At 45.1% G+C, this 72,089-nt stretch overlaps 1 protein-coding gene and 1 pseudogene across 4 annotated transcripts; one reads left to right on the top strand and one right to left on the bottom strand.

Moving 5' to 3' along the window:
* The first annotated feature begins 689 nt into the window (after positions 1–689).
* Positions 690–1,325, top strand: Higd2al1 (HIG1 hypoxia inducible domain family, member 2A-like 1; annotated as a pseudogene). The gene has a single exon (XR_015634191.1). The product of XR_015634191.1 is annotated as an HIG1 hypoxia inducible domain family, member 2A-like 1 (transcript).
* Positions 1,326–61,827: 60,502 nt separating this feature from the next.
* On the bottom strand, positions 61,828–71,200 carry Ccl25 (C-C motif chemokine ligand 25). Of its 3 annotated transcripts, none has more exon segments than NM_001037203.1 (6): positions 61,828–62,668; positions 64,732–64,828; positions 66,636–66,757; positions 66,850–66,967; positions 70,726–70,848; positions 70,957–71,000. In NM_001037203.1, coding segments are annotated over 5 exon segments (444 nt in total). In that variant the 5' UTR covers positions 70,799–70,848; positions 70,957–71,000; the 3' UTR covers positions 61,828–62,634.
* Between the last annotated feature and the right edge of the window lie 889 nt (positions 71,201–72,089).

Below are 72,089 nucleotides of genomic sequence, written 5' to 3'. Positions count from 1 at the left end.
AGAAGAAAAGGAAGGAAGGGAAGGAGGAAAGAAGAAAAGAACGAAAAAAAGAAAGAAAACACTACTATTGTTACTTATTGTTATTAAAGTAGGGTGTGGAGCATAGTGTACCTGTGGAGAGAGAATTTTTTAGTCTTTTCTCTCGTACTACCAGGCTTAGACTGTAAGTACCTTTATCAACTGGACCATCTTGCCAGTTCCTGACTTAAGTAAAAGTTTATCATATATGTATGTATATGTATATTTATTTATATATTTCATATATAAGAGTTATATATTAGTATTTCCAATTTTGGATTAAGGATGCCCAACCTATATTATATATGTAAGTGTGCTTGGCCCATACAGAGCAAGTGAGCTAGAAAAACCTCACTTTTATAATAAAGCTACTCCTATAATAATTCACTGATCCATGAACATAGTAATCCATACACCTCCCCAAAGCCCCACCTCCTTCACATTATCCACATTTGACTCTGAGGATAAAATTATTAAGATATATTTGAACTGTAGAAGGTGATATTTTACTTGTCAAGATATAAAGTACTAGTTAACTATCACTCTCATGAAATAATTGAAGTACTTAAGTTATAAAGAGAAAAGGTTCACTTTTCCCACAGTTGGACATTCAAATACAAGTTCAAGTGACCCACTGGGCTCAGCTTCTGTTAAGAGGAGGCAATCCGATCAGAAGGCGGGGTCCCGGGTCCGGATTTTTGTCCTACCTTGTTTTGTGCGGGTCGGTATGGTGGCTCCCGGTCCTGTGAGTCCAGAGGCGCCTTTTGATCCGTCCAAGGCCCCAGTTATCGAGGGCTTCAGCCCCACGGTCTACACCAATCCAGAGGGCTTCAAGGAAAAGTTTATTCGCAAGACCCGTGAGAACCCAATGGTGCCTATAGGCTGTCTGGGTACGGCGGCTGCCCTAACCTATGGCCTTTACTGCTTCCACCGCGGCCAGAGCCACCGATCCCAACTAATGATGCGCACCCGGATCGCTGCCCAGGGTTTCACGGTCGTAGCCATCTTGTTGGGGTTAGCGGCATCCACTATGAAGTCTCGATCCTGAGTGTATGGCTGGGTATTGAAAGCTCCATGGAAATCACTACAAAACCCAGGAGTAACAAACAGCCCTGTCAGACTTGCTACCTCCGTTTCTGACAGGACCTTATTGTCGTTTGGGTGAGGAAGTGGTCGGTTTTGTGACTGATTTGCGCATCCACCCCCGCCCCTCGAAATCCCAGATCCCTTTCTGTTGGGTTGCATGCTTCTACTTTGTGGTGTGTCCCCTTAATTACTTAATAAAACCTTATTACACTTGTAAAAAAAAAAAGAGGAGGCAATCCATATCAATAATGGAAATATGTACCTGAGTAAAGGACTCACATCTTGAGCCAGGATGTACATCTAGAACCCTACTTCTTTTTGTAGACATAATTCTTACTGATTTTCTTCTTTAACAATGTCATACATATGTATAATGTATTCTGGTTATTTTCTCACCTCCCTCTTTAACATTTATATCTTTTTCTTTTGTGACCAGCTGTGTTTAACTATGACCACCTTGATGACTAGAGGCTTTGAACTGTCCTTTGAAACTTAGTGGGTTCACCAATGTGCACAAAACTGAAGACAATGACTGCCTTACAAAAAATTTCATCAATAGTCAATAGTTCATCAGAGTCGGGTATGATCTCATAAGTAGCTCACCATTCATGATTGATTGTTGAAAGCTTCTGTGAGTTCATAATTGTAATGGTTATGTTATGCCCAGAAAATAACATTTCTTCCTCCCTCTGGTTCTAACATTCTCCGTTCCTCCTTTTTTGAGCTTGAATAATTATTTTTCATACCTTAAGCAGCCATATTCTTTGTGCTCACCATCATTCCCTGCAAAAAGAAGCTTCTGTGACTGAGGTTAGGTATTTTTATAGCTATAAACATGGACATTAAGTATGGTGAACAACTAAACAACAGCTAAACAACCATAATAAGTCTCATCTAGGGGCTCCACCTCTTAAAAGTGCATAGCACACCCCCAACCCACATACTAAAACTCTGAAAAACACAAACTTACCTATGGGCCTATGAGAGATATTCACTCAAACCACAACATAGCACTGAATGTGAGTGTGTATGTGTGAATGAGCTGAGATGGACCTCTAGATTTCACACTTGTCAATCAATGAGAAATGTTCAATCACTGAGCCACATCCCAACCCCTCTTTCTACCTTTCTGAGACAGGGTCTCACTCTATTGTCTGGGCTATCCTTATATGCACTATGTAGTCCATGTTACCCTTTAACCTTCCAACCTTCTTTCTCAGCCTCACGAGCAGCTCTGATGACAGGTCTGTGCCTCTAGGCCTGGCTTGGGAGGATAATTTGCACTACAGCTATGGGAATCTGTGGACACATCAAACCAACAGCAGTGTGTTTTATGAGGATGTCTTCTCTGTGCCGCTTATCTTTCTACTCTCTTTCTAGTGATTTTTACAAAACAAGTATTTCTCATTGTATTTTAATTTCTGTGTCACAGAAAACTTGGGGCCCTCCTATTGCTCGGCTAGTACTTAACCATTTAGCTTCAAAATCCCTGCCTCTTAAGTTTCTGTTTCAGTAAAGTTTGGAGTCAATTTTTGTGAAGATTGTTTCTAAAAATCCATAACCAAGCTTAAAGCCACATGGATTTCTCTCTTGTTCCCATCTGTTTTGTTTTGTGTGTTACACCAGGTCTCTGATTCTTTATGTCTATGTGAGGTCACACACACACACACACACACACACACACACACACACAAACTACAGAGTAGGCCTTCTCTCCCAATGATAAATGTTGACCTTGGCCTCAACCACTGAACTCTACCTCTCAACTGTTCTAAAACTGCTCCCCATTGTGCAGCTTAGTCCATTCCTGAAATGAGAATTTTCCTGCCTCAGCCTCCTCAGTGCTGAAATTACAGTAACCCAGGCCTAGTCTATCCATTTGAAGTGAGAAACTCATTGGTATTAAACACATTCATGGTGTTGCATAGCCATTGTCATCTGAAAAACTTTCTCCAAACAAAACGTGTCTCCTCATTAATGCCAATTCTAAGGGTGCAATCTCAATTCTATTCTCTGCTTCTATGAACATGCCTATCCTCTGTATCTCATTACAACACATTTTTCTTCTTTAAGCTGTAAGGTTAGAGTTTAGACAGTATTTTTTGTCGTTTGTGGGTTAGAATCTAGGTCTTGTACATGTTAGGCAAACACATCCAGCTAAGTCATACTCTAGCCCCTCACTGGGGGATTTTAGGCAGGGTTTTTATCCCTGAGCCACTCATACACCCAACTCTCATTTGGGGTTCTAGGCAAGAACTCTACATCTGAGTCATACCCTCAGCCCTGAAATAACTTGTTTTTACATCTATATGTCTAATTTCCCCAGTATAATCTATAACAGAATTTTTTCTCTTAATGAATCATTTTTGCTCCTTCAGCAAAAATGAATTGATATTTGTGCATGTTTGTTTCTGGGGAAATCTGCTCTGTTTTTATTCATCTAAGTGTGTGTTTTGTTGTCAATACCATGCTGTCTTATTTTCTGACTTGGGGGTGGTTTTGTTTCTTCTTTATGTAGCTGTTATGGTTAGTGTGTTTGTCAGTTTGATACAAGCTAGAGCCATCTGAGAAGAGAGAATCTCATGTGAGAAAATTACTCCATTAAATTGCCCATAGGCAAGTCTTTGGGGCATTTTCTTAATTGATCAAATCATTAAGGAGTGCTCCTCTATGACCTCTGTTTCAGCTCCTGCTTCCAGGTTTCTTCCTTGAGCTAATGGCCTGGCCTCCCTTCATTATACACTATAAACTGTAAATTCAATTGTACGGGCTGGTTTTATGTGTCAACTTAATATAAGCTAGAGTAATAGTTAGGAAAGGAGCCTCAGTTGAGACAATGCCTTCATGAAATCCAAGTACCCGGCGTTTTCCCAATTAGTGATTAATGGGGAAGGGCACAATCCATTGTGGATAGTGCCATGCCTGAGCTGCTTTCTATAAGAAAGCAGGTGAGAAGACTAAACCATGACGACTCCATAACAGGCTTCAAACTGGCAGTTCAAGAGACTAGGGCTAAGTTTAAGTTTCCCAGAACTGGGCAAGTCTCAGTAAGTCAATTACTGGAAAAAACACAGGACAGGGGCAGCCAATCAGAAGCTGCCCCATTACCTAGCCTGAGGCAAGCGCAGTGAGTCAGCAACAACTTCCAGATCTCCCACCCCCAACAGTTTCTAGGCACCCCCAGCAATGGTTCTGGAATGTTTTCAGAGCCCTAGACAAACCCAAACATACCCATACCCTTAGAGACAAAGTTAACCAATCAACATAAAGGTTACTTACCCCTCCCTGGAATTCCCCTAATCTGCTTTAAATTGAGCCTTCAGGCTTACCTGCGTATCTCCATCTTGGTAAATATAGACCCCTACATGTTGGACTTCTGCAGAATAAAACACTCTTTGCTTTTACATGTCAATTGAGTCTGGGGTATCATTCTTTGGTGAATCACAGGCCTTTACATTTGGGGGCTAGTCTGGGATTTGCTAGAGACTCCTGATCCAAATAATTGAATGTTTTTCCAATCAGTAAGTCCAGGTGCCCAGTTGTCTCTCTTCTTGTCCATCTCTGTGTTTCTGTTTCAGGTTTAATTGGCAAGGCAAGAGGGACAAAACTGACATGTATTTTGTCACCCAGCCAGGGGCTACAGAAGATGCTCCTGGCCCCCTATCAGTAGCAGGAGGACTTACTAGTTTTTCTCAGAATTCTGAACCAGCTGTGGGTCTTTGGACCTCTTCTGCACAGGGAGGGAGACTGTCTGAGTCAGTCTCTTCATTTTGCTTTCATTTTCCTGGGAATGTTTGTATTTATTCTATATGTGCTTTTTGTCCTCTTATACAAATGTTTCTTTGATTCCTAGAATGGGACAGGCACAGAGCATGCCACCGGGCTTGGTCCTGAACCCTTTTTAAGACTTGCCAAGTCCCATAAGACTCGGGTCTAGCTGTTCATCCCAGAAAACCAAGCATCTTTTGCAGGAAAGAATGGCCCACCATTCATTTTTCATCTCCCCACCATTTAAAGGGTGAAGACTGTACTCTATGACCAACTGCCATATATCAATACCTGGATCAGAAGCCACCTCTTTGGATGAGACCACTGACTGCACTGTTCCCCACCCTTCTTCCTTTAAAGGAGAGTTTTATTGGCCCCCTGCCTTGGTCCCCAATTCCTCTACCAAAGAGGATCTCTATCCCCTCCTTACGTTCCTGTTCTTGTCACTACTTCCCCTGCCCAGATGGTACAGGCAGACAAAGGAGAAGCTCCTGACTCCCCTGACTCAACTTGGATTCCATGTCACACTCAGGCCCATACTTCCCAGAGGCTTGACTCTATTATGGCCTTACCCCTCCAGGCTACAGAACCCCCAGATATGTAAGAGAAACAGCTATAATATATGTGCCAATGGCCAGTATTGATCTTTGCAATAGGATGGTTCAGAACCCCCTATTTTCAGGAAGACCATTAGTTCTCCAGGTCTGAGATTCAATCATGCTGACTCACCAGCCCATCTGGGATGACAGTCAGCAACTGCTCCAGGTCCTCTTCACAACAGAGAAGAGAGATCATAGGAACTACACAAAAATTGCTTCTGGAAGTAAAAGGGCTGCCCACCCATGTCCAGGCTGATATCAATGAAGCCTTTCCTTTGACTTTACCTGACTGGGATTTTAATACTGCTGAAGGTAGGGAGAGACTCTGGGTCTACCACCAGATTCTGATGGGAGACCTCTGAGAGGCCACCAGACATCCCACGAATTTATCTAAGATAAGCCAGGGGATGTAGGGAAAGAATGAGAGTCCCAGGAACTATCTAGAAAGACTTTTTAAAGCCTATAAGACATACACTCCTTTAGATCCAGAAGCCAGAGAGTACCAGTCATCTCTCTTTTGTTAACAAAGCTGCCCTTGCATCCATGGGAAGCTTTGGCACCTGGACAGCTTTACAAGTAAGCAACTGGCTGAGTTAGCAGCCACAGCTGAGAAGGTTTTAAACAACCTGGAGACCCCTGGGGAACAACAGATCAGAGGACTGGTGAAAGTGCTACTTGCCACCATGAGCCACAGCCATCCTGATGACAGCTGAAAAACCAGCTCATAGAAGGTGCAAAGGTAAGCCAGCCCCTACTGAAGGAAAGACCCATCCTCCATTAGAGAGGGACCAATGTGCCTATTGCAAGGGAAAAGGTCATTGGAAGCATGAGTGCCCTAAGAAAAAATCAAAGTGAGGGTCCAAAGGTTTTGAAATTAGAAAAACTAGATGATGAGGATGTCAGGGTTCAACTCTCCTCCATGAGCCCTGGGTAACCCTAAGGAGAGGGGAAGCCCATCAACTTTTTGGTGGACACGAAGTGTAGGGGTGGGGCACAACATTCTGTTTTGAAACAACCACTGGGGCCATTGTCAAATTAGAAAACATGGCTGCAAGAAGCAATGGGCACTAAGCCCCAGCCATGGACTGCCCGAAGAAAGGTGGACTTGGGAGTACAATGGGAAACTCACTCATTTATGGTCATCTCTGCATGCCTATACCCATGCTGGGAAAAGAACTCCTCACCAAAATGGGAGCCCAAATCCATTTTAGTCCAGAGGGAGTAGAAGTGCTGGATAAGAATGGCCCCATTCATGTTCTGAAATAGACACTAAAAAAAAGAATACATATTGTCCCCACAACCAGCCCCATCTCCAAGCCAGATGTTTCTGGCAGAAGTCCCTGAGATCTGGGCAGAAAGAAATCCAGTGGTACTTGCCTGTTACTGAGCCCCAGTTCTAGTCCAACTAAATGCTGGGGCCACTGCAGGCTGAATCAGGCAATACCCAATGCCCAAAGAACTCAGAATGGAGATCACCCTGCCTGTTAAGTGTCTCTGGGAAGCAAGGATCCTGATTCCTTGACAATAAGCATGAAGCACTCCCTTTCTTCCAGTCAAGAAGACCATTTTAATGACCATCGGCCTGTGCAAGATTTAAGAGACGTAAATAAGTGGACATCCATCCCATGGTTCTAAACACATACACCCTGCTAAGCAACCTCCCTCCCACGCACAGTATGTATATACTGTGCTCAACCTGAATGATGTCTTCTTCAGCCTGCCTCTGGCACCCAAAAGCTAGCCTCTATTTGTGTTCAAATGGCAAGATTTGGAGAGAGGCTTCAATGGACAATTGACTTGGACATGCCTGCCTCAAGTATTCAATAACTCACCCACCATCTTTGATGAAGCACTGATGAGAACTTGGGTGAGTACTAGTGTATCTACCCACAAATAACCTTACTTCAGTGTGTAGATGACATCATAATTGCAGCCTCAGACTTGGAGACATGCCAGGAGACCACACAAGACCAAATACAGGAACTGAGTCAACTTGACTACTGAGTGTCTGTTGAAAAGGCCCTGCTTTGTCAACTTGAAGTCACCTACTTGGTGTACATACTCAAGGGGAGCAAATACATATTGTTCAGTGCTGGGAAACAATCCATCCTTAGCATCCCAGTACTTGAAGGCACGTACAGAAGCTTCTGTGATTGGCCAGGTTTTGTAGATTCTTAGTGCCAGGGGTCACTGAGATAGCCAAAGCATTATATGAGGCCACCAGGAGCCAAAAAGATAAAATAAAATGGAGATGGAGATGACTTTTAAGAGTTTAATAAAAGCCTTATTGGAGGCACTGTCCCTGGCTCTCCTGGACATTCACAAACATTCACAAACTCTTTCCACCTGTATGTGGATGAGAGAAGGGGGAGTGCTCACACAAACCTAGGGATCAAGAAAAGGGCCTGTGGCTCATTTATCTTAGAAGCTGGACCCAGCAACCCAAGGATGGCCAGCCTGCCTCCAGATCATGGCTGCCCCTGCTCTGCTAGTCAAGGATGCTGAGAAAATAGCTATGGGACAAGAACCTGTACACACACACACACACACACACACACACACACACACACACACACATCAATGCTATTGAGAGGATCCTCAAGAATCCATCCAGCCAGTGGCTGTCCAGCACCAGACTGGTGCACTTTCAGGCTCTACTTTTGAATTCCTCTCGCATAAGATATCACCCATCATCTCCCCTAAACACAGCCACCCTGCTACCTGAGATATGCAGCATGACTGTTCTATAGTTCTGGAGCATATCCAATACATCATGCTGGATTTGACTGACACACCCTGGCCAGACTTAGAGTGTATCTACTTCATAGACAAGAGCAGCTTCATTCAGAGTAGAATCAGGAATGCATGGGGCAGCGGTAATGGATTTGGACTCTGTTGTTTGGGCAACTGCTTTGCTGCCAGGAACTTCAGCCCAGAAAGCTGAAGTAAAGGCTCTAGCTGAGACTTTAAAACTGGCAAAAGGAGCCAGAGCCAACATTTACACCCACAGCAGATGGGATTATTGACTGCTGAAGGAAAAGCCAACAAATATAAGGAAGGAAAGAATATTTGCTTTATTGGAGGCATTATAGCTTCCACTCAAAGTGGCTATAATTCATTGCCCCAGGCATCAGAAAGGGACATCAGAAATAGCCCGAGGGAACAGACTAACTGATAAAGCTGAAAAGGAGACCAAGCTTTCATTGCCAACATCCTGGTAGCTTTGCCACCCACTGTGCTCCCAGCCATCCTAGAATTTACTGCTGAAGACAAACAAGATAAGGCAAAATACCAAAGAATTTACAGAGAGACAGATGGATAGTTGCTGACCTCTGAAGCCACACCAACCTACCTAAGGAGTTTGCTAAACAACTCATCCACCAGATACATCAAACTTCATACGTGGGTCACCGAAAACTGAAAAAATTGCTTCAAGGGGCAAGACACAAAATATTTTCCTTAGGACACTTGGTTGATCAGGTAATTTCACACTGTCCCACCTGCCAGGCTGTGAACCCCTCAGGTCCCAGTCAAGGAGACACTCCAGAAACCAGAATCAGGGGTCAAAATACAGACTATACAAAAATAAAACCAGGAACATGGATACAAGTACCTTCTAGTTTTTTTTTTTGTTTGTTTTTGTTTTTTTTTTTTTGGTTCTTTTTTTTTGGAGCTGGGGACCGAACCCAGGGCCTTGCGCTTCCTAGGCAAGCGCTCTAATACCTTCTAGTTTTTATAGATACCTTTTCAGGATGGGTAGAGGCCTACCCTACAAAGGAGACTGCCAACATAATGGCAAAGAAGCTACTGGAAGACTTCAATCCAGGTATTGATTGCCTACCCTGTTGGGTCTCAACATTCATCTCTCAGGTAACTCAATTGTTAGCACAGGCTCCAGGGACCAATTGGAAATTACATTGTGCATATAGACCCCAGAGTTCAGGACAGGTAGAGAATATTAATTGGACCCTGAAGGAGGCCTTGACCAAATTAATCCTTGAAAACAGATGCGACTTTGTGTCTCTCTTACCTTATGCCTTAAATAGGGCCAGGAACATCCCCTATACTTTGGATCTCACCACCTTTGAGATCCTATATGGGGAGCCCTCACCCATGCTGCCGAACCTCCAGTCTGACATCTTGGCTAAGTATGACCAACATCTAAGTATGACCACCGTAAATTTTTTAAATATTTAAAAGCCCTCCATAGGGTCCAGAAGCAACTCTGGCCTGCCATCTGCCAGGATTATGAGTCTGCTCCTCCCCATAACCCCCATTGCTTTGGACCAAGTGACAAAGTCTGGTTTAAGAGACCTAACCTTGATAATGTGAAACCTTACTGGAAAGGACCTCACACTGTGATCCTGACCAGGCCTATGGCTGTTAGGGTAGATGGGATCTGCATGTGGATACATCCACATTAAGCCTGCTGGGAAAAAGATGATCCAGTAGTTGAGGTCTACTCTAAGAAGACTTCCAGAGGAACCACCACAAGAACAATGAAAGGTCACCCCACACCCTGTCAATCAGCTGAAATTGTGACTCTAGCACCCCTGATCCTGCTTGCTTGGTGCTTATGCTCTGCTGTGCCAGTCACCACCCCCTGAATCTAACCTGGCAGATAGTTAATGCTGCAATGGGTAAGACTGCCAACTCTACCTCCCACTCGGCTCCTCTGTGCATCCGGTTCCCTGACCTTCATATAGACCTTTGTGACCTAGTGGATGGGGGATGGGATCCCTCGGGTCAATAGCTCTTTCCTGGTTACCATTGCAATTTGCCCCAGCCTGAGAGAACACATGGTCTCAGGCCTTTTACGTCTTCCTGGGGCACTCTCAGGATCAGAGCCAGTGAACCAAATGCAGAGGTCCAGAATCCTTTGTGAGTGGGGCATGAGAATGTGAATCTACTGGGTGGATATATTGGAATCCCCCTATCAAAGATGACCTCATCGCTGAGACCCACTTTGGACATACACAGAAACTCAGAGCCAGATCCTGCCATAAGAAAGGACACCCAGCCTCCTAGGAGGGAGACTTTGGACCTTGTTTTGAGGCCCCTTATTATCTGGGTACCCCCAGGGGAGGAACAATGCAACAACCTTGTCATTAAGTCTACAGCAACTGGCAAGAAGGCTGATTGAACGATTGGTCTTTACATCTCTGGCTATGATCCGGGGACTCCTATTTACTGCTTCAGTGTAACCTCTTAAGATCCATGGTCCCTTTAGGCCCCAACAGGGATTAATAAAACCAAACCAACCATCCCCACAACCTCTGCTTCTGCCCACCACTGCTCCCTTATCAGAACCCACCACCCTCTCATCCCTGAAAAGTTTCATTTCATCAAACCAATTGCTTCCTAAAACAGTTCCACCTCCTGCATTACCCACTCCACTGCCTAAGTCAGAACTCCTGCAATTATTAAAAGCCACTTTCCAGGTTCTTAACTCCTCCTATCCAGACTTCACACAGGACTGTTAGTTATGCTTAACTGCTCAGGACCCCCTACTATGAAGAAATAGCTATCTCTAGAGACTATTCACAGATGGTACTTACTTAGCCTCCCTGGGATTTTCCTAATCTGCTTTAAATTGAACTTGCAAGATCACCTGGGTGTCTCCATCTTGGCAAATATGGTAGACCTCTACATGCTGGACTTCTGCAGAATAAAATGCTCTTCGCTTTTGCATACTATTTGAATCTGGGGTACCATCCGCTGGTGAATCACAGACCCTTATCCAGGCTGAACAAGCCATGGGGAGCAAGACAGTGATGAACAACACCCATCCATGGCCTCTGCATCAGCCCCTACCCACAGTTTCCAGCCCTGCTTGAGTCCCTGTGCTGACTTCTTCCAATGATGAACTATGATATTTGGAAGAATAAGCCAAATAAGCCCTTTGTCTCCAGCTTGTTCTTTGGTCTTGATGCTTTTGTCACAGCAATAGAAAACCTAATTAAGACACCAATACAGCCTTCCTCCCAAAATTGCTTTTGGCCATGGTGGTTTATCATATTGATAGAAAGCAAACTAGGAGAGTAGCCCAGGCTAGTCTCATACTTGCTAGTAGCTAAAGATAACCGTGAACTCCAGATCTTCCTGTCTCCAACTTCCCAGAGACAGGTCTGTGCCACCATGATTGGTTTTATGAAGTATTGGGGATGCAACACAGGGTTTCCTGCTTGGTAGGCTACCCCTCTACTGCCAGAAGCCACCTAGCAGGTAATCTTCCTGAGATGGTTTCACTATGAACTGTAAAATCACAATAGATGAGCCCTTCTAAACAAGGGATCCTTTAGGAAGGATTCCTGCTATTAATATGCTTTTCCTGTTAGATATAGATGATATAGAGATAGAGAGATACATACATATGCATATATGTGTTATATATGTAAATATAAAACAATCACTAGGTATTATCCCACCATATTGGGCAGATTTCTGCAGATCAACAAAGATGTATTGTCTTGTAGTGATGCTGTGTGGACAAATAAGTGATTTCTTAATTCTTAGTGATGATCCTATAAGAATTCCTAACATTATTATTAATATAATTATTAAGCCCTTTGTAATAGAATTGTTATTATAAGCCCTGTCTGACATGAAAACTGCAGTTAGAACTCTGCCCGTCTTCAAGTGTCAGGAGTTAATTACTTCTGAGATAGAAAACAGGTATTTCCAACTTAGAATTCATTCCAAGAAGTTGTAAAACAATTAACCAATGGTCATTAAAGGGTACTAATGATTTGTTGTGGGTACAAGAACAGAGATAAAATATTAGCTGGGTTTATCTGTATAAAACTTCAATGTTAACTTAGTCACAAAAACTGTGGATTTTAACTTTCAATGAACCTGTGGAGCTAGTGACACACAATGAATGTCCAGTCTTAATGGGAACCTATGTAAACAACTCTGTTATAAACTTCTGAAAGATAAAGAAGTGCTGAGGACAAAAAGAGCAGAGAGAGAATTTTTGGAAAAGAGAAACTTTTTGGAGAAGAATTTAGAAATAAAATCACTTTCCAAAATGCTCCCTTTCCTTCCTTTCACCAACAAATTTGGAATTGTATAAACTCCCAGCCTGAGCTGAGATTCTGTGGGACTAAAAACAGAGGCCAGAGGCCACTTTATTTAATCCATCGTTGCTTTATGATGAGGTGCTAGACGCCAGAATTTGCAGTTTCTGAACTCATAGGAACTGAGAGAGGTGGGCTAGCTACCGATATAAAGTAATTTAAAATCAAGATAGGTAAATATTATTATTATTACTGTTATAAAAGCAATCCTAAGAGAGAGAACAAGAATGCTAGATATGGCCTCTGGCACTCTACCAATTGATCGCCAGTATCTGAACAAACTTTAGAATCTGTTTGCAACTACAACCTAGTAATATATATTAAAATTACAAACACATTACCCCTTACCCAGAAGTCCCTGTTAGAAATCTTTCCTCTAGAAAAAGTTACTACGAGTCCTGGTTCTGTAGAGTTAGAATCCCAGCTACTCAGGAGTACACACACACACACACACACACACACACACACACACACACACACACACACACTGAGTCTGAATTCATAGCCAGCCTGGGCAACTTAGTAAGATTCTATCTAAAAAGAAACATGAAGAACTCAGTGATACAGTACCTGTCAAGAATCCTAGCACCCTCCTGTCTAGAATGCACAAGGTAATAGGTTCAGCCCACAGTAGCACAAAAACAAAGCAAAACAAATCCTTACAAACAAGTACAGAAATTAAAATGTTTACTGCAGCGTGTTGAGCTTGCTTTCCTTTTTGATGGTAGTGAAAATAAAACCTGAGAATGAAGTGTGAGTTTATTAGTGATGAAGGCATTTGACTGAATTATGGTCCATCCACATCATGGAAAAGTATCAAGCAATTTTTAAGTGAACTAGAAAGTGGTCTGAGAAATTTTTTAAATGCCATTTCTTTAAATAACATTCAGAAAATAAATAACAGAAAAAGAAAGCAGGAAATGGTGCCACATACCTGTAATGGTGCCCTCAGGAGGTGTGGCAGCTTGAAGATTATTCTAGGCTATACAATAAGTTCAAGAGAAGTTAGAACTAGCAGAGACCCTGTCTTGGAAAAGAGAGAGAGAGAGAGAGAGAGAGAGAGAGAGAGAGAGAGAGAGAGAGAGAGAGAATCACTTTTCCCATAACTACTAACTCCTAAGATAGGTGTAATTGTTCTCGCACCTTAGACACAAGATTTGTGAACTTGAGATAAGAGGGCTGCCAAGATGTGGCGCCAACTCTGCTATAGATTGAGACTCTTTGGTTTTAAGAATCTCAAAAACAAAAAAAAAATTCTTTTACAAAAATTTATATAATGTTTTTCTCTAAGTATTGATGTCAATAGAAAAAGGACATCTGGCTCATCTATGCAATCATGACTCTTTCTACATGTCTGTATTTTTAATTTTAGATTTGTTTTTTAAGATTTACAAACCCTGCCCCTGCAACCCTCGATGCCTGTGGCAGTCAGGAGAGTTCCATCTGAGGTCATGAGAGCAGGAAAACTGACTACAGTAATTGGGAGAGCAGGCCCTATGCCTCCCCTAGGCAGCACATTAGAGCTGTGGGGGTGAGGGGCAGGGCCCTCCTCTACTATGAGATGGCTTGGCAAGGGAGAGATGCTATACCACTGACGCCTCACCACCTATGGCAGGCTAGTGAGCTGGCACAGAGGTCATGAGAGTGGTAGAGCTGACCTCTCCCCTCACTGGATGCAGAATTGGGTGATCTAGCTGGGGTAGGGCTGGAGTGTTCACCCTGACAATGCAGGTACAGGAGAGAGAGAGAGAGCTGGTGAGCTGACCTCCCAGGCCCAGGGCTTTAAGTTTAAGGCCCGCTCTAACATCTACCTTATCTATGATCTGCCAGAGCTCAGGAAAGGGTCAGTCCTGCAGACCCTAAACTTTGGGGTCTCCATTACACACGGCAACAACAGGATATTTGAAAGGAGTCACAGTAAGGATATAGTATAGAGTAGCAGAAACCAGAGGCCTCAAAACAGACCAATGGCTCATTGCAACAAACATTCGCAAGCAAAGATGTGTAGACAACAGGCTATACTGTGGGACACAGTGTGACATACTGCGCTTTCACTAGATTTTTTTCTATCTTATTTTATTTTCTTTTGCAAGGGAAGATTGCAAGGGCGCAGGGAGGATATGAAGGGACTATCCTGGAACTCACTTTGTACACCAGGCTGGCCTTAAACTCAGAGATCCGCCTTCATCTGCCTCCCAAGTGCTGCAATTAAAGGCATGCAACACCACAACCTGGGAAAGGTTTACTGGTTCATTTTATGCGTATGTGTATTTTGCCTGCATGTATATAGTTGTTCCCCATGCATATCAGGTGCACAGAGACCAGAAGAAAATGTCGGATTCCCTCAGACTGTAGTTACAGATGGTTTGTGAGCCACCATGTGATAGAAATCAAACCCAGGATCTTTGTAAAACCAGGAAGGGCACTTAACCACTGTAGTGGTTTGAATATGCTTGGCCCATGGAAAATGCCACTATTAGGAAGTATAGCCTTCTTAGAGGAGGTGGGCAGAGCTTTGTTAGATGAAGTGCGTCACTATGTAGGCAGTCTTTAGGGGCTCCTATGCTCAAGTTCTGCTTCTGTAGAATGAAACCCTCTGCCTGTAGAAGACAATCTCTTCCTGGGTGTAGATCTCTCATCTCTTTGAACACCATGTCTGCCTGCATGTGGCCATGGTTCCCACCATGATGATAATGGACTGAACATCTGAAATTGTAAGCTAATCCCAGTTAAATCTTGTCCTTTGTAAAACTTATCTTGGTCATGGTTTTTTTCATACCAATAAAACTCAAATTAAGATAACCAGTGAACCATCTCTTTAGCCTGCATAGGTTGATTTGTGTGTGTGTGTGTGTGTGTGTGTGTATTCTGCCTGCATGTATGTATGTACACCATCTGTATGACTGGTGCCCTTGGAAACTAGAAAAGGGTGTCATATCTCCTAGAACTGAAGTTACAGACAGTCATGAGCTGCCATGTGAGTGCTGGGGGTTGAACCCTAGTCCTCTGCAAAAGTAGCAGTGCTCTCAATCCCTAAGTCGACTTTCCAGTCCCTCATAAACACACTTTAATCATTCTTTTAGATTTATTTTTATTATTTTTAATTTTTGTGTAGACACACTCGTGCACACAGAAATGCCGAGTAGGCCAGAAAAAAAAGAGATGGAATCACCGGTTATCATGAGCTTCTCAACATGGGCGTTTAGAACCCAATTCAGAACTGTGGCAAAAGCAGCCATTGCTCTTAACCCCAGAGCATCTCTCAGGCCTCTAGATAGCACATTTTTAAAGGAAGGAAGGAAGGAAGGAAGGAAGGAAGGAAGGAAGGAAGGAAGGAAGAAAGGAAGAAAGGAAGGAAGGAAGGAAGGAAGGAAGGAAGGAAGGAAGGAAGGAGCACAAGTTGACAACTTAAACTTTAAAATTACATTTAGGAGGTATGTTCATGCTACATGCTCATGCTACAGCTTTTGTGTGAAAGTCAGAAGATGGCTTGAAGGAATCAGCTCTTCCCTTCCACTGTGTGGGTATCAGGCATGACATCCAGATCTTCAGGCTTTGTGTGAGCATATTTACCTGTGGAGGGTTCTCACACAGCCCAAAATGACATTTCGGGTACTTATCCCAATGTACACAAATATCATCTTCATTTTCAGTTGATTTGTGTTCATATGCCTGTGCACATGTGTATGAATGTGTGCTCATATGTGTGTGCACATGTGATATGCGTGTGCACATGTGTATGAATGTGTGTTCATATGTGTGTTCACGTGTGTATGAATGTGTGTTCCTATGTATGTGTGCATGTGTATGAATGGTGGGCAGGGGGGACCAGAAACAAATGTTACACGTTTTTCTCAATTGTTCATGTTATGTGTTTGGAAAGATTTCTTATTGACCTGGAGCTCATTGAGGTTTCTAGGCTGGCTGACAAGTCCTAAACGTTTGCTCCTCTATATTTCCCTATTGTTGCTCCATAGAAGGAAATTCATGCCTGGGCCTTCAGAGCTGGTCAAAATCCCAGAACTTCAGAGGTCATAAGCCCTAGGACAGGGGCCTACTGCTGTTCTTTCGCAAAAATGGTTGTGTTATCACATTGCCTTCTAAATGTTTCTGTATATACATATGCATTAGTCCTGCTCTTACCCTCTTTCTGCAGAGGGCAGCAGATAATGCAGACTCCTGACTGGTCAAGGTGAGAATAAATGACTTTTGAATGCTTAACCCTAGATGAGACATCTATATCAATTCCACCAAGGCTCAGGGAACATGGCAGAAGTGGTATCCGAAACAATGGAAGACCCAGAGGATGTGGGGGGCTCTGTGGAATGCTATCTTCTGAGTAAGGTGTGGTCATTGCACTCATGAACTCACTGCAGGTATCGTTATGCTTTATAAAAGAAAAAAAGGTAAAATAAATAATTTAGAAAACAAAATATGAAATTATGGGCTGGAGAGATGGCTCAGCGGTTAAGTGCGCTGACTACTCTTGCAAAGGTCCTGAGTTCAATTCCCAGCAACCACATGATGGGTCACACCCATCTGTAATGGAATCTGGTGCCCTCTTCTGGTGTGTCTGAAGACAGCAACAGTGTACTCATATACATAAAATAAATAATTTTAAAAAAACAAAATATAGGGGTTGGGGATTTAGCTCAGTGGTAGAGCGCTTGCCTAGCAAGCGCAAGGCCCTGGGTTCGGTCCCCAGCTCCGAAAAATAGAAAAAAGAAGAAAAAAAAACAAAATATTTTTAAAAAAAGGAAGAAAGAACCAGGAATCTGTATGCTGAGATAGAAAGAGGTGCCTCTTCAGGCCCATCCTGAGACAAGGCATGGGGAGGGGAGTTGAGGCAGGAGAGAGAGAGAGAGAGAGAGAGAGAGAGAGAGAGAGAGAGAGAGAAGTCAGTCATAAGAGAGGGGGGAAGGGAATGGGGAGAGAAGGGACAGAGGGAGTAAGAGGGTAAGAGAGTGAGGATGGGGCAAAGAGCCCCTTTTATACTGAGTCAGGTATACCTGGCTGTTGCCAGGAACTGTGGGTCAGAGCCTCAAAGGAATGCTAGCATATATGGTTACTTGCACAAGACCTGTACAGGGTCAAGCCAAGATCAGCTGACATTCGCACAGGCAGCTAATTGTACTCAGTGGGTTATTTCTAAAAGAAGTAAAAAAGTAGGGAGAGGTTGTGAAGAAGGGGCATGTTGGAGTGTGTCGGGGAACTTTAGACAAATGCATTATATTTGTGTGTGAAATTGCCAAAGAATAAATAAAAGGTTCTTTAAAGGGGGAGTGAAGAAGTGGGGGAGAGACAATGAGATAGCTTAACAGGTAAAGGCATCAGATGCCAAACCTAAAAACCAGTGTTGTCACCAGGAACAAAAGACAAACATGATAAACAACAGAACCATCCCTGACCTCTGACCTCCACATGAGCACATGATGATATGTGGGTGGGTGTGCATAAAAAGAGAGAACTGCCTTCCATAAGTTTTCCTCTGACCTACACACACACACACACACACACACACACACACACACACACACAACACACACACACACACACACACACACACACACACACACGAATAAATACATGTAAATTTAAGTGTGGGGAAGTAAGGGACATAATCTAGACCAAGACTTGGAGTGCCCTCTAGTGACAGACTCTCTGAATTGCAGTACTTGGCATCTGTAGCTTCCAATTTTTTATCTGATCCTCCTGACTCCAGGATATACCCACACTCCCAGCTTCCTGGCCCTTCTCTGTCTGTCCTATTCCATTCTCCTCCAGCCAGTGCCACTCATTTCTCTCATCTGTCAGATTGATTCATTCACTCAGTCTTACTCAATGAGTGCTACTTAATACTGAGTACTGAGGATGTCTGAGAATCATTTTGTCAGGCTTGGGCTTCTGAGTTTTGCAGTTTGCATTTAATCGATTCTATACTTGGGCCTTAGTTTTTTACAATTGATCTTGAGCTCAGTTGATTGTTGGTCCCTCATAGTCTGCAGAAAACGACTCTGTGGTCCACCCAACATAATGTCCTCAGTGCTTTAAACATAGCATAGGAAACACATAATTGAGAGCCCTTAACTCTCTCACAGAGGACTCAGAATGTGTAAAACCCAATAGAAGGGGTAGGATGTTGAGGCACCTTGCTTGTCTTCTGGGTGTAACATATCTGTCATGTTCCTTTTAAAATCTTGTTTTGTTTCATTCTGTTTTGTTTTGGTTTTTTGGGGGGGGAGGTTCTTTGTTTGGTTTTTGGGTTTTGATGTTTTTTTGGGGGGGTGTTGAGACAGGTTTTCTCTGTGTAGCCCTAACTGTCCTGAACTCACTCTGTAGACCAGGCTAGCCTCAAAGTTAGAGATCTGACTACCTCTTCCTCCTGAGTGCATGGATTAAAGGTTTGTGTTACCACCTCCTGTTTGGTTGCACTCTTAAACCCTCAGCATCTATGACTAGCTACACAAGATCGGGACCATCAAGCTCCTACCATATAAATCAGGGAGAGTTCACAAGACTCTGCCCCTCCCTAAAGATCTATAAGCAGATAGTTCATGGTTGTTAGGGAAGTAAAGATATTTTCTTCAGTAGGCTAGCCACTGGTAAGGAAGCTTTTACTGTCCACTTTCCCCTGTTTTCCCTCATGGCAATGGACTGTACCTTTCTGGAACAGTAGGCCAAAACAAATCATTTCTCCCTGAATCTATTTTTGGGCATAAGAAGTGCCACCATAGGTTCCCATATTTGAATACTTGGTCCTCCACTGATGGCCCTGTTTGGAAATTTATACAACCTTTAGGACATGGAGTCTCACTGAAGGGTTAAGCACATGAAGGAATCGGATTAAGTCACTGAAATCAGGCTTTGGGACTTAGCCTTGACCCACTTCAAGGTCTTATTTCCTGTTTCCTGTGTGCTGTGGAGATGTGATATTCCAACTTTCTGCTGCCTTGCTCTCCCCACTTTTACGGACATCTAGCCTGCTCGAATGTTGCCTTTGGTCATGGTATTTTATCACAGACCCACACACAAAAGAAACTAAAACAGTAACAAAGACACAGACTGAGCCATGTGCCCAAGCTCCTGACCCAGGAATATCAGGAGGACATACGGAGAAAGAGTTCCAGTGTGTGTCCTTGCTTCCAGTCCTCAGTCGTCTTCTGATGTCTGGAATATCTTAGAGCCTCAGTTTCACCATCCTCCTAGTCTTTCCCAGGTCCTCCCTCATACTCATTCCCAGGCATCCGGCCAAACTTGTCCAGTCATGTGCCCCAGCTTCCCTGCCACCAGCTGCTCCCTGAGTGCAGACAAAGAAAGCTCTGTCCCTAGCCACCCACCCCAGTAGGCCAAGCATACTCTATAAACTCAACTGTAAGTATCTGCCCCTCCCCCACCCTCCATATCATTGGACTTAGAGGCACAGCTTGAGTCCTAAGATAGTCAGTTCCTAGATAGGCCAATTAAAATTAAAAGGAAATTAAAGGGCCAAATTAAAAGAAAAAGGGGGGAGATTTATTTAATGTTGACCACATTGGGAAGACAGATGAAGAGATATAATGAGCCCCATCCCTCCCAAAGTCCATCTCTGGAATTCTCAAGAGGTTAATGTTTAAGTAGAGGCCAAGGCTATTCATGCCTAAGCAGTCTCCCATCAAGGTGTCGTCCTGTCTACCTATCCGTGTCCCTTCTGTAAGTAGGTTTAGAAATTGTAAATGTCTTGCCAGTCAAAAGTCTCTGCTCTGGCCCTGGCTTTAGGCTTTTCTCTACTCCAAGCATGACCTTCCCAGGGGAATTCCAGTTTTGGGGGGGTCTGTTGTTGCCACAGTGTAAGGGTCTAAGCCAGGGACACAAGAGTCTGCAAACTGTCTCCACTTCAGCTTAAACAGTCAGTCAGACGATCCTGTCCCCAACCCCAGCCTTAGACTTTTGAGTACTTTCTACCTGTTCTCTCCAGATCCTCAGCTCAAACTCACACAGAGTTAAAGATCCTTTTACTCGCTTTGCAGCCTGTCCTGTCACCAAAAGGGGCCTCTGGCGATGCACAGAAAAATCAAAGGATGGGGTATAGAGATGTATAAAAAAAATGGGCTGGGTTCAATGAGGGTGACACAGGAAGTTATAAAAGGCAGATCTCAGTGGTGTGACATCATGACAACAGGTAACAACACCATTGTGAGAACAAGGAGAACGTGAAAACATTTGATGTCAAAGGGCGTATGATATTAGACATCTGGAATTCCAACATTTTGGGGGGGGTGAAGCAGGAAGATTAGAAATTAAAGTCATTCTCAGGTCCATAGGCCAATCTTGGTTATCAACTTGTCTACATCTGGAATCAAATCCCAAACAACTGGGCACATCTGTGAGGGACTTTCTTAACTGGAAACTGTTGGGAAGTTTCAGTTGGGAAGACCCATGCTAAATCTAGGCCACTTGTTCTGGTAGCGGAAGCATACCAGTTGGTTATACGATCCCGAAAGGTCAGTCCTTAAGACATACAAATAACCTACAGAATGAGCAGGTGTAGGGTTGTGGGCGCCCTGTCCATTCCACCACAGGGCTTTGCCACTTGGTGAGGATGCGAGGAGTTTAACTGTTTTTACCCCCATGATGTCACTGGGAGAATGTTGGGTCATAGGGAAGCCCCAGAACACTGCTCAGGGGAAGGAAAAAGTGCAGTCTGAGATGTGAGACTGTTAGAGCTGGTTTGGGGGTCCCCGAGACTGTGAAGAGGCAAGGGCTATGGAGTTCCCGGGCTCTTGGACATCCAGTCACCACTGGAAGTTGCAGAAGAGCTGAGAATGAAATCTGGGCCTACAGTCTGGATCTAGATCTACCCTGGGGATGGGGAAAGAGCTCAGACTGGTCCCATGGGGACAGTCCTTGGCTTGACCACTGCAGGGTTGGGTTTGGTGGTAGTCTTGGCTGGAAGAGCACAGGGAAGCCTTCTACTGGAGACTAGATGGCAGCCCTGTAGGCAAAAGCCTTCCCTGTGTCTCCCCACAGCAGATCCCGATGTAAAGAGGCAGTCTGGGGTTCCAGACCATTTGTTGCCATAATGGGAAGTAGATGTGTAAAACCATATCCCATTTCTCAGGATGGGCCTGAGATTAAATACTTTTGGAAGGAGGAATGTCTGGAAAGGAAAGCTTATTGGCTAACCCCCCCTCCCCAGGCCTCTAGGTACCTCATTAGAATGGAGACCATACCTCACATCTCTTTTCCTCATCTACATGTGGAGGGTTTGGGGTGTTGCCCTTATGTGACTGATGGCCAAATCTATGGGCTTGGGGTGTGCCTAGTGACAGGGGTCTGGTGCCCAGGAGCAGACAAAGCTCCTACTGTCCCTTCAGGGTCTCTGGGGCTTCTAGCCTTAGCTCAACTGGGGATGAGGCAACCTCTCACAGTCCCACAAGCAAGTTCTATATTTAAGAATATGTATATTCACATATACATATGTGCCAACAATTAAAGAGGAAGAGGCTGTGAATTTGAATGAGAGGAAAGGGGGTTACATGGGACGGGTGTAAGGAGGAAAGGGAAGAGGGCAAATATATTCACTAAAAATCTGTATAAAAAAAGACCATGGAAGAAGGAAACTTTTGCTTTTTGCCTGCTTATCTTCACTCTTGCTGGCAAGTTCACCTACCCTTTCTAGTATCAGAATCAATCTTGTTGGGTTCCAATGTAGACTGAAGACCGGCAGCTCTCTGGGATCTTCTCTCCAGCACCAGATTGAGACTGCTGAGACACCCAGCCTGGCGGACTAAATGACTACCCGATTCCCAAACTTTTCTTTGTGAGACAGCCATTGTTGGATGACCCAGGCCATAGCCTGTAAACCACTCTAATAAACCACACACGTGCATGTACCCCTGCTGGCACATATACACACACACATATGTACACATACACACACATACACATATACACCTGCATACATACACATATACTCATGCATACACATACATACACATCATACACATACATATACACACATATACACAGACATACACACACACACACACACACATACACACACACACACTGTACTCATTCTATAGTTCTGTTTCTTTAGAGAACCCTGCCTAAAACAGTGAGTAGGAGACTAGCATAGGCTCTATGAGACCCTGTCTCAAACAAGCAAATGTCAGAGAACAAAGACTCCTTAGCGATTGCTCAGAGAGTAAAGTGCTTGCTACACAAGGATAAGGACCTAAGTTTTGATCACCAGCACCCACATAGAAGTTAGAGATGATATTGCACACATGTAAACCCAGGGTTGGGTAGAATGGGGTAGGGGACAAGACAGGCAAACATCTGATGCTTGTTGGCCAGCCAGTCTAGACAAAAACAATAAGATGAAGGTTCACTGAGAAGACTTTTCTCAGAAAATAAGATGGGGGTCATTGACATCGCTACCAAGATCTGATCCTACATACCTGATCTGACCACCTGGCTCTGAAGCCCAGGAACTATAAACTGTGTGTAATCTACACTCATGTCACAATAAATGTGCACCTCACACAAACATAAAACAAAGAAATATGTGCAACCAAAAAATTAAGCAATACTTGACCTATGTTGACTTCTAGAAGACACTCAAGTACCAGAAACCAGATAATTTATAAAGAACAAAAGCTTAAGTCAGGCATTGTGGTACATGTCTGTTCTCTTGGCGCTTGCAAGGCTAAAAGCATCTCAGTAGGGAGGCTAATGTTTGGTGACAAAGGACAATGTGTATGAATGTATGAGACAAAAGATCCAGACATGGTGGTCCATGTCTTCAATCCTGACATTCACAAGGCTGAAGCAGTTTAAGGCTAGCCTGGGTCACATACCAAGACCCTTCCTCAAAAAGAAAATTAAGCAGACAAAAAGTATAAGGTAATAGCAGGCACAAGGTAGCAGTGGGATGTCAAAGATAAGATGAATTTCAGCAGGACTTGGTGCAGATCAGAAACAATAATAGGAAAAGAGAAGTCAAGACGAATTGGCTGGGGAGATGGCTCCATTGGTAAAGTGCTTATACTGCAAGCATGAGAATCTAAGTATAATCCTTAGAGTCCCTGTTTTTAAAAGCCAGGCACAGTGGCACATGCTTGTCATTCCAGATGGAGAGCGGGTGATGAAAGATTTCTGGGGCTAATCATTCAGTCAACCCAGTCTAATTGGCCAGCTCTGGTCCAGTAAGAAATCCTCTCTCAAAATGAGATGATGACTCCTGAGGAATGACACTTGAGGTTGCCCTCTGAGCAGCACACGAGCGCGCGTGCACACGCACATAAACACACACACACACACACACACACACACACACACACACACACACACACACGGAACCTGTCCTGGTTTGGTTTGCTGCATTACTGTGATAAACAGCATGTCTAAAGGCAATGTAGTGGGGAAAAAAGGGTTTAACGGAAATAAAATGATATGATACACTAAAGTCTTATCTTCAAGCCTGTCAAGGTAAAAGCACACAACACTTTAAATCAGTTTTTTTGTTTGTTTGTTTGTTTCATTTTATTTTACATTGTTTGGGGGGGTGTTTATTTGTTTTGTTTTGTTTTGTTTTTTAGGACAGGGTTTCTTCATGTAGCCCTGGCTGTTTTGGAACTCACTCTGTAGACCAAGATGGCCTCCATCTCAGAGATATGACTGCCCTGAGATTAAAGGCGAATGCCACCACCACCTGGCACCACTTCAAGTTATTATGCCGTATTTATTTTCAATATTTTAGAAGTTCTATGATGATTCATGGACAGCACATTTAGTTTGGGGAATTAAACAGAGGAAGCTAATGTCTGGAGGTGGGGGCAGATTAAGACAATTTTGCTGGATGGAGTTAACAATTTTAGATCCAAGAAACAGCTTCTGTCAAGACCCCATATTCAGGGGGTTGGGGATTTAACTCAGTGGTAGAGTGCTTGCCTAGCAAGCGCAAGGCCCTGGGTTCGGTCCTCAGCTCCGGGAAAAAAAAAAAAAAAAAAAAAAAAAAAAAGGCCCCATATTCAGGATTATTGGTGGTGGAATGTTCCCACAGTGGTTGAGAATTTGCCAAATTTTCAAAGGGAGAGATCTCTCTACAGTGTGCGGGATGCAGTCCAGCCACAAGGAGGAGGGGCCTAACCCACCCCTCCCCCATGAAGGGTTAGAAACAGGCTCATCTGTGGAGCACTGGTTTAGTATGTGTGACTCTAAATTCAATCTCCAGGAATAGAGCTGAAATGCTGGGTTCTACATCTTCTCTATGCTAAACCCTTTATTTTGTCTCAAAGGAAGCAAATGATGTCCAGGAGGATAAACCTGAAGCTATCTCTCTAGTCAGCACACTCATGAGTACACACATAAAACTAGAGGACTCTGAGAGATTTGAAGTGGAAAGACCCATTTTAATTCAGATCTTTTGAGGTGAGAAAATATGCCTTAAGTCTGGCCCACACTTCTGGAGACAGCCTATGCAGAGTACATGGAACAAGGCAACTCTTTGCTGCTGTCAAGTGCATCTCTCCACTGGCATTAGAACCTACTCCTTCAGGATTCTGGCCTTATACAGAAGACCAGCTGAAGTATCCAGCCTTGTGGGCTCAACAACTACTGGATTCTTGAACTTTGGACTTATTGAACTAGCTGGACCACAGCCCATAAGCCCTCAATATATGTAACACACACACACACACACACACACACACACACACACACACACACACACACACCTGTTGTATTCCTAATCCTCTAGGGAACTCTAAGACAAAGGTGAATTTCCAATGCCATTCTCGGAATTCTCCTTGCCCCACGAAGAAAGAGCCCCCAAAAGGCTCGAATTCCTGTCTTTGCAACTCCTTGCGGTTGCGAGCCAGCTTCAAGCCTTTCCTGGCTTCATTCTCCCTGCCCAGGCTCAGAGATGCAACAACAACCTCCCCCAAACTCCTCCTGCCTTCAATTTGGAGCTCAGCCCTCTCAGGCTTTCACTTGATGCTCCAGGGGGCCCCAAGCTCCTGAATCTTGTTTCCTGCCTTTTCGTGCAGACCCTGCAGGTAGGAAGGGCGCGGGTTTGAGAAGGGATGACCACCAGAATGCGGAAGAGGGGAGGTCCACAAGTGGCCAGAGGGCGCCTGACCAGATGGAGCAGAGCATTCCTTTGTCTGCAGCCATGCAGCCCCTGGCCCAGCCCCTTTCATTCTCCACAATCTATTGGGCATGCTCAGAGAAAACATTTATCTACGGGATAAATAACAAGGGCTTCCAGTTTCTGGTCCGTAGGTGAAGGCAGAGGACCACTCTGAGGGTCCAAAGAGGTTCTGTAGCTTTGGTGGCTAGAGATAGTCGCAAGCATACTCTCAGGGGTGTCTCCTTCCTAGAATTCCTAATTCTCTCACAGGTAGTGTCTTAAATGACAGGAAGGTGAGGAAGCATGGATCTTCCTATCCAAGTTCCTTTGAGGCAATTCATTGACTCAACAAACCTTGGGGGACTAGCTTTAGGAGCTGGAGAGCATGGGACGGTCCAATGAGGTCTGGTCTCTGCTGTGTCTCAGTCTCTGCGTGCCCGCTTCCGCTCCCAGGAGAGGGGCGGGAGGTGGCGGTGGCGGGGGGGGGGGGGGGGGGGGGTGATGGTGAGAGCTGAAACTTCCAAGAGCAAAGAGCACCGGCCATGTAGATCATCACATCGACTTGGAAGCACGACAAGCATCCCCTTCCCCTCCCTGCCAGTGCTATACACTAAATCAGCAATTCTCAGCCCTTGGCAAACTTCTACTCCCATCATGATTCTTAACAGTAGCAAAATTACAGTTAAAAAGTAGCAACAAAAATAATTTTATAGTTGAGGTCACCTGTATTAAAGGGTTATCACAGTTAATACATTAGGAAGACTGAGAAACACTACTCAAACAACAGTTTAGTAACATTTCATCAGACTCTCACTTCACCTCATGGTCCAATTCTCACTCTCCAACCTGTTTTTGAGACAGGGTGTTACTTTCTAGTCCAGAAGGCTTTGAACTCACTATCTTTTTGCCTGTATTTTCCTGTATGACACGTATACGTACCACCATGTGAGGTTTCTGCAGAGCTGGCCCCAGGGGATGAAACTCAGCTTTCATAAATGCTGGGAAAGCCCTCTGCCAACTGAGCTACTGTCTCTACGGTCCATCCAAGCTTTCTGCAGAAGAAATATAACACACGATTTTTATCACATTTTAGAAATGTACTCAGTTTGTGTGGGAGCAGGGAAAGCATGTGTAGAGGTCAGAGAACAATTTGTGGGGGTTGGCTCTCTTCACTGTGTGGGTCCAGGTGGATCAAACTCAAGTTCTCAAATGCCTTTACTGGGCTGAGCTTTGTCACCAATCTACCCTTGCCCCACTCATCCTTCCTGCCTAAGTAAAGAGCCAGCCATCTTTGGAGATGGGTGGATGGGTAGACTTTGTATCCTTTTACTAACCATGTGATACTAACCATGTGATAGTCTTGCTTTACCCACAGGTGAACGAGATACAAATGTCAAATACCCAGCTGCCAACTTATACTCACCCATTTATTTAAGTGTAGGATGTGTAGGTGTGTGTGCATGCATGTGTGGGTACACACACATACCCATACATTTAGAGGCCACAGGTCAAGCTCAGGTACTGTGCCTCAGGCCTTTGATTCCTGAGACAGGATCTGATGTGAGATTTGACAAGTAGTCTAGACTGGCTAGCCAGTGAGACAGAGATCTGCCTGTCTCCTCCCCAGTGCCAGGATAAAGACCATGTACCACAGTGCTATAGTGTATGTCTCAATGTTAGTTTCAAGCATTCATCAATCTTCCAGAGAGCTTAGGATCAATTCCCAGCACCAACATGGAGTTCACTTAAAAATGGACCCACTTAAAAATGATGCCACTGAGCATGACAAGATAGAAGGATCCTGGGGCCCATTCATTCACCAGCTAGCCTAGCCTACTTGATGAGTTGAGTACAGCAAGAAGCCCTATCTCAAAACAAAACAGGGTGATGAGAATGACTTGTGACCTACACATGCACATATGCATGTTATGAGGTAGACATGCATGCACATATACAAACACACTAAAAAAAAAAAATCATGCCTCTCTCAAGAAGCTTTCCCTGGTCACTTACCTGTTCTCCAGAGCTAGAACCAGTGTCTTTCCAGGTGGCCTCCCCACTGCTTTTCATCCTATGGGGCACCCCTTTGCCATACAGTTCAACCTGGAGTTGACTCTGCTTGCCCCACCCCACCCCACCAAAGACATGTCAAGACTCTGGAAGGCCCATGTTGGTTAAGGAGAGAATCTGGAGTCTTTCACACAGCCTGGGGCCCTCCATCTCGAATTCTGCTGGCCTGGATGGTTCTATATTGCATGGGAAATGGCCAAGGCCACCGGGATGGGATCCTGGAACCTGCAAGTCCAGGTTGTGTGAGATGAGGCAGGCCTGCCATCCTTTTACAGTGATGTGTGATACCTGGGATACTGAAAGACACCTGGGGTATGAGCAGGGAACGGCTGTCCTAGGGTGAAGGGACAGGTGGCTACACCACACTCTTTCTCCCAAAGGCCCTATGTATGTGGTTCCCACTTTTGTGCCTACTGCTGCTCTGGCTGAAGAGCCATACCTAGCAGGAGTTGATGTATTGTTCATGAGTATTGACGCATGAAAATGGAGAATACAGGCAGGGGACACTTGGGGGTCCTCCCAGCCACCTCTCAGCAATCCCAACACTGACCATATATGGAATTGGAACTTAGGTTGAGGCTGCTGGGCGAGCTGCACTAGCGACCCACGCTTTTGTCCTTCGACTCCAGGATGACGTGCTGCATTTGTTTCTCTCTTTTAAAAGTTTTTTTTATTCACTTTGTTGAATAGGTGGAGCATGTTGTGGTGTACCTGTGGAGATCAGAAGGCAATTTCCAGTGATCTCTTCTCTCCTACCTCATAGGTCTTGGGGATCAAAAAGTCATCAGGCTTGGAAGCAAGTGCTTTACCGTCTGAATCATCTTACCCACCTTGCATTCATTTCTTTTGTCACCCCATATTACCATTTCCATCTCGCTCTCCTGTCTTCTTCCCGGCCTCTAGGTTTCTTCAGGTACCTCACACTGTCTTTGTGTTAACTTCGCACCCTCTTCCCCAACCCAAGCATCTCTGTCTCCAGACTCTGAATGCCATCATTCCAGCCTCTGTGCCCCACAGCTCAACTCTCATGCCCAGATCATCTCTCCTGGAACTGTAGGTTACTCCAGCTCCACAGTAGATAGAGCCATAGACAGTGTCCCATGTATATGGAGTATGAACAGGACTGTGGCTAGGGAGCACCAGCCCCACCTTGGGCCTTCTGCCAGCCTGGCCATCATTGGCTTGAGAATTATATATGACTTGAGTCTTTCCCTTCTCTCACTTCCTTCACACCTTCATCCCTTTCTGTCTGTCCTTCTACCCTTTCCTTAAACCCCCACCCACCCACCCATCCTTCCTGATGCATCCCTCCCAAGTGCTGGGTTGATATATGTGCACTACCACTGCTGGGTAGGAGTTAGCTATTGTTTTGTGTGTGCATGTTGAGTGTGTGGAGGCACACGTGTCATGACACACATGGAAGTCAGAGGACAATTTTCTGGAGTCAGTTCTCTTCTCCCACCTTTACATAAGTTCTGAGAATTAAGGTCAAGTCATCAGGTTCATGCAGCAGGTTCCTCTTCCCAGTGAGCCATCGCAAAGGCCCTGGGTGCTGATCTTGATGCTGTATACAGTCTTTCCTGCTGCGTGCAGGCACGCCTGCAGCAATGGTTTCTGCTCCCAGCCCAACCTGTGTACCTGTATGGATGGGACCTTGGCCCCCAGCTGTGGAGTAAGTAGACATGAACGGGCAGTGGCCTCTTGGAGGAGGAAGAGAAGACTCTAAAAATCTGAATGTCACAGGTTGGTTTTGTTAAAAGACGAAAGCCAAGCTGAAAGAGAAGATCTTAAAGAGTAGTTTAAAACTTATGGCAACAGAGTCTGACTCATGAGCACAAACAGTTAAAAATGCAGGCAGGCAGGCTGACTCATTAACCCTAGACCCCAGGGTGCCAGATGGGCTGGGAAAAGGAGGAGAGATTCCCAGGGACCGGCAGACCATCAGAGATAGGGAGGATGCATAATGGCAAACATGACAATTCCTGAGAGAGACATCCCCCGGACATGTCCAAGTGAGTAATGAGCCCAGACCCTTAACCCCACCTTTTGATGTTTGTTTTAGCCCTCATCGTGTTCTATAGATAATGTTCCAGGAAGCCAAGGTTGGAGTTTTACCAGATGTTTTGTCAACTCAGATAAACACCCACCCTGAGAATAGGAGATCAAAGGACTGTTCTCTGGAGATCAAAGCCTGATCTTTCCCCCGGATTTGCTTCGTGCCTGTGCAATAAGCAGATCCTCCGTTGCCTCGCTAGGAGCCCCTGTTTCCCCCTGCCCCAACCTTTGCCTATATAGACCCTAAGTTTCTAGGCTTCAGGGTTGACTCCTCTGTCTCCTGCGTTGGCCCGGAGCGCTCCGCCAAATTAAACTGCCTCGTGTATTTACAGCAAGACAGTCATCTGTGTGTCTTTCGGTGTGCAGCTGACTCAAGACTTGAGGGGGGGCCTCCCTTTGGGGCTCTTTCATTTGGGGGGCTAGTCCGGGATCTGTGTGACTACCCAGGACCCCAAACGATCCCTTGGAGGTAGGTCTGTGTGCATTTCGTGTGTTTGTGTGTAGAGCCGCTAATTTTGTGTTTCGGTTTCAGTTTCTGGCAGCCACCACTGTGGGCCGTAAGGACCTAGCTGATGCAGAGGCAGACATGCTAGGGCCGCAGGCTGCAACCCTGGGGTACGCCCTGAGGGTGAAGGGGAGTCAGGACAGCCTGACTGCTTTTTTTCCCTGGAATGAAGGAGACGGAGTGCTCCTTCTACAAGGGAAGGTACGGAAGCCTGCCCCATCGGAACTAGCGTTCGGCTGGCTGTACAAGTCCAAGCACGGACGAGTGTGTCTACGTGATAGTGCCTTGTGTTTTTGTGTTGTTTCTGTATTCTGTGGTGTTTGAAATGGGACAAACCATGACGACCGCTTTGTCTTTGACTTGGGACCATTGGATGGACGCTAGGGCAAGAAGACATAACCTATCAGTAAAAATTAAGAAGAATCCCTGGCAGACTCTTTGTGCCTCAGAATGGTCGACTTTTGGTGTAAGTTGGCCGCCTGAGGGAACTTTTGATTTACCTACCATTAGAGCTGTCAGAGCAGTTATTTTCAGGAAGGACTGGGATCGCATCCAGACCAACCGTGTGGGAAGACTTAGTCCACTACCCACCCCGGTGGGTCAAACCCTTCATCCCACCTCGCCCACCAAGCTCCCGAGTCCTGGTTGTACAGGAAGGCACTGCGGAAGAAAAATTGAAATTTACAGCAAACTGAAGGAGGTGAGCCCAGTGCCCCACCAAAGCCGGTCCCTAAAATATATCCTGAAATTAAAGAACCTCCTGAATGGCCTACGCCACTGCCCCCACCATATCCCAGAACCCCCACAACCGGCAGCCCCAACCCCAACCCTGGTTGGACCCTCGGCAGGTACTAGGAGCCACCGGGGAGCCACCCCAGAGGGGCCCGATTCCACCATGGCCTGCCCCTTAGGGCCGTCGGACCAGCACGGACAAGCCCACATGAGTTACAACCATTACAGTATTGGCCTTTCTCATCCTTCGACCTCTATAATTGGAAAATTAACCACCCACCTTTTTCAGAAAACCCAACGGGACTTACAGGTCTGATAGAGTCCCTGATGTTCTCCCACCAACCCACGTGGGATCACTGCCGGCAACTTTTGCAGGTTTTATTCACCACTGAGGAGAGGGAAAGAATTCTCCTCGAGGCCTGCAAGAATATCCGAGATGATGCTGGACACCCTGCCCAGGCCCAGATGAGATAGATTCGGGATTTCCCTTGACTCATCCTCGTGGGACTACAACACGGCGGAAGGTAGGGAACGGAACGGCTGTCCACATACCGCCGGGCTCTAGTGGCAGGTCTCAGGGGGGCCGCAAGGAGGCCCACCAATTTGGCGAAGGTAAGAGAAATTATGCAGGGAGCGACTGAGCCTCCCTCAGTGTTTCTAGAGAGGCTCGTGGAAGCTTACTGGAGATATACCCCTTTTGACCCTATGTCGGAAGGACAACAAGCCTCCGTAATTGTGGCCTTCATTGGACAGTCAGCACCTGATATTAGAAAGAAACTACAGTGCATTGAGGGACTGCAAGATTATACCATCAGGGATGTAGTAAAAGAGGCTGAGAAAGTTTATCATAAGAGAGAGACAGAGGAAGAGAAGCAAGAAAGAGAGAAGAGAGAGAGAACTGAGGATGAGGAAAGAAAAGAAAGGAGGCAGGAGAAGAATCTGACGAGGATACTGGCCGCAGTAGTAGGAGAAGGAAGACGTCAGGGAACAGGCAGGCTCAGACAGACAGGGAACTTGGGCGACGACAGAAGGCAGGGACCAAGGAGACCCAGAGAAGATAGACTACCCCTAGAAAAAAAAAAAAAAACAATGTGCCTATTGCAAGGAAAAAGGCCATTGGGCCCAAGAGCGCCCCAAGAAGAGAGAAACAAAGGTGATGCCCTTAAAATTTTATGAAGATTAGGGGAGATGGGGCTCGGCGGGTCCCCCTCCCCTAATCTAAGAGTGGAGGGGACCCCCATAGATTCCCTTGTTGACACAGGAGTGGAATACTCGGTACTCAATAAACCTGTGGGAAAGGTGAGAGATAAAAAGACATTGGTGATTGGGGCGACAGGGCAGTAACAATATCCTTGGACCTCTTTCCAGACTCTAGACATCGGGAGAAATCAAGTATCCCACTCATTTTTAGTAATTCCAGAGTGCCCTACGCCCTTACTGAGCAGAGACTTGCTAACCAAGCTAAAGGCCCAAATAACATTTGCCCCCCCGGACCAGAGTTGTCCAGGGGGACGAAGGCACCCCGAACCCTAGTGATGTCCCTACAGTTAGAAGAAGAGTATCAGCTCCACCAAGAGATAAAAAAAGCCCCCAGAAGAATTACGAGATTGGTTAATTCAGTTTTGTCAGACCTGGGCTGAAATAGGGGGAATGGGGATGGCTAGACGGGCCCCTCCAATAGTAATTGAACTCAAGTCTGGAGCCACACCCATTGGGGTCCGACAGTACCCCATGAACAAAGAGGCAAGAGAGGGCATATGCCCCCACATCGAAAGACTGTTACCACAGGGAATCTTAGTCCCTTGCAAGTCTTCATGGAACACCCACTTATTGCCAGTAAAAAAGCAAGGGACCAACGATTATCACCTAGCTCAGGACCTTAGAGAAGTCAATAAACAAGTACAAGACATCCACCCTACGATGCCTAACCCCTACAACTTACTTAGCACACTACCACCTAAACGAATATGGTATACAGTTCTAGATCTCAAAGACGCTTTCTTCTGTCTGAGATTGCACCCGAACAGCCAATCCCTGTTTGCTTTTGAATGGCAAGACACCGAAATCGGAAAAACTGGACAGCTCACGTGGACAAGATTGCCGCAGGGGTTCAAGAACTCCCCCACCCTATTCGACAAAGCACTACATCGGGTCCTGGTCTTCTTCCGAGCTAATAATCCCCAGGTGACCCTGCTTCAATACGTAGATGATCTTCTACTGACGGCAGAGACCCTCGAGGAATGCGAACTCGGGACCCGGAAAATCCTGGCCGAATTAGGTGAGTTGGGGTATCGGGTTTCTGCCAAAAAGGCACAATTATGCCGGACTGAAGTAACGTGTTTGGGATACACCCTGAGAGATGGGCAACGATGGCTCACAGAAGCCAGAAATCGAACAGTGACGCAGATCCTAAACCCAACCACCCCTTGCCAGGTAAGAGAATTTCTGGGGACCGCGGGATTTTGCAGACTTTGGATTCCTGGGTTTGCCACCCTGGCAGCCCCATTATACCCTCTAACAAAAGAAAGAGGGAAGTTCATTTGGACCAGGGAACACCAATTGGCTTTTGAGACTCTCAAAAAGGCACTGCTGCAAGCCCCTGCCCTGGCGTTGCCTGATTTGGAAAAGCCTTTCATCTTGTACATCGATGAACGGAAGGGGATTGCCAGAGGGGTCCTCACCCAAGCTTTAGGACCCTGGAAATGGCCTGTGGTTTATTTGTCAAAGAAACTTGGTCCTGTGGCCAGTGGGTGGCCTTCCTGCCTGAGAGCGATTGCAGCTACGGCGGCGGAAGTGGTGAAAGACGCCAATAAGCTAACCTTGGGCCAGAGTGTAACAGTAATGGCCCCCCACGCCCTCGAGAGCATTATTAGACAACCACCAGATCGTTGGATGACGCCCGGATGACCCACTACCAGAGCTTGTTGCTGACAGAACGGGTAACTTTCACTCCACCCACCATCCTTAACCCTGCTACCTTACTACCTGAGGCTGGCGAAATCCCCGTACATCAATGTGAAGAGATACTGGCTGAGGAAACAGGAACCCGGTCAGACTTAACTGTCCGACCATGGCCTGGGGTGCAACCTGGTTCACAGATGGAAGCAGGTAGAAGGTAAGCGAAGAGCTGGGGCAGCGGTAGTGGACGGAAAATCTATCGTCTGGGCCAGCAGTTTACCAGAAGGGATGTTAGCCCAAAAAGCAGAGCTTATTGCCTTGACTCAAGCTCTAAGGCTGGCAGAAGGGAAGACTATCAACATATATGCTGATAGCCGGTATGCGTTTGCTACAGCTCATGTCCACGGGGCGATTTACAGACAGCGGGGACTGCTAACATTAGAGGGCAAGGACATCAAGAACAAAGAAGAGATTCTCAGCCTCTTAGAGGCTATCCATTTGCCCCGCAGAGTGGCAATTGTTCATTGCCCTGGGCATCAAAAGGGGACCGGTCCCATCGAGAGAGGGAACCAGATGGCTGACCAAATGGTCAAAGAGGCGACACAAGGGCCAATGACTCTAGTGGCTAGAGTTGTGCCCCAACAGGAGGGGGAGATTCCCAAAAAAAAATCCTCACAGAAGAAGAGGGGTTGGAGTACCTGACTAATATACACCGCCTTACCCACCTAGGACCCAGAAAAATAGTAGAACTGGTCAAAAAGTTCCCTTATTACATCCCTAAACTGCAGAAAACAGCAGAAGATCTGGTAAGAAGCTGCCGGGCTTGTGCCCTCACTAGTGCCAGGACCAGTAAGCACTGCACAGGAAAGCGCTTGCTAGGAGATCAACCAGGAACCTATTGGGAGGTCAATTTCACTGAAGTCAAACCAGCCCGGTATGGTAATAAATACCTTTTAGTTTTCTTAGACACCTTCTCGGGGTGGGTCGAGGCATTCCCCACCAAGAAGGAAACTGCTAATGTAGTGGTCAAGAAGATTCTTGAAGAAATTCTTCCCCAATTTGGGATACCTAAGGTAATTGGGTCAGACAATGGCCCTGCCTTCATTGCCTAGGTAAGTCAGGGACTGGCCAGACAATTGGGGATAAATTGGAAATTGTATTATGCTTACAGACCCCAGAGCTCAGGACAGGTAGAAAGAATGAATAGAACTATAAAAGAGACCTTAGCTAAATTGACCTTAGAGACCGGCAGGGGTGATTGGACAGCCCTTTTCTCCCTTGCCTTGTTCCTAACGCCTGGACCGTTAGGGCTGACACCTTTTGAGATACTGTTTGGCACACCACCGCCTCTGTTCGAAACCCTAAAAAGCTTGGCGTGTCCTGATGACAGTTTTGTGCCTTCTACCCTTCTTTTAGCCTGTTTGAAAGCTCTAGAGGCGGTCAGGCAAGAAATTTGGGAACAGCTAAAGGACACTTACGCCGCTGGGGACCCCTCTGTTCCTCATCATTTCGAGGTTGGAGACGCCGTCTTGGTATGAAGACACCGAGCTGGAAACCTTGAGCCGCGGTGGAAGGGACCCTACCTGTTAACAACCCCAACTGCCATCAAGGTAGAAGGAACCCCCGCTTGGGTCCACACTTCACAGGTAAAAAGGGCTCCTCCTGAGGCTAGTCAAAATGAGTGGATCTTGGAAAAGACTCATAACCCTCTAAGGCATGATTGTGAGTCAGGACAGCAATCCCCATCCCCCGATACAACAGATCTGGGAGCTGATCAATGAGGAGGGGAACACTGGTCAATCACTGCAGTACACCCTCCATGGACCTGGTGGCCGGACCTGACGCCAGATATTTGTAAATTGGCAACTGGATCATTCACCTGGGATCTCCCTGATCATACTGATCTTTCCAAACCACCAGACGAAAGGCAATGCATCCCAAGTGGAATAGGAGGTACGTTCGGGTGCTCGAGGCAGTTCTACCGAGCTAACCTCCGGTCTTCAGAATTCTATGTTTGCCCTGGTCAGGGCCACGGGTGGAAGCTTCAACACCAATGTGGAGGAGCCTCTGATTTTTATTAGTGGTGCATAACTAGAGGCAGATACAGGCAGATCTCTGTGAAGTAGAGGCCAGCCTCATCTACAGAGTGAGTTCCAGGACAATCGGATAATAGGACAAGCTAATAACTACTAGGTGATCTTCTTAAGATGGTCTGCTTCAGATTAATCCACAACAGATTTGCTCATACAAACAAGAACCTAAGATAATTTATTTTAGGGAAGATTTCTGCTATTAATATGCTTTTCCTGTTATTGTTAAACATATATAACAATCACTAGGTATTATCCCACCCTTTAAAGCAGATCTCTGCATATCTACGAAGATGAACTGTCTTATAGTGATGCTATATAGACAAATAGATCACTTCGTTTTTTAATTTTATTTTTCTTGGATATTTTTTGTATTTACATTTCAAATGTTATCACCTTTCCCCCCTCTCCAATATCCCCAGCTTCTATGAGGATGCTCCCACTCCCACCCACCCACTCCCACCTCAATGCCCTGGCATTACCCTACGTTGGGGAAATGAGCCTTCACAGGACCAAGGGATTTTCCTCCTATTGATGCTGGACACTGCCATCCTCTGCTGCATATGTGGCTGGAGTCAAGGGTCCCTCCATGTGTACTCATTGGTGGTTTAGTCCCTGGGAGCTCTGGGGGTGGGGTCTGGTTGGTTGGTATTATTGTTCTTCCTATGGTGTTGCACACCCCTTCAGTTCCTTCAGTCCTTTCTCTAACTCCTTCTTGCGGTCCCCTTGTTCAGTCCAATGATTGGCTGCAAGCATCCTGATCTGTATCAGTAAGGTTCTGGCAGAGCCTCTCAGGAGACACACATATCTGTCTCCTGTCAGCAAGCACTTCTTGGCATCAGCAATAGTGACTGGGTTTAGTAGATACATATGTAAGAGATACCCAGGTGGCTCAGTCTCTGGATGACCTTTTCTTCAGTTTCTGCTCCACTCTTTGTCCCTGTATTTCCTCCCATGAGTATTTTGTTCTTCCTTCTAAGAAGGACTTAAGCATCCACATTTTAGTCTTCCTTCTTAGGTTTCATATGATCTATGAATTTTTTCTTAGGCATTCCAAGCTTTTGGGCTAATATCCACTTATCAGTGAGTGCATTCCATGTGTGTTCTTTTGTGACTGGGTTATTTACCTTACTAAGAATATTTTCTAGTTCTATCCATTTGCCTAAGAATTTCATGTAGTCATTGTTTTTGATAGCTGAGCAGTACTCATTGTGTAGATGTACCACATTTTCTGTATCCATTCCTCTGTTGAAGAACATCTGGATTCTTTCCAACTTCTGGTTATTATAAATAAGGCTGCTATGAACATAGTGGAGCACGTGTCTTTGTTGTATGTTGGAGCTTCTTTGGGGCGTATGCCCAGGAGTGGTATAGTTGGGTCCTCAGGTAGTGGAATGTCCAATTTTCTGAGGAACCTCCAGACTGATTTCCAGAGTGGTTGTGCCAGCTTGCAATCCCACCAACAATGATGAATGTTCCTCTTTCTCCACATCCTCACCAGCATCTACTGTCACCTGAGTTTTCGATCTTAGCCATTTTGACTGGTGTGAGGTGGAATCTCAGGCTTCTTTTGATTTGCATTTCCCTGATGACTAAGGATATTGAACATTTCTTTAGGTGCTTCTTGGCCATGTGGTATTCCTCAGTCAAGAATTCTTTCTTTACCTCTGTATCCCATTTTTAATAAGATTATTTGATTCTCTAGAGACTAACTTCTTGAGTTTTTTGTACATCCATTGGATGTAAGATTGGTAAAGACTTTTCCCAGTCTGTTGGTTGCCATTTTGTCCTAATGACAGTCTCCTTTGCCCTACAGAAGCTTTGCAATTTTATGAGGTCCCATTTGTCGATTCTTGATCTTAGAGCATAAGCCCTTGTGTCTATGTGGCTCTTCTCCACTTTCTTTTCTATTAGTTTCAGTGTATCTGGTTTTATGTGGAAGTCTTTAATCCACTTGGACTTGAGCTTTATACAAGGAGATAAGAATGGGTCATTTGCATTCTTTTACATGCTGACCTCCAGTTAAACCAGCACGATTTGTTGAAAATGCTGAGTTTTCTCCATTGAATAGTTTTAGCTCCTTTGTCAAAGATCAAGTGAACATAGGTATGTGGGTTCATTTTTGGGTCTTCAATTCTCTTCCATTCATCTACCTGCCTGTCTCTGTACCAATACCATGCAGTTTTTATCACAATTTCTCTGTAATACAGCTTGAGGTCAGGGATGGTGATTTTCCCTGGAAGTTCTTTTATTGTTGAGAATAGTTTTCAATATCCTGGGTTTTTTGTTATTCCAAATGAATTTTCAAATTGCTCTTCCTAATTCTATGAAGAATTGAGTTGGAATTTTGATGGGGATTGCAATGAATCTGTAGATTGCTTTTGGCAAGATGGCCATTTTCCCTATATTAATCCTGCCAATCCATGAGCATGGGAGATCTTTCCATCTTCTGAGATCTTCTTCGATTTCTTTCTTCAGAGACTTCAAGTTCTTGCTATACAGATCTTTCACTTGTTTGATTAGAGTCACACCAAGGTATTTTATATTATTTGTGGCTATTGTTAAGAGTGTCCTTTCCCTGATTTCTTTCTCAGCCTCTTTATCTTCTGAGTAGAGGAAGGCTACTGATTTGTTTGAGTTAATTTCATATTCAGCCATTTTATGGGAGTTGCCTATCAGCTGTTTATTCTCTGGTAGAATTTTTAGGATCACTTAAGTACACTATCATATCATCTGCAAATAGTGATATTTTGACTTCTTCCTTTGCAATTTGTATCGCTTTGACCTCCTTTTGTTGTCTAATTGCTCTGGCTAGGACTTCAAGTACTATATTGAATAAGCAGAGAGAGAGTGGGCAGCCTTGACTAGTCCCTGATTTTAGTGGAATTGCTTCAAGTCCCTCTCCATTTAGTTTGATGTTGACTACTTGATTGCTGTATATTACTTTTACTATGTTTAGGTATGGGCCTTGAATTCCTGATCTTTCCAAAACTTTTATCATGAAGGGGTGATGAATTTGACTTCTTAAGTCTTAATAACGATCCTATAAGAATTTCTAAAATTATATCAGTGATTATTAAGCTCTTTTATAGTGGGACTGCTATTGGGTCCTTTTCTGATAGTCAAAATGCAATGAGAACTCTGTCAGTCTCCCATGTGTTACCAGTTAATTCATCTTAGCAACCAGACTTTCTCCTACTCAGAGCACATTCCAAGAGGTTGTAAAACAATTAACCAAAGGTCATAAAGAGGGAACTAATGATTTATTATAGGTGCTAGGAAGAAGATAAAATATTGACTGGGTTTATCTACACAAAACTTCATTAATAACTTAGCTTTGATTTTAAACCTTCATTGCACCTGTGAAGCTGTGACAGGTGATGAATGTTTAGCCAGATAATTACTCCCAATGGATATGCATGCAAGCATTCTATGTTGTAAACTTCTATTTCAATTTATGGGTTGATTTTGTGTGTGTGTGAACTTGTGATAAACTTTTTACCATGTGACCATGTATTCTGAAAGATGTATAAGTACTGAGGACAAAGAGTTGAGAAAAAAAAGAGTAGAATTTTTTCCCCTTTCCCCTCCCCCGCTTAGGTTTCTTTCTGCTTTTCCCCTTAGATAGCTTTCATAGGAACCTTTTTAGAACCTAGTAATAAATGCGATAATTTTTCAAAGTGTCCCTTTTTCTTCCTGCAACTTTTGACTATCAGGTTGAAAGTTAGAGCTGCACAGTTCCTGCTGAGATAAAACAAAGCCCACATTACTTAATCCAGCCCGCTGTTAGGCTACAGGTGTCAATCACCTAAGTCAGCAGCGTTTTACCCTTGGAAAGAGTAAGAAAGTTTTTAGAACTTTTTGGAAGCTTTCTTCAGCATTTCAGCATAGGTAGAGAGCCAGAACGTCCAGAGACCCTCAGACTTTAAAGCCACACCAGAGTCCTACTCTGTGGTCCTACCACTACTCTCTCCAAGCTGGGAGGCTCCCAGCAAATCAGGGTTACACAGAGAAACTCTGTCTTTTTTTTTTTTCTTTTTTCTTTTTTTCTTTTTTCGGAGCTGGGAACCGAACCCAGGGCCTTGTGCTTGCTAGGCAAGCGCTCTACCTCTGAGCCAAATCCCCAACCCCGAAACTCTGTCTTGAAAAACCAAAAAAACAAAAACAAACAGAACAAGCAAGCAAACAGAAAAGAAGTACCGATCCATCTTATATACGTTTTGCCAGAGGGAAGTGAGACATCAGGAAAAAGCCATCATATACAATTAGTGTTCTGTAAATACAACACAAGGCTAATTGAGCAATGATGCACAAAGAGAACACAGGATATCTCACGTGCATCACAGTCTGAGCACACAGCGGCCTTGGGACTGATAGCTACAGTACCTTCAAGGAGAAAAGTCAAATTCCCAGGCACTGAAACCTTACCTTCTTTTTAAATGTTGGCTCTAGACCCAGGCTGAACCTTGTCAAGTCTGCCACTAGGCAAGGACACAGAACTAGGATACGTTTGTTCTCTCATCAGTGCCTCTGAGAAAACCTTGACTTGGACTGACTCACAATACTACCCAATGGTGTAGTCCTAGAGAGAACAATCCACCTGTTTTCATTTTGTTTCTGTTGCTGTGGCAAAAATCAACTTAGGGGATAAAGGAATCTATTTTAACTTGTGGTTTCGGATTAGAATCCATCTTTCTGTGTGGGAGGTCAATGCAGGAACTTCTGACACAAGGTAGTCATGTCACATCCACAGTCAGGAAGAGAGAAATGAAAACCTGCATGCTTACATGCATGCTAACTCAGCTCCATTTAAATATTCTTACGCAGTTCAGGATCCCCTGTCTAGGGAATTGTGCCACCCACAGTGATCTGGATCTTCCCATATCAGTAAACTTAATCAGACAATCCTGTACAGATCTATTCACAGGCCACCCAAATGCAGACAATCCTTCTTTGAGGAATCCTCCCTAGGTGATATAGGTTGTGACAAGTTGATAATAAAAACTTACCATCACACTTTTCTTTGTAGACACCCACCCATCCTAGTAGGAGATTCCTCTGTATGGTGGTATACTCAGGAATACTAGTGGTCTCCCTCTCATGGCTTGCCTCCCATCCCTATCCCTCTTCCTGTCCCTTTCCCATCCCTCCCAGTCCTCATGACTCAACCTGTCTCCACCACAGATGTGAATGAGTATGGGCAGATTCCCCACCTCTGTCTCCATGGGAACTGTGAGAATGCAAAAGGATCCTTTACCTGTCACGGTGATATGGGTTGTGTTTCAGGAAAAGAGCCACAGGCTGCTCTGGTGAGTGAAAAGTCATCCATGTAGATGGATGGATGGATCCATGGAGGGACCTAGGGAGCCTGAAGATCATCAACACTGTTTCCATGCCTTAGGAATGACGGCAACCCAGAACTCATCCTTAGAGTTGCTGCTGAGAGCTCTTGGCAATAAAGCACCCCTGAGATACTCCTAATAGCTCAATAGAAGGACCCCCAAATGATAGCAGCAAACCAAAACAAGCAAACCAGATGGTTTGCATGTGATACAGGATTAACATTTAAACATCTAACTAGATAACCTCAGATCAAATACAAATCAGCACACATCTGGTAGTTTAGAACCCCAGGATATATTCTCTATGCAGAATGACAGGAGTCTAGAATAATACCATGGGCATGGGAGGGGTTGGTTCCTTCAGAGAGAACCTGCCTCCAGCTTCTGGCTGTTGTTAGTAGTCAGTCTTGGGATTTGATTCATAAGAACATCAGACTCACTGCTGCCTTTATATTTACCTAGTGTTCTTCTCTGTCTGTCTGTGCCCAGTTTTTTCTCTTAGAATAATTGAATGATGGATCAAGATGCAAGACAATCTATAATAACATTATAACTTAGTGACATCTATAAAGATTTTCAAATAAGGTCACATTCATAGTTGTGAGAGGTCGTAACACACTCTCTCTCTCTCTCTTGCTCTATGTGTGTGTGTGTGTGTGTGTGTGTGTGTGTGTGTGTGTGTATGGGTGGGTGGGTATGGACTGTGGATGAAACCCAGATAATGTTAGGCACACTCTACCATTTAGCTGTCCATCTACATGTCTTCATTACTTCCTTGAAGTTATTACTGTTGATATGAGATTTCCTTTTAAAATATAATCAAGTATCGTGGCTCACATCTGTCACTCCAATACTTGGGAGATTGAGGTAGAAGCATCTCAAGATTCAGGCCAGCCTGTTCTACATAGTGAGACCATGTCTCAAAACATCAAAATAAAGGGCTTGGGTGTGTCTCAATAACAGAGAACCTACCTAAGGTGTGTAAATCCCTGAGTTCAATCACCAGGATCTCTGAAGATATGTGGACGGATAGATGGATGGATGGACGGACAGACGGACGGATGGAGATAGATAGATAGATAGATAGATAGATGAATAGATGAATAGATAGATGGATAGATAGACCTTTAAATGGAGGATAAATGTATGATAGACAGATGGATAGAGATGGATAGAAAAATGAGTTGATAGATAAAAGAATAAAATATGTCCATGCACATCAAAATGAGAAACTATATAGAAAATGTTCATTTAAAAAACATTATGTTGGGGCTGGAGAGATGGTTCAGTGGTTAAGAGCACCGACTGCTCTTCCCAAGGTCCTGAGTTCAATTCCCAGCAACAACATGGTGGCTCACAACCATCTGCAAAGAGATCCGATGCCCTCTTCTGGTGTATCTGAAGACAGCTACAGTGTACTTATATATAAAATAAATGAATAAATCTTTAAAAAAATTATGTTCTCACACAGGCAGCATAAGTTCATTGCAGAGTTGATAAAAATGCTTCAAAACTTATTTAGAATTGAAAAATCTGGTATAGATATGAATCCTGGTTTAGCCATTCATTGAATAATTACACTTAATATCTACCATGAGTCTCTCATGCTGCCTGCCACTTCAGATCATTTCTGAAGTCTGCTGGGAGTCAGATCTGGTAGGCTTGGGGCTTCTTTCTTGGGTTGTAACAGAAAATGGAAGATCTTGGGGAAGCTGCTCTTCTCACCTATCTTTCTATTGCTGCAAATCTGAGTTTTCCCTGCTGTGACTGCTTCCCACCACTATTCCCTCTCCCCTCAAATGTGGATGAATGTAAGTTTGGAAGATATAATTGTAACAGGTTTGCCTCCCATCTTGACTTTGCCTGGAGTTTTAGCTGTAGGTGGCACCCAGGCTGGATGGGGGTACCATCCACAGCAAGTACCTAGGCAATTGTTGCAAAGTGGAAGAAGAAGGCAGGCCAAAGGCAAAACAAGATAAGGGTGGGTAATCTAGAAGATAGTTTATGGGGACCGTGCAGGGCCAGGATTGGAGAGTCAGTCTCTCAGTGCACACACTGGGGGATCCTTGCTTTATCTGCTGCAAACCTGGATCTGCATCGTTGTGGCCCAAAGGCTGACTGCCTCAATGCCCTGAGCTCTTACCGCTGCAGCTACCAACTAGGATTTGTTGAAGATGGCTTATTCTGTGAAGGTGAGGTGGAGGGCAAGACATGAATGGGACAACCACAGGGCCAGGATTGTCCTTCCCTACCCCATGGGAATTAGAGAGTTTAGGTGCTTAGGTAACAGAGCCATTCTCTGTATGCCCACCCACCCTAGCTTCTGGATACCGACTGCTTTCCTACCATTTTATTTTATTTATTATTGTTATTATTTAATATTACTACTACTCTGTGTGTGTGTGTGTGTGTGTGTGTGTGTGTGTGTGTGTGCAAATTTGTGGGGGAATGCACTCATGTATGCACAGGTGCACATATATGTGGAGGCCAGAGGTTAACTTCAAGTATCCACCCTCAGAAGTCATCCACCTTGGACTGTTGGTTGATTGTGTCTGTCGCTTGTTATGTATTAAGGCAGTATTTCTGGTTGGGACCCCTTAGAATTTGACAATTAAGACAGGATAGTTGGCCAGTGACCTCCAGGGATTTAGGGATCTCCATCCCCCAGAACTTGGATTGTACATTTGTGCCACCACACCTGGCATTTTTCTCCCGAGTGATGAGTAAGCCCTAATTCTTACATTTGGTTGACACTTTACCAATGGAGCTATCTCCCTAGCCTTTGTGATATACCATCTCTGCTTTCCAATCCTTCCAGTACTATTTTCCCTTAAAATCTACACCATCGTACTCGATCTAATTCCATCTTGTTCCCTTTGCAGTAAATAACCAAGTCCCCTCTATGTGCATCTATGTCCATGTTAGTGACCACCTTCCCACTCCTAATCTTCCATCGGGGTTATTTGCCTATTCAGAATTAGCATCTGAGTTCCCAGGGCTTTCATCAGGGATTCTGGACAAGAATGGAGTTAAACCCATGCTGGAGAGACGGCTCAGTGGTTAAGAGCACCGACTGCTCTTCCAGAGGTCCTGAGTTCAAATCCCAGCAACCACATGGTGGCTCACAGCCATCTGTAATGCGATCCGATGCCCTCTTCTGGTGTGTCTGAAGACAGCTACAGTGTACTCATATACATAAAAATAAATAATTCTTTTTAAAAAAGAGTTAAAAACTGGGACCTCCTGCCCATCTGGGTTGGGTCCTAACCCAACTGGCCCCCAGGCTTCTGCTCCTCATGGCCCCTCAGACAAGGATGAGTGCATGGAGAACACAGGTTTGTGAAAATGGACAGGAGGTCTGCACTATACAGTGATGGGTACCACTGTGAATGTGAACTCCAGCTATTTCTTCAGCCTTCATTACTCCTTATTTTAAAATTTTATTTTTAGATTTATTTATTTAAGTGTATGAAAGTTTCGTCTGTAGGTGTACCGCATGCATGCCTGGTGCCCATAGAGGGCAGAGGAGGGTATTAGGTCCTCTAGACCTGAAGTTATAGGTGATCATGAGCCACACTTGGGTGCCGGGAACTGAGCTTGGGTCCTTTGCAATAGCAAAAAGTACTCTTAACTACTGAGCCATCTCTCCATCCCCACTGTCTGTTGTTAATCTTGTTGATTTACTACTATTCTAGTTTTATTTCTGTTGATGTGATAAAATATCCTGACAACAAGCAGTTTGGGGGAGAAACAGGTCCCTGTCCACTCACAGCTCTTTAATGCTGTGGGCAAGCCACAGCAGCGGGAGCTCGAGACAGCTTATCTTACCACAACCACTCCTCAGAGCACAGAGGACAAACGCATGTGTTCCTGCTTCACAGAGCAGAGAGTGTACTTGCTTCCTTGCGTGTGCTTAACTTCATTTCTCCACTCTTGTAGTACAACCGTGCTTAGGGAATAGCCCAGCTTGGTCTTCTTACATCAGTTAATTTAATTAATACAATCACCACGGACACACCCACAGGCCAGCCCGATGTAAACGGTCCCTCATTGAAACCCTCTTCCCAGGTGACTCTAGGTCTTTTCAATTTGATAATTAAAACTAATCGTCACAGTCGACCTCCCACAATCCCCTGAGCAAATGCAGTGAATAAATAACATACCCTTTCCACACATCCGTTAAAACGGTCCCCTACCTCCCTCCGTGTCTTTAATAACGAACAGATGGTAAAAATTTTTGGCATTTTATATGGATGTCTTTTGCCACCACTCAGCTTTCCCACAGACAATATGAAAATAGATGAGCTCAATCATGTATCAATAAAACTTTATTGATACAATCAAGCAATGGGCCACATTTAACCCTAAGGTTTCTTCCAACCCCTGACTCAAACGTGTTTTCTAGATCTTAGTTCTATATGTTGGGTTTGGTAAACCCAGGATGGGAGAGTGTGGAAGAGGATAAACCTAGACCAAATGGAACAGAGCAGAGGAAGGGAGAGGGTTGAATGGCCAGGGCAGACTCCTGAGGCCGTGTCCTCTTTGCCTTCATCTTAAGGAAGGACAAAGATTCATAGTCTAGTAACTAAATGGACCCACTGAGAGCTGTAACCACTCAGAAGAAAGGGGAGGATGGAGAACAGTGACGGCTTCTAACTGTCAATGGTGTGTGTCCCTCACAGATGTCAACGATTGTGAAAATCCTGTGCACTGTATCAGTGTCCTATGTGTTAACATCCCTGGAAGCTATCTCTGCAACTGTCCCCAGGACTTTCAGCTTAGCCCCAATTGGGTGGGCTGTACTGGCAGGTACACACCTGGCAGCTGAGGAACTTGGGGTTCAGTATTGCTGACAGGGCTATGGCCTGGGTCACACTGGATATCAACATATGAAGATCTGCCTGCTCCCAACAGACAGGACTTCTGTGGGCTGGGAAGTCAGCTATTGTGATAGCCTTCTGGTCTAGACAAACATGGTTACATGTGCACACAATTTTACACACATGCATAGCTTCCCTGCCCTAGCAGGGACATTCAACCACTACATACAAACATACACACATGGAGGCACACACAGTTACACAAATAGAAAGTTTTTGTCAAGGACAACAGCCAACATAATTATATACAAAGAGCTACACAAGCAGTCAGACAACCACATACAGAAATGGAGGTATACACATGCACAATTACACCCAGAAAGAAGGCACACACAGTTACTGTAGAAATACACTTACAGAGACAATGTTTAGACACACATGCATGTAGCCTCTCAGAAGACAACAGTTACCCCCAAGAAACACAACTACACACAAACATAGTTATATACAGAGACAGTAGCTGTATATACAGTAGAGAGACACACAATTACACGGTTACAGTCAGAGACACCTATACACACATACATAGTTACAGGCTAGTTATACACAGAGAAATCCAGTTACACAACATATACATAAATACACAGTCACACACAGATAGCCATTATACACATAGAAAAGCAGTTCTAGGGTGGCAAAGTTTAGAACAGAGGCTGAAGGAACGCCCATTCAGAGCCTGCCCCACATGTGGCCCATACATATACAGCCACCAAACTAGATAAGATGGATGAAGCAAAGAAGTGCAGGCTTGCAGGAACTGGATGTAGATCTCTCCTGAGAGACCTACATATTCTCCAGAATATGCCAAATACATAGGCAAATGCCAGCAGCAAACCACTGAACTGAGAATGGGACCCCCGTTGAAGGAATCAGAGAAAGGACTGAAAGAGCTTGAAGGGGCTTGAGACCCCATATGAACAACAACGCCAACCAACCAGAGCTTCCAGGGACTAAGCCACTACCCAAAGACTATACATGGACTGACCCTGGGCTCCAACTGCATAGGTAGCAATTAATAGCCTAGTAAGGGCACCAGTGGAAGGGGAAGCCCTTTGTCCTGCCAAGACTGAACCCCCAGTGAATGGGATTGTTGGGGGAAGGGCGGTAATGGGGGGAGGATGGGGAGGGGAACAACCGTAGAGAAGGGGAGGGGGAGGGGTTAGAGGGATGTTGGCCTGGAAAACGGGAAAGGTAATAACAATTGAAATGTAAATAAGAAATACCCAATTTAATAAAGATGGAGGAAAAAACAATTCTATACATAGGCATATACAATTACATGTAAGGATATATATATATATATATATATGCACATATATTAGATATATGATATATGTAAGGAGATATATATACATATATATATAGAGAGAGAGGGATAGAGAGTCAGAGATAATGTTTATATACACTCATATATGTATACAATTATATACAGGATCTAATTGCAAGCAGAAAAGTGTAGGTGAAGGGTCCGGGGGTACCTGGAAGAGAATGGAGGACAAGGGACACGAAGAAGGACGCCAAGACAAGAGTCTGATCAAGGCAACAATTTTATTTTTCCCCAAAGATGAATTTATACCATAACATGGATAACAGAGGGAGGGGGAAGTAAGAAACATTTACGCAGGCCAAGGACTCAATATTTGTGTGGTCAGGGAATCGGCTGATGTTGACAGGATGTCAAAAAGGTCACAGGTTTGTCATATCTATTAGTCAGCAGGATGTTGGTTTTTCAGAAAGGTTACAGGTCATCACATTGGGTATCTTGACGCATCATATTATTATTCATTTTGACCACCAGATTTGTATTAGTCTTCTGCAGCTGGCTGGGGATTTTCCATGAACCTAGTCATACTTAATTCTAACCATAATAATAACATCAACAGCAGAGGGCTTCAAGGGCATCGCTCCCAACAGAAAAGGGCACTTAAACTACAGTTATATAGACACGTACAGAGACTATCTTAACATAATAATATGTAAACACACATAGTCATACACAGAACGGTAATTACACATGCCATTACAGAGAGATGTGTAGTAAGAAACAAGTTAGACACATATATAGTTAGACACAGAGAAACACTTATGCCAACATTTGTAATACACAGAGATACATAGGTACACAAAAATATACAGTAACACCACAGCAACTAGTCACACAGAGAAATACACTTAAATACAGACAAATAGACAACCATTAATACACATAGAAATCTAGCAACATGCAGACACAAAATTACATATCAAGATGTAGTTATATATACATACAATTATACACGGACAAGTTACATGCTGAGAAACACATTGATACAATATGAAGTTACACACAACGAAACACAGTTACACGTAGTGCAGAGTTCACACAAATCCACATTTACAGACACAGCTAAACACATAAATAGATAGAGTTACACAAAAATATACAGTCAGAGATGATAGTTACATACATGTACACAACACAGCACATGGCACACACAAACACAGTTAAACACAGACACACTCACGAGCACACATGTGTGCAGCCAGAACCCCTGAGGGTCCTGGTAACACACATGGATATCTTATCAGAGCAATAGGAAAGTAACTAAGGCAAATGAGTGGTAGACAGAGGATGGGGGGATGGTATGGATGGTTAAGTGGATAGGCGAAGAGATGGATAGGTTGGGGATGGATAGATTATATGGGTGAGTGAGAAATGCAATAGATTGATGAATGATGAATGGATGGAAGGATGGATGGATATAGATGAATGTGAGATGGATAGATAGATAGATAGATAGATAGATAGATAGATAGATAGATAGATAGATAGATAGATAGATAGATAGATAGATATAGATGGATGGATGTGTGGTAGGTACCCATGGTGGATAAGTGATTGGAGGCTGGCTGTCTAGCAGAGGGGTTTTCTGAAAGGACTGATGGATGGGTGGATGGATGGATTGATGGATGGATGGGTGGGTGGGTGGAAGGGTAGGTGGATGGATGGATGGATGGATGGATGGATGGATGGATGGATGGATGGATGGATAGATGAAAATCTCAACTAATAAAGCAACAACTGACAAAAATGACAGGACGAACTAAAATTTTCATGCATAATTCCGGTCTGCAACAAACCCCCAAGTAGGAGGATATGTTTCCCCAGGGTGCCCACATGGGTACTTGGAAAGATGGGGATGAGAGAAAGACCCATACATGTGTAGATGGATCAACAGCCTATCAGGAACTCCCCTTCCAGAACCACAGTAATGGGATTGGACCAGGAACCCTCACCACTGCTGCACAGGGTCCAATACTCTGCTGCAAGGGAAACAGGCTTGCAAGAGAAGCTGTGAAGAAGGGCACTGGGGTAAAACCTAGGAAATGAGAGAGGATCCCTTGAAAAAGACTTAATATGGGCCCCCCATCCTTTGCTTTGTTGAATCAAATGACTCATATCCTCAACTTTGAGAATTTAAGGTCATCCTCTGCTACATAGCAAGTTAGCCTGGGTTACCTGAGACCCTATCTTGAAATAAATAATCATCTCTACATAATTTGCAGTTTTCTTAAAGGAATATTAACAAAGAAAAATTCTCTAAATATCCATCAGGGAGGTAACTAAGACAGGCCTAACTACATAAGAGATCACAACACTGTGACCGTCTTCAGTCCTTTGATAGACAGTTGAACAGGGGGGTGCAGAACCTGTGGATAATGTTGACTATGTTTGTGCACATGGAAAGCTAACTATACTCACATGGCAACCAGACTCATATAGATTCATGCATCCCAGTGGGCACGTGTGTATGTGCACACCAACTTCCACATATACATGTAGGCTCCCAAATGAACACGTTTCTGGATATACGCAGGTACATTCATCTGTACCATTGCATGAAAGTGTCTGTGCATGTGGCTCAGAATGGGAGATGACGGAAGGTGGTGGGGAAGATGTTACCAGCCGGCTTCTGAAAGTTCTTTCCATACCGTCTGGCTCAGTCAGTCACTGCTTCTCCAGCCTTGGCTTCAGCACTGGATCTCAGGCCAACCCAGATGAGGAAGAATCACTCTTGCCTGAAGCCTGCTGTGACTGCAAGATCAATGTTCTTTCCCCCTAGGACTGATCAAGACAAAGCACCGATGGAGGCCATCAGGTGCTAATGGGGACCACACTGCGTGGGCCAACTAAGGCACTGTCTGAGGTCTGAAGGAGGCTGTGATCCCTTAAGAAAGAACCCTAGGTGTAGGAATGTAGCTTAGCTGGTAAATTACTTGTCCAGCAAGCATGATGCCATGGGTTCAAAGCCTAGCACTGCATAAAACTAGGCATTCTCGGCTTTTTAGAGTAAGCTTGAGATTAGTCTAGGCTACATGAGACAGTCCCAAAAGAAGGAAGAGAGAAGCAGGCAACCATTACACTACATGTCTCGACTTTTCCTACATATCATGGTGCCTACCTAGATCTCCTATACTTGCTCAGCCTCCTCTGTCCTGGAGGACATAGCCTTTGAGCACTTTATCTTCCTGTGACAGTTAAAGCTCCTGATAGGGGAAAAGGAAATCTGAAGTAAAACATGGGCTGCTTTATAATATATGAGAAATAATAATCCATGGAACAGAGAGAAATAAAGGCAGAGCGGCACGGGCATGTAAGGCCTGAGAGAGTTTCAATACATGGTTAACTAATCTGAATGGGCTGCTTTTTCTTCTGTTTTCTTCCGTTGGTTTTCCCCTTTCTTAAAAAAAAAAAAAAAAAAAAAAAAAAATTCCGTATTGAAAGTCTCCCGGGTTGGGCACTTAGCTCAGTGGGGGTTGGGGATTTAGCTCAGTGGTAGAGCACTTGCCTAGGAAGCGCAAGGCCCTGGGTTCAGTCCCCAGCTCCGAAAAAAAGAAAAAAAAAAAAAAAAGAAAGAAAGAAAGAAAGTCTCCCACATTTACTGCCGTTTGTTGCTGTAGTGCTGGCCGTTGGTTTTCAGTGGGGGCGGAATGGTTGCCAAGGATCCTGGGATGGACACAACAGGCCATGGAGAGAAGGCATTGCGGTGTCTTTGCCTGTAATGCCCACTGCTTCCAAGAGGTGTCAGTAAGAGCGTATGTCTGAGCCAGGCTCCTCCGCAAAGAGATTTCCCTGAAGCAGGGGCAGAGACTGAAACAGCTTTCTCTGAAACGTAACGCCAGATCACTCCACAAGCATACAAATGAAGTGAAACAGACACAGCAGGGCCCATGGGGCGGGCGGGGGGGGCAGGGAGGGGAATAAATACAGATAACCCTTTGTAGAATTAGATCTATCACCCAGCCTGGGGTGGCCTGCTGTTGAGACCCATTGGCTTAATGAGGGTACTGTCCAGCTGCCAGGACCATGAAGGCACTTCAGAAGAGTTCAAAGAAAGAAGGGTTTGTCATCGACACACAGAGTCCTCTCAAAGACACCCAGATACAGGAAGTGTGTGGAAGCCAGCGGAAGGCTCTTCTGAGGCCTCTCCTTGCTCTCTTCCTGTCCTAGCTGGGTGTCTTCGCTGTATCTCCAGAGATTCTGGCAGTTTGGGGAGACACTCTCTTGGGAATGGGGGTAGGGCTTGCTTATAACACCAGTCAGTCAGCTGGGCTGCCTCTGAACCACCTTAGGGGCTCTGGAACCTGATATTAACTGCCTGAGTTGCTCGCTGGGTCTTCAAGGCAGACATTTGATCCCCTAACCTGCTCCTTTTTTATTTGTTTTGTTTTCAGTGTATGCGAGTGAGTGAGTGTGTGTGTGTGTGTGTGTGTGCACATGGGTGTGTTTCTGTGTATATGTATTTGTGTTTGCATGTGCATACTCCACATCTGAAAACAAGAAGTCAACATCACTGTTAATTTTTTTCTTCATCCTTTTTTTACTATGTTTATTTGGTAATTGCATCTATGTATGCAGTCATAAATGCAACCATGGATGTGGAAATCAGTGAGCAGCTTGTAGTAATTAATTCTCTCTCCTTCCACCATGTGGTTCCAGCGAATCAAACCTAGGACTTCAGGCATGTGTAGCAAGGGCCTTTACCTGCTGAGCCATCTTGTGGACCCTGTTCTACTTCATTTTTTGAGACAGGGTCTCCCACTAAACCTGGTGCTTACTGCTTGACTACACCACCAACCAGCAAGCCCTTTGAACCCTCTCGTCTCCCCTCTCCAGTGAAAACAGGCATGGGACACCACATTCAGCTTTTTACACTGCAACTAGGGAACTGAACTCAGATCTTCATGCTTGCACATCAAGCATTTTATTAACTGAGCCATCTCCTCAGTCTCTCCTGCTTGTTTGTTTGTTTGTTTGTTTGTTTGTTTTCATCGAAGAGCCAGGCTTAGACTTTGCTGCCATGTCCTCGTTCTTAACTGACCGTGGCCTTGTGGATAGATGTCTAGATAAAGACGCTAAGAACCAAGCACACATGAGAACTTAGTCCCCTACCTTCTTTCATCCTTATTTACACAGTCTCTGACAGTTCACCTGCTCCCTTCCCCTGAGGGAACCTGGCCACCCTTAACACAGAAGTACGCTTTGCCTCGGGCCAGGTCAAGCATATCTTAGAATCTTGGCCAGCTCTTGAGAGTCTGCAAGGCCATACCTGCTATGTTATTGTCAGAGGCAACAGTCAAGATTTCTTCTGAATTAATCACCTGGATGGCCTCGGTGTCCCTCAGTCAGGTGGTGGGAGACCAAGACCAGGGAAATACCAGGTGGAGGTGATGAGTATAGCAAGGAGCTCACGGCCAACCAGGGTCAGCAAGCCAAGCCTTGCAGAGAACAGTCCAATTACAACTGCTGTAGAGGAGAGAAACCTCAATGTATCCGAGCCCCCATGCCATCTGAAAGTGGAGATTCTGGAATTGGATGGAACTGATCCCAGGGGGCAATGACTGACCGAGTTGAACCTCAAACTCAGGAACAGTGGAACATCACACTATGACCTCAGATGAACCCAGTCTGTGTAAGCCTGGGAGACCCCCAGCACTACAACCTCTCCTGGACTCAGCTAGAAGTCCCAGCATGTATCCCTCCACCCCACAGCAAGGGTCAGCAGAAGGGACCCCTGGCATCCACTGTCCCTTGTCTTCCTCAGGTTTAAACTTCTGGACTGTACTATGATTCACCAAGGGTGTTGGTTGGATATGGGAGTAAGACTCTAGGGTGGGTGTGAGGTTCATCCCCCAAAGAAATCAAAATGAGAAGGCTTGTGCCCCACACCTTGATACCAAATTCATTCCCTAAAGCCTGGACTGGGGTTCTAAGGATACTTTTCTATTGAAACTCAAGAAAATAATAAAATCTGCCTATGTGTTCTTTTTTTTTCTTTTCTTTTTTTCGGAGCTGGGGACCGAATCCAGGACCTTGCTACCACTGAGCTAAATCCCCAATCCCCTATGTGTTCTTAAATAAGTAGATGTAACCTCCTACACACACACACACACACACACACACACACACACACACACACACACACACACACCACACGACTCCTGCCTAGGGAAGCTGGAGGACCCAAGCTGGAAGTTTGTCTTCTGAAGCCCCAGGAGTACCTGGCCTTCAGCAACAATGTTCTTTATCTCCTGGCTTAGGAAAGAGAGAGACCTTCACACCTCTGTACATTTGGCACAACCCCAAACCAGGCTGTCAGCGGCAGCCTCTCAGGGCTGTGATGGTTTCTCAGGTGTACTGGCTGGTTTTGTGTGTCCACTTGACACAAGCTACAGTTATCACAGAGAAAGGAGCCTCCCTTGAGCAAATGTCTCCATGAGATCCAGCTGTAAGGCATTTTCTCAATTAGTGATCAATGGGGGAGGACCCAGCCCATTGTGGGTGGTGCTGTCCCTAGGCTGGTAATCCTGGGTTCTACAAGAGAACAAGTTGAGCAAGCCAGGGGAACCAAGCCAGTGAGTAACATCCCTCCATGGCCTCTGCATCAGCTCCTGCTTCCTGACCTGCTTGAGTTCCTGTCCTGACTTCCTTTGGTGGTGAACAGCAATGTGGAAGTGTAAGCTGAATAAACCCTTTCCTCCCCAACTTGCTTCTTGGTCATAATGTTTGTGCAGGAATAGAAACCCTGACTAAGACACAGGTATTCACTTGTTTGCTGTTTGAAACTCTGGAGAATAGGCAAGTATCTGCAGAGTCTCCATTTGCTAAGCTGATGTTCAGAGAAGTTAAGCATGGCCAGGATCAGGCAGCTGTACCTGAAGCTATGCTGTCAACACCATGCCTGGCTCTGGCTCTGGCTCAATGGCTGGAATATGCATCACAATATGAACTCTTGGGGCCACTTAGATGCATCTCTCAAATATACTAGTGTGTATTTGGTCCCAGCAAGCCTATGGAAGGAGAGCAGTATTATATGGAATTTGGGGTTTCCACGTATGGGGATGTATGGAAGCTTGCTGAGATAACACACTACATGAACTAGAGCCTGACATTTTGTGATGAGTGGTGGTGGGGTAAGGATTACGTGTGTGTTTCCTGACTCTGAAGCCTGGCCCCATCCACCAAGGGTGCTCTCTACAAAGAAAATGTTTGTTTTGGTATTTTTTTTTCTCTGTGTGTTTATGTTGCTGGTGTTGTTATTTGGATGGTGGCAGGAATCAAACACACAGGTTTACCTTAGAGATCCTATGTTAGCCCTCTACCACTGAGTTACATCCCTATCTTTTTGCTTTTTAGAAGAATTTGTTGTTGCTCCTGTTGTTTTAGATAGGACCTCACTTCTGTATCCCTGGCTACCCTAAACTTCTTCATTGACCAAGACCAAGCTGCTTGGCTCACCCTTCTGAGATTTGTGGTTTGGGAGGTGTGGTGGGTTGAATAAGAGTGATTTCGTAGGCCCATATGTTTGAATGCTTAGTCATAAGGGAATGGCACCACTTGAGATGGATTAGGAGTTGTGGTCTTGTTGGAGTAGGTATGGCCTTGTTAGAGGAAATGTGTCAAGGGGAAGGGCTTGAAGGATTTAAAAGCCCCAAGCCAGGCCCAGTGGCACTCTCTTCCTGCTGCCTGCAGATCTACATTTGGAACTCTTAGCTCCTCTCCAGCACCGTGTCTGCCTATGTATGACCAGGCTCCCCATCATGATGATAATGAACTAAACTTCTGAAACTGTAAACAACAAACCCCAGTTAAGTGTTTTCTCGTTTCAGAGGTGCTGTGGTCATGGTTTCTCTTCACAACCTTTGACCACTGACTTAAATAGGAGGGATAGAGTCCATGTTGACAGCAAAGTCATGTCAGCAGAAACATCTGAGGATACCGGAGGCAGAGGGCACTGGAGACACAGAGCACACCCGGAATGGCTGAATCATTTGAAGCCTCAAAGCCTGACCCCAGTGACATACCTCCTCCACCAAGGTCATATCTCCTAATCCTTCCCAAACAGTTCTACCGACTTTTTTAGCACACGAGTCTTTGGTGGTGTCATTCTCATTCAAAATAGCACAACTTCCAAATACTGGTAGAAACAAAACCTTTACTTTCAGGTCTCTAGTGCCTGTCCCCAGAGTTCTAGCCTTGCTCCAGGTCTAACCCAGTGGCCTCTGGGAATCCCATTAGGGCTTCAGAAAGCTTCTTCATCCATTATCTAGACCCTGCTTACCCCTTAGAATCTGGACATTGCAAGCACAATGACCCCCATTTTACAGACAACCAAAGAAAAACTCAACACAGACACTGAGATCAAGATTTGGACCTTAGCTGGATGTTGGAGGAAAGTTTTGTGCACCGTGTAAAGGTTGTCCTTATAATATCCACATGCGGATTTCTGTACTAATAGAAACAGAGAGTTGAGTACAGGCTAGACTTTGGTATTGTTATTTTTATGAAGCATCACCTGTCTCATTGTTTTGTAAACTTTCTTCTCTATCACCTCCTACTTGTTTTAATAAAGAGTGGGTCAACCAATTAGTAGGGGGGAAAGAATAGTACAATCCTGAGGGGGGGAGAGCAGACAAACCAGAAGAGAGAGAGGACTTTGAGAAAAGGAAGGTGTAGTGAGACCATGAGGAGGGAGGATTCACCCTGAAATCTCAATAAGAGCAGCCATGAGGACACACATTGACCAGAGCTAGTCAGATCAAGACCCAGAGTAAGTAGTGGGACATTTATCTGGGTATTAGCAGCTTAACTGGGTTGGAATAGCTCAGAACTTGCCCAGCTTAGTCTTTCGGCTGTTAATAAAAATACTAGGTCTCTGAACCTAGTATTTTTACTAGGAGAGAGTGGGTATAGAAATGCCCAGTCGTTATTTAAGAACGGGAAGGGACATAGAAAACCCCCCCAAGAATTACTTTACAGCTGAGTACCATGGTGCAACACTTTAGTCCCAGCAATGTGGAAGAAGCAGGAAGATCTCTGTGAGTTCAAGGTCAGCCTACTCTACAGAGTGGCAGGGAAGTCAGAACCACACAGAAGAATCTTGTATCCAAAAACAAAACAAGACAAAACAAAAGATTTGTACCTTCACTGAAGTGGTGTCCACACCTTTAGTCCTACCACTTAGAAAACAGAGGTGAGCATATCTCTGTAGGTTCAAGGCCACCCAGGCCTACATAGCAAATTCCAGTCTAGCCAGGGCTACTCTGAGACCCTGACTCAAAATATAAAATAAAATAAAAAATAAAAATATTTAGACCAAGGGTTGGCAAAATTGCAAGAAGATGGCTTGGCAGATAAAAGTGTTTGCCATACAAGACTATGTGAGGTCAATCCCTAGATCCCAAAACAAAAGAAGAGAAGCCATGCTGGATGCTCTGATTCAACCAGGAATCTGAGTTTCCAGTTCGAAAGGTCCTTTGGTTTTTTGATCTGTCAACAAAGATGCCAGCATCCAATAGCTGAGCAAAGGGAGACAGGGAGGGATCCTTATAATTGCTCAGGCTAGGACGAATGCAGGGGGGAAGTGAAAGGGTCGCCATGAAGCGGTGGGAGAGGGATGGGCATAGGAGCTGCGGGAGATCAAGCCAACCAGCCATGTGAGAATTTGGGTGGGTGGCCACTGGCCATTTTCCTGGCTGTGCCTGGGGTAGGAGGAGAAAGTTGAGGAGTACCTAGCCTTTGAGGTAGCCAAAACATTTTAAAATTAACTGGCTTGGGTGAGTGTCTCCCATTCGAGACTCCAGATAGCTTCTAGGTTGTGTGAGTGACCTGAAGGAAGCTACAGCAGTGTAGCCCAAACTTACCACACAAACCCACCTCCAGCAGAAAGGGCGTCGAGTGAGAGATGGGGCTGCTCTCCCACATTCAAAGTTCTGACCCATAATTCTTCCTGTCTCAAAGAAATGCAGGGACGGAAACGGAGAAGAGCCTGAGGAAAAGAAGCTCCAGCGACAGGCCCAAAGTGGGATCCAGCTCAAGGGGAGGCCCCAAGACCTGACACCATCACTGAGGCTATGGGGCCCTCACAAAAAGGGACCTATCAGGACTGCCCTCCAAAAGACCCAACAAGCAGCTGAGTCAGATGCAGATATGCACCAAACCAACAAACAGAAGCTGCTGACCCCTGTGGTTGAATTAGGGAAAAGCTGGAGGAAGCTGAGAAAGAGGGCAACGCTGTAGGAAGACCAGCAGTCTCGATTAACCTGGACTCCCAAGATCTCTCAGACACTGGATCACCAACCAGGCAGCATATGCCAGCTGAGATGAGGCCTCCAACACACATACAGCAGAGGACTCCTGGGTCTGGGTTCAGTCAGAGAGGGTGCACCTAACTCTCAAGAGACTGGAGGCCCCAGGGAGTTTAGAGGTCTGGTGGGGTGGGTAGGGTGGGGACATCCTCGTGCAGACAGGATGGAGGGGGGAGGAGGTATGGGATGTGGAACAGTGGGGGGGGAGTAGACTGGGAGGGGACTAAAATATGGAGTGTAAAAATAAGTAAATAAATAAACCCTAAGTTTTGTTCTAAACTATACACACCCACCACTACCACCCCACAACAATAATGAATAAATCCACAGATTTGGACGGAGAGCACTGGGTCCAACTCAGCTGTACAGTGCTCGTCTAGAATGCACAAAGCCCCAGACTGAATCCGGCACGACATAAACTCGGGACGCCATTTTCTGGACAGAGTGAGGAAATAGTGGTCCGAGGTCAGGCCACATTCGACTCTACCAGGGTCAGCCCCTCAGGAGCCATCTGAAGGAGCCGTGTGAAGGCTAGTTCACAGATCTTTATGAGATGGACTCACGTGGACTCACAAGCCTGTCCTGTGCACTTCCCAGTGAAACACATGACAGGAACCTGAGGCAGGAGGATCTCAGGATGAAGGCCAGCCTATGCAGTTTTTGACCCTGTCTCAAAAACAAAACATAGGAGCTGGAGAGATGGCTCTGTTGTACTTGCCAGACAAGCATGAGGACCTGAGTTTGATCCCTAGAACCTGCACCTTAAAAATAAAGCACAAGGCATGGTGGCACGCACCTGCAATCCTAGCACTGAGGAGACAGACACAGGCAGACCCCTGGGGCTCAGCGGCCAGGCAGTCTAACCTAATTGGTATAAGGTCAGGCTGAGACACATGAGACTCAACAAGAGAAAAGGCAGATTTGAACTGAGGGCTGGGGATATCTGGGTGATATAGTCATGATTCGAAATCATTTTAAGGTGCACAAGGCCTGGATTCTATCCCAAGAACAACAATGCAACAACAACAACAAAAACCCACACATTCCCCCAGAAAACCAAAACAACAACAACGAAAACTGTGTAGTTGGTCCAGTCCCACAGAGCCCGGCACACAGGGAGGCACCAAGACGTCAACTGCAGCCCTGCAGCCCTCACCCAGCTCTCAGCGTGGGAGGGGGAGGCTGCATTGCAGAAAGTAGGTGGTGGTGTACGTAGATGGGCGAGAAAGAAGCAAGCAAAAGATGGCGGGGAAAACTGGGATAGGAAGAGGAGCTGAGCAGCTTGTGTGCTATGATGTGAGGCAGAACTGGAAACACAAAGGTGGTAGCTACTCTTGCTCTTCGGGAAATGGTAAATTCCACTGTGTGATCAATAGCAAACACTAGGGCCAGTGGGCCTATGCCTCTTCCTTTGAGAAAACACCGTGAGTCTCGGTGTCTGTAAGAGCTGTGTCCTGGCCCAGGAAGAAGAGCAGAACGGAGACCCACAACTGACTCACATGTCCTGCCATGTTTGCTTCTCTGTAGGGAGCGGCGCGCCGAAGTAAAGATGGCGCCCCATCCGAATGTGAATAACTTACAAAGCATGCGCAGGCTTGTCCCCTGTCAGGGGAGCTGTATGATAATGAGGTGAATCTGGCGCCCTCCTGTGGTGAACAACAGTACTGCGCATGCGTGGGGTTTTGCACCTGACGTCAGTCTGGCTGGGGCGGTACTATGCTAATGAAAGTTCATGCCGCGCCAATCTCTGGAGGACAAGTAGCTGGGATGACTGTGGGGTGACTCGTGCCCCACCAATCCCTGAAAGAATATTAGCATACTGTTGTGTATATAAGGCGAGCGGCTTTGCCACTCAGCGCGGTAACATTTGAAGGTGTAACACTTGGAGCTGTAACACTTAGGGCTGGCTGCTGCCGCCGCCGCCTCCCTGTGTCAACAATGAAGGTGTCCTGCAGTAAAGGCTGTTGAGAAGAATCCAACCGTGTTGCGTCTTCCTTGCCGGCCGAGGTGGGCGTGACACTTCTCATCAATGGCTTATCCGCTAATCTCTCTAGTTGGCTGTGGTAGAGGGTCAACATGACACTGGAGGACTCTATGATGAATTGCAGTTTTTCCCCGCCATGTTTAATTCTGACCAAAGATTTCTTTCTTTTGGAATCTTTGGGTTAGATAAAATCTGAAGACGCCCAGAGGTCCCACCCATCTGCCATGCAGTGATATGAGTGAAGAAGAAACCCCGCTCACTACCTTTGGCGAAAGAACTGGCCCTGGGCTCATGAGAGTGGGAGAGGTGGCCTGACCCTCACTGGCTGTAGCACTCGGGAGAGCAGACCCTGCCCTCACCTGGGCAGCACAGTAGAGCTGGCCCCCGGTGGCAAGGGCATGTGTGAGCCAGACTTGTGGGCATGAGAGCAGGGAAGATGTCAGCCGCAGCACTGATTGGGCAACGAGAGCAGTGCTGGAGAACTTACCCTGGTGGTGCGGGTGCGGGGGACCTGGCAGGCTGACTAACTCAGCTACCGCCCAGGCCCAGATCCCGGGCTACGAGAAGGCCCACCCCGATCTATGAACTGCTGGAGAATGTGAAGGAGACGGTCCTGCAGATCCAAAGCTACAAGATCTCCATGACGGCACAACAACAGGATACCTGGGAAGGATATCTGTGAGGACCCAGTATTGACAGTGTAGTAAAAGCCAGAGGCCTCAGACCAATGACTCACTGTAATGGTTATTTGAAAGTAATGCTGTACAGATAAAGCGGTAAACCGTATGACACAGTGTGACACACTACAACTTCCACAAGACGTCTTCTGCTTGTTTGTTTTTATTTTCTTTTGAGGAGGAGGCTGCCAGGGCAGACAAAGGAATGGAGAGATGGGTAGGATTGGAGTGCATGATAGGAAATTCATAAAGAATCAATACAAAGTTTTTTTTAAAGCAGTATAGTTAAAGATCTTCCTACCTTCACCTCCTCAGTGCTGGATGACCCTGTTTATGCAGGGCTAAAGATGAAACCCAGGGCTTTGTGAGTACTAGACAATAACTCTGTTAGATGAACCATGTCTCTGGCCCTTGGCAGCAACTTTTGCTCTTTATAGTTGGTCCTTGGTCCCAAAAATCCTAACACCAAGCTTCAAAGACCTTGGGATTTCCTGCATGACACTGAGCTTCCTGAATGTGTCAAGGATGGTCACAAGGAAAAGTGATTAGATGTCTGTTCCACTCCTCAAGATCCAAACAGGGCAGAAGGGTTGGAAGCAAAGTTAATCATCGATCATGCTGTGTGGAAACGCCACCATAAAAATATTTAACTGTGACGTTCAAAGAGTTTCCAGACTGATAAACACATCCGTGTGCCAAGAAGATAGCGCACCTCTGCTCTGTGACACTTCTTCTGGGGAGATATGAACAAACGCCTACCCACCACAGATCAGAGAAACATCATCACCAAAGTCAATTTTGACAAACCAGTAAGTTTACTGGGGTTACCTACAGGCGTGTGTGTGATGGAAAGACAGCTGCATCACTGAAGGCCCTTCCTGGCCTGGGTGCCTTACTCACAAAAGCTGCAATTCTGGCTATCTCTTCTAGCAGTACTCACAGCTGTCTGTATAACTTTTGCAGGGAGGGACCTTGTTCATTTGGTTAAGTTTCAGGGACTTCCTGACACTTGTGAGCCCCTAACTTTCTGAATCTTAAGGAGCCTCCCTCCAGGATGCACATGGAGGTCACAGGGAAAACCTCGACTTTCACCTTACACCTTGCTTGAAACAGGGTCTCTTATTCACTGTGGCTTCCAGGGGTTTTCCTGTCTCCACCATTTTACTTCTGGGGTTCTGGGAGTACAAACACGCTCATATCCTCACACTTGCATAGCAAACTCTTTAATCTCTGAATCATCTCCTCAGTCCCATTTTGGCTTGTTTGTTTGCTTTTTCTTTTTTCCTTTTCTTTTTTTTTTTCTTTTTTTTTTTTTTGAGATAGGGTCTTGCTTTGTATCCCAGGCTAGCCTCAAACTTGCACTGTAGCCCAGGCTGGTCTCAAGCATGTGATTATCCTACTGTAGACTCCTTGAGCAACACCAATTCTAGATCATCCATAGCCTTTGTAACATGCTATAGAATAATTAAGAAATATAAAGACAGTGCTTTCCAGAGTGTTGACAGGAGTCAAAGGAACCTTGATTTATAACAGGTTAAGTCAGAAGTATAGGCACTAACCCCCTGAGGGCATGCCATACACCACACATCACTGTAAGTAATCACTTTTTAATAGCTTTTTAAATTTTTATTTTTTAATTCTTTGACCATTTCACATATGTATGCATTTTGACCATTTTCACACACTCAGTGATCTCTAGTTCCTCTCTCTCCTGTTAATGTCTTCTTCCTAACAAGCTCCCCCGCCCCAAAACCATTCAAACCTTTGTCCTTTTGTATATGGCCATTGCATTTAATTAGGGTTGCTTGTCTGAGTGAAGATAGGGGATTATATACTGGACTATGGGCAAGCCACGCTTTGGAGAGAAAAAAACAAAAACAAAAAGACTCCCTTCTCCCAGTAACCATCAACAGTCAATAGCTCATTGGTGAGTGGTAGGGCCTTTAGCATAGGTAGGTCCTTACTCATACGCGCTGAGACGTTGGTGGGTCCAGTCTTGTACAGGTAACTGTAGCTTCCGTGAGTTCGTTGGCACTGTGGTGCCTAGAAGACAGCTCCTCAGGGGACTCCTCCCATCCTCCAGCTGCTGCTTACTCTGAGTAACTTAACTTAATTGTTGGTCTTTCTGGACATCATCACCATCCTGTGAAATAAAAAATGCTAGTGCTGTTCCCCTCCACAAATGGGGAAAACGGAGCTCTGAGAGTGTGTGTCTTCAGTGGACCAGTTTCATATGACTGTATCCTTAACCTGTGGAATCCTATGTAATCTGCACACAGATGGTGACAGTAGTTGATCATTGGACCCATACAGGAAGAAGAGATGAGCAGTTCCCAAACTGTGAGTATATGTAAGTGTGTGTGTATGTGTGAGTGTGTGCGTCAGTGTGTGTGTGAGTATATGTAAGTGTGAGTGTGTGTGAGAGTGTGTGAGTGTGTAAGTGTGAATGTATGTGTGTGAGAGTGTGTGAATGTATGTGTGTGAGAGAGTGTGTGAGTGTGTCTGTGTGTGAGTGTGTGAGTGTGTATTGTGAGTGTGTGTGAGTGTGTGTGTGAGTGCATGTCTGGGTACGTCTCTGTGTGAGTGTGTGAATATGTGAGTATGTGTGTGTGAGTGTATGCGTGTGAGTATGTGTGAGAGTGTGTGAGTGTGTCTGTGTCTGTGTGTGTGTGTGTGTGTGTGTGTGTGTGTGTGTGTGTTACATTGAAACCAAGCATGGTGGCATGTGCCTATAGTTCTAAGTATTTTAGAGGTTGAGGTAGAAGGAGCTAAAGATCCAGCCACAGCTACAGAGTTAATTCAAGGCCAAAATGGGCAGCTTAGTAAGACGTTGCCTCAAAGTACAAATTATAAAATGCTGGGGATGTGGCTCAGCAATAGAGTGCTAGTCTAGTTTTTCAAGGTCTTGGGTTCAAGTCCTATTATTGCATAAAGAGAGGGATAGGAGGGAGGGAGAGAGGGATGAAGGAAGGGAGAAAAGGGGGAAGAGGGAGAAAGGAGAAGCTAGGAGTGTGGCTCAGATGGCACAGTGTCCCATCCCTCAGCACTGCATACACCAGCATGATAGCACATGCCTGTGACCACAGCACTTGGGTAGCAAAGACAGAAATTTGAAGTTCAGGGGCATCCTTGACTACATAGGGACTCTGGACCAGCCTTAGATACATAAGACCCTTTTTGGAAAAAAAAACAGAGAGGAATGAAGAAGAAGGGAGGAAGAAGGGAAGAAGGGGGACAGGGAGATGATTCAGCATTTGCCATGAAGGCTAACAACCTGAGTTTCGTTAGAAACCTACGTTGTAGAAAGTGAAAATGGACTCCTGAAAATTGTCCTATGACCTCCAACTGGAAACATGGTTTATGCACGCACGTGCACACACACACACACAAACACACACACACACACACACACACACACACACACAGAGAGAGAGAGAGAGAGAGAGAGAGAGAGAGAGAGAGAGAGAGAGAGAGATATTTTGGGTTATTTTGAAAACACAGAAATATATGAATGTGCTTTCATTTTAATGCTCTAGCAGAGGCATGGTTTTGCCAGCTGCAGGTATTTTCTATGACTGTGTGACATCTGGGATTCTGGGAACCTTTTAGAGGGTATATAAATGCTAGGGCCCCTAGAAGTGAGGTTAGTTGTTGGTCATTTAGGGAAGTTGGTTTCGGTTTGTTAGTAGTTGTGCTCAAAGAAGAAACAAAAGGAAAGAAATTAGATTCAGAGATCTCTATCTCTTTCTTCCCCGTCTGTCCTTCCTCCTCTCTATCTAATGGTAAGAGATGAAATTGAAAGCAGGGGATAAAGGGTGGGAGAAAAACCCAAAGCAAAGACCAGCTACACACACACACACACACACACACACACACACACACACACACACACACGAGTCAATCAATGTAAACATTTTTTTAAAGGAAGGAAGGAAAAATAGAAAAAAAGGAGGAGAGAAGGGAAGGGACAGAGGACACAGTAAGTGGTATGAGAAGGCACTTTCTGTTTGCTCATAGTTGATCAGCTCTTGGTCCACCTTCAGTGTTTCACATTAGTATTTATCGATGCACCAAGTAAAGAGATGAACAGTCACCTAGGAAGTTCAGGGTGTGACCCCTGCTTAGAGTTAGGCCCCTGTTCCTAGGGGTAAATCCCTATCAGCAAAGTGATTGGTGGAGGGAGGTCCCATGATCAGGAGTCCTTACCTGGGATGACCCAGGGTGGCATTCCTCATCCTTGTGCCCTTGGGGTTCTCCACCTTGAACTTCATGTAGTTTGACTTCTTCCTTTCGGTCGGATAGTCTGTTGGAAAGTGTTTTGGCAGAAAGCCAAATTGCTTGAGTTCACTGATTAACACACCTAATTGGTAAGTCCCACCTCCCAAGTAAGAGACCTGGTCTCAAAAACAAGGTGGAGTCCGGTGTGGTGGCACACACCTTTAGTTCCAGCATGTGGGAAGCAGAGTGGGCAGATCTCTCTGAGTTTAAGGCCAATCTGCTCTACATAGTGAGTGCCAGGACAGCCGGGACTACACTGTCTCAAAACAACAACAACAAAAAGCAAACAAATAAAAAACCAGATAGAGAGGCCTGAAGAGAATTAATTGGTCAGGAGGTAAGAGTGCTTGCTCTGCAAGCTTGATGATCTGAGCTTGAATCTCAGGCGCTGTACAAAATGTGCATGTTTCAAGGTTCCACAGGAGGAAAGCCAACCAGAAGCCCTATCCAAGCTGATACCTATGCACCACAACAAGGACTAGCATGATATGATAGCCCAAAGAGTGTAGTAGTGACACACACATCTTCTTGGTAACCAACAGGTCTTTAATTTAGAACTTCTCAGAAACGAACAAAATCATGCCTGGGACTGGAAACCCAGCCAAATAACCAGTGAAGTCATGGATCTTGGGAAAAAAACCTACAACCACCATTGTCCTGAGCTAGCATAAACCCTAACTACATTCTAAATGTTCGTTCTTATGCCCACAGATAAGTGCAGTTCTCACCCCTCATTAAGGACACTTCTTTCTTGCAACCACTCCAGAAAGCTACACCAAACAAAATGCAGAGTTGTGCCTAGTCCCAGTAGGAAAGTCTACAATCCTGCACCTAAGGCTCAGGAAACATTGTGGAAGAGGGAGCTGAAAGATTTTAAGAAGCAGGGGACCAGGGAGTTTGCAACAATGAAGACGGAGGCAGGTGGAGCCCACGAGGCCTTAGTCCTAGGCTAAAGAACTCTGAGAGTGGGAGAAATGGTCTTCCCAATGGAGGAGCACAAAAATCAGTCATCTAATACAAAATGGTCAGCCCTGAAATATAAGTAATATTATACAGACTGATAGGGTTTTATTTATATATTTAAGAATTCATGTATTTCATAGCAATTAATGAAAAAGAGGTCATGACTTTGAAAGAAGGCAAGGAGGGGCACGTAGGACTTAAGAGGGAGGAAAGTGAAAGGGAAAATTATGTGATTATTGTAATCTCAAAAAATAAGAGAAGAAAAATTTTGTTGTTTTTTTTTTTAAGGCAGGCTTTCTCTGCATAGCCCTGACTGTCCTAGAACTCTGTAAACCAGGTGGCCTCAAATTCACAGAGTTCTGCCTGCCTCTGCCCCTGGATTAAAGGCACGTGCTGCTACCACCTGGTCAAGAAAACAAAAGTTTGATACGGCATGGCTGCACATGCCTATAACTTTAGTGTTGGGGGATGGAGACAGGCAGAGCCTAGAGCTCACTGGCCAGCCAGCTTAATCAAAGTGACAAGCATCCCATTCAGTGAGAGACCCTTTTTGAAGGCAGTGAAGCCTGGATAGCAATAAAAGCCTTGGCCACCACAAACACAAATGCTGCATACTCATTTGTATGCAGCGCGCGCGCACACACACACACACACACACACACCCCAAAAACAAAATGGAAGGACTACTAGAGATTTATCTTAGTGGTAGAACACTTGTCCAGCATATTCAAGGGCCTGGATTCAGTGCACAGTACTAAAAGGAAATAGAAAAGCTATTGAGGAAGGACACCTGAGGTTGACTGCTGGTGCGCAGGAAATATGCATATGCTGTTTTTCTTCCTGAGAGGTTGGCCTGAGGTTTTACCTACCTGAGGTGCTCTTCTGGGGACTGTGGACTGGCTGCTTCCTAGCTGTTAAGATCTTCACAGCCCTCTTCACATCCTTGTCCTCTGGATTCCCACACACTACTACTTTCTGGCGGAAGTAGAATCTACAGAGGGTGGAAAGATGGGTGCCAAGTTAGGACATGAGGCTCAAAGGCAAGTACGGCGCCCTCCCAGCAACACTGAAGGTCCTACTCACATCACAGCACGGAGGTTGCAGCTTCCACTCACTTCCTGCTGGTGATAATGCCTAGCATGCCGGAGAACATTCCATTTGATCCTAGGCTGGTAACCCAGGCAGCAGTCTTCAAAGGCACCTGCAGAGCAAGTGAGGTGGCTCAGTAGGTAAAGGTGCTCGCCACCTAAGTTCAACCCCCAGGACCCACATAGTAGGCAAGAATCACAAATTATCCTCTGACCTCCGTAAACGTGTGGCACATGCATGCAGGTGCGCACATGCACGTGACAACTACAACACACACACACACACACACACACACACACACACACACACACACAGTCATAAGCTCTAAGTGAGAATCTAGTACTATTATTCTAATAAAAGAACATAGTAATAAACTGTCCCCTACATTTTTATGCGTAGTTCACAGGTTACACCCTCATCAGAAATGCTTCTTTTTTGTAGTAGATGTAAGTTATACCAGAGACCCACAAAGATCAACTTTTAGAAAAAGAGACTATGGAGTTCCCTGCTATAAATGAGACATCTATATTATACTCCCTAGCCACAAAGTTCAGGCATTATCTCAGAAGAGATGGGGTGGGGGATTGTGAGACTTGGAGGAAGTGGACATCTTCAGGGAAAGAATATTTACTAGGCACAGAGTGCACAGACACACCCAAGATCAAGACAGCTAGAATCCAAGTACAGATGGATGGGTAGATAACCAAGCCAGCTCAGTCAGTCAGCAGGGTCTCCAGTGAGGGAGGGAGGATTGAAAAGATGATGACAGTTAGACAGCACTGTAACATGACCCCAGCCAGTTCTGAAGCTAAAGCAGGTTTATTTTTTTTTCAATCTGCTTTTCTATCATTTGTATCATCTGTATGCAGGTGCATACAAAGAATATGGTCAGTCCTAAGGCCTAAACAAAGTAGGCAAGGAACAAACAAGGCACAAACAGAGTAGTTAAGATCCCATGTTTACTGTATTCAAAGTCTTAACAAGACCCATCAAGATACAAAGAACACATTCCTCAGCTGTGTCCATCTTGAGCCTACTTTCCTGTACTAGCCCAATGTCAAATTCCTGCCAGATTCCTAGAAGGTTCTCCTACGGCAGAGTGCACTAAGTCTTAAACCTAGCTGAAGAGCTATTGGAAACTGATGGCTGCTAAGAGAGGCTCAGTTTTCTTCAGGAATATAGTCCTGAAAGACTATCAATGCTCTAGTAGATGGCAGATCATGAAGCTGTATGGGAAAGTGGTGGGGGATGAGGTAATATTAGGGGAGAGGGGAATAGGGGATGGATTTGTTCAAAACACATTAGCATATATGAAATTCCCTTTAAAAAAATCACAAAAAGGTACCTGCAACCTGATGAGCTAGTCTCACACCGGATTCCAGGTGTATATCACTAGCAGGATAGCCACAGATGTGAGCACACACACACACACACACACACACACACACACACACACCACCTTCTAGACACAGAGGCCAACAGACAACCTGGGAAAGATAGCCTCCTTACTTGTTCTCAGCTCTTGGTCTGAGGGCACTGGCAGGAACTGTAGAGTGTAGGTAGGCAAAGAAACAACCCAAGTCCCTTCTCTTTCTGCTCTGAGGTAGAGGGCAGGTGCACACCTGGGGAAAACCCAGTACAACCCTATTTTCCTAAAAAATGGTTAGCCAAACACTGAGGCACATGTGTATCTTTAAGACCAGCTAGGGCAGAGGATCCTGAGTTTGAAGCCAGTCTCAGCTACATGAGACCTGTCTCAAAGCACCTACTTGGCACTAGGACTGTAACCCAGCTGGCAAAGTGTTTGCCTAGCTTGTGAGAGGCCTGCGTTGCATCCCCACAAGTATATAAACTGGGTGTGGTAGTACATTCCTAGAATCCTAGTGCCTGGGAAGTAGAAGCAGGAAGATCAGAATTTCAAAGTCATCCTTGGCTAGAAAGCAAGTTGGAGACCATCCTGAGATATATGAGACCCTATTCTAATTTCAAAAATTAAAAATTGGCTAGACTTGGTAGTGTGCACTTTTAATCCCAACACTCAGAAGGTAGAGACAGGCAGATCTCTGAGTTCAAGGACAGCCTGGTCTACAGAGTAAGTTCCAGCATAGCCAAGGCTATACAGGAAAACCCTGTCTCAAAAAACAATTTTTTTAATTAAAAAATTTAAAGGCCACATGTGTGGCACATGCCTTTAATTCCAGCATTCAGGAGGATCTCTAAGCATTTGAGGTTAGCCTGATCTACATACTGAGTCCCTGGACAGTGAGATATACATAGTGAGAGAGGTCTTGTCACCAAGCCTGATAACCTGAGTTTGACCCCATGGATCCACAGAGTGAAAGGAAAGAACCTGCAAGTTACCCTGTTACCTGGGCACTGAGGCACACTGGTCCCCACACATGCACACAAAATAAATAAATGTTACTTGGATAAACACTTAAACAGGCTATTCAACTTTTCTGACCATCTCAGTTCCAGGTATGAGTTGGCCTGTCCCCATCCCTGTTCCTCTCTACACTCCTCTCAGTAACTGCTAAACTGACCTAGCCATTCTTTGTCGATTCTCCTGTTGGCCTAACAAAAGCTTAAAGAGTTCTTCTTGGTGCCAAAGAACCATACAACACATACATGAATTAGACCTAACACCTCAGGGGTATTTCAACCTGGTGTGGAAGGCAAAAATGTTATCTACACAAAAAGAGGATGTACTGGACTAGAGGAGGGTGGTACCCAAGGAGGAGATGATTCTAGAAAATTCTGAGGAGAAAAGTAAATGAATAATAATAATTTAAAAAAAAACAGTTGATAAGACAGAGGGTTCCTCAATCTGAGGTCAAGTAGAGCCCAGTAGTGGTTTGGGGACAGAGTCCATCCTCCTTGCCATCGCTCCACCTTGGTTCTTGAGGACAAGGGGCAGTGGTATCAGATAAGAACTGGGGCTCCAGGAATCCTTGGCAGGTGCTTTCCAACACTGGGGGCCACTTTTCTCCCAGGATCAAAGGGCAGAGGTTGGGCCTGGCTCTGATAGCGGAATGGAAAAAAAAAGCCACACCTGGTCTTCCTGCAGGTATGCTGGAAGCTTGAAGGTGTAGGACCTAGTAGAAGAGCAGGCAAGGTGGGTACTGGGATCCTGGTCCTTAACCTGGCCTGGGATCTTACCATACATAACACCTGCTGGGACTCCATGATTTTTTCAGAGATGAAGCACCCAGTGGCGGGACTCTGGGGGACACTACATGCCGAGAATCGGCCTTGGGTAACTGAATCCTTCAGTATCTACTATCCAAAAGGGCAAGGAAGAAGACAAAAATGGTTCCTTGACCACGAGAATGGGAATATTTTTTGCATCTGGGAGTATTTTGCAGTTCATTGGACTCTTAAATTTTCATTCCTGCTTAGCAGATGGGGAAACTGAGTCCCACACAGAATAATCTCAGCCCCTTGCCTAGATTACACAGGGAAGAAAAGCAGGCAATTCACCTTGGAGAGTCTCCAGGGTTCTGAGATCAACCTCACATCCCTAACTAGGCAGAAGAAGGGAATAGGCATGCATTCCTGGCTGTGTGTGCGTTTTTCCTCAATTGGAATCCAACCCTGGTTCCTGCAGCCCCTAAGCCTCTTGGATCTTGCAAAGGAAGCACTTCAGAATGAAAGTCAGGGATCTCGGTAGATGTAGCTGGGGACACTTCATCTCTACCCGTCCAGCTCCAGTAATGCCAGGAAGTCTTCCTATGCCCAACCTCCTAAGAGACACTGAAGAATTCAAAGGATACAGGATACCGGGAAATTTCAACAAGTGGAGAAGGACAAGTGAGAAGAGAAAACAATATCCTAAAACTGGAGCAAGGTAGGTGTAGCTCAAGACAATACCTTGGGCACGGACAACTGGCACCCAGGCCCCAACAAAGCAGGCAGCCAGGCAGGCGAACAGCTGCAGTTTCATGCTGAAGGCTGGATCTCCTCTCTGGGTACCTGAAGGTTTAATGGGGCCACCTATAAAAGTGGAAGGGAGGACATCAGCCAGTCCCTGGAACTCTCCCAAAGAGAGGCCGATGGTAAAGGGCTTGCTCTTGCCTCTGCTCTGGTCAGAAGAGGACTCACCAGTGCCTTTCTGGTCCTGAAAGGTGGTGCCCGCTTGTAGGGTGTAACGCCTATGGGATCAATGAACTGGCTCCATTCCTTATATCAGAGCCCCACCCTGCAGGGGCCTGCCCTCTCTCTTCTTTGCTTCCTTCCTCCTGCTCCTCCTCTCTACCAGCTCTGTGAGACGTGGGACTTCTCTCTCCTACAGACAGACCAAGTCCTATTTCACATCTGTCTCTCCCGGTTACCTACCTCATGAGCCTCACCCCTCCCAACACCTTATTATGTGAGGTCCAATACTGCCCCAGGCCTCTCCCTTAAAGGCCTTTTAATTCCATTCTCTCACGGATCCTTTTATAGTTAATTGGCTTTAAATTTTTATTATTTCTGTTTTTTATTATTTTGTACATGGTAATGGGGCACACACGTAAACCATGGCATGTCTGTAGGGTCAGAGGGCAACAATCTGTTCTTTCCTTCCACCTTGTGGGTCTTGGGATGGAACAAAAGTCATCTGTCTTTGCTTGGTGTCAAGTGCCTTTACCCACTGGGCCAAGGTGCCATCTTGCCTTTTCTTGTTCCCTTGCTGTGTCCTGGACTTAACACATTTTCCTGAAATTTCATAATTCCTTTTTCTTTCTTTCTTTCTTTTTTTTCTGGGTTTCTGAGACAGACTTTCTTTGTGTGACAGAGCCCTGACTGTCCTGGACTCGCTTTGTAGACCCGGCTTGTCTTGAACTCACAGAGATCCGATTGCCTCTGCCTCCCAAATGCTGGAACATAGTGTCATTTTTAAATGGCTGAATAAAATTCCAGTTGCTGGCACACGTTTGAAATTTTATTTATTTGGAGGTTGGGGGCATGAGAACCACGACGATCTGGGGGTAACTTTGGAGGGTCGGTGGAGTTTGGGAATCAAATTAAGGTCATCAGGTTTGACAGCAGACACCTTCAGCCATCTCCCCATCTGGAAAGATACACTTTCAGTGGGGCAATAAGCGACACAGAAATAGTTTCCAATATTATAATGAGAGTCATTCTAACAAAACTGTTTTTAACCACAACATTGGAAAGAGAGCAATGTTCTGGTTTGGAGTGTGAAGCAGGATCCAGGTAACGGCGTCTGATGTCTGCAGGAAGCAAAACATTCA

The sequence above is a fragment of the Rattus norvegicus genome, chromosome 12, assembly GCF_021556685.1.
Source record: "Rattus norvegicus strain SHRSP/BbbUtx chromosome 12, alternate assembly SHRSP_T2T, whole genome shotgun sequence".
NCBI lineage: Eukaryota > Metazoa > Chordata > Mammalia > Rodentia > Muridae > Rattus > Rattus norvegicus.
The sequence above is the reverse complement of the archived record's forward strand: the minus strand, read 5'-3'. Positions and strand labels throughout refer to the sequence as shown.

What these genes read in the sequence shown, in the direction of transcription:
- Ccl25 (XM_087578708.1), bottom strand. Translation starts at nt 70,798, where the DNA reads ATGAAACTGCAGCTGTTCGCCTGCCTGGCTGCCTGCTTTGTTGGGGCC. An exon ending in GCCAGTTGTCCGTGCCCAAG is followed by an intron (nt 66,968 to 70,725) that starts GTATTGTCTTGA and finishes CTTGCTCTGCAG; the next exon opens with GTGCCTTTGAAGACTGCTGC. An exon ending in GCCACCCTGGGTCATCCCAG is followed by an intron (nt 62,669 to 64,731) that starts GTAAGGACTCCT and finishes TTTATTTCACAG; the next exon opens with GATGGTGATGATGTCCAGAA.